The sequence below is a fragment of the Phaenicophaeus curvirostris genome, chromosome 2 (genome assembly GCF_032191515.1).
Source record: "Phaenicophaeus curvirostris isolate KB17595 chromosome 2, BPBGC_Pcur_1.0, whole genome shotgun sequence".
Classification (NCBI taxonomy): Eukaryota; Metazoa; Chordata; class Aves; order Cuculiformes; family Cuculidae; genus Phaenicophaeus; species Phaenicophaeus curvirostris.
Genome location: NC_091393.1, coordinates 28,969,372 through 29,041,460, shown reverse-complemented (window position 1 = coordinate 29,041,460; position 72,089 = coordinate 28,969,372).

Sequence of the window (72,089 nt, the reverse complement as noted above, 5' to 3'; positions counted from 1 at the left end):
TTTAACTGTGGGCTGAGAAATATTAGCTTTCAAGATGGACACAGTAAAAATTGTCCCCCCTCCTGGCCCTTTTTGTACTTCACAAGCATTAAAGGAGTACTTAGGGAGTCACAAGCCCTGCCTTTCACATAGTCTTATGTTTGATGCTATCACAGTCCTGTACCTGTTTCACAGCATCAAATAAGCAGGAATAGAAGAGTATCAGCAGAAAACCCACACTACAGCCTATTTGATTCTTCTCTCAGCTGGATCAGATTGTCTAAAGAGAGACAAAGTTTATTCCTCTTGTATCTAAAATTAACACTCATATTAAATTTTCACCATCTTGAATGTTCAAATCATGCGAAACTATCCCAATACCTGAGGGAGCTAAAACTTTCAATGGTTCTGCATCTCAAGGTTGTACCAGAAACCATGGAAACTCTTTTAAAGAAATGATGAGATTATTAATCATGGTAATTTAATAATTTATACCAACTTCTTTAGTCGATTCAAATGACTGTATTCGGTTATGGCATATCAAACGCACTGTATTTATCTTTCCACACCGAAGTCCTGATCTACATGGAGAACTCAATGGATGGAGAAGATGTCACTATGTGCAATATATTTGCATTTAAATGCAAAACACTTCTATTCCTAAATGCTTGGGTCTTCTTCTGTAGAAATATGATGGTGCTGGAAGTGTCTGTGCATAGTCCTACACGGGAGATACTTTGACAGTTCACTATTTTTTTTCATTGGCACAATGGCTACATTCAAGCAAAATTTAGATCCAGGATTGAAATGAGGCTGAGGTGGGCCTGAGGTCCATCATGTGACTGCTGCAGTTCTAGAATCATACAACCATAGAATCATAGAATCACAGAATCACCAGGTTGGAAAAGACCCATCGGATCATTGAGTCCAACCATTCCTATCAATCACTAAACCATGTCCCTCAGCACCTCATCCACCCATCCCTTAAACCCCTCCAGGGTAGGTGACTCAACCCCCTCCCTGAGTGGCCTGTTCCAGTGCCCAATGACCCTTTCTGTGAAATTTTTTTTCCTAATGTCCAGTTTCCAAATAGCCACTACCTTGATTAATAGAGTATTTCTGCTTAACCTGAATGAGTACGTCCCAGCTCCAATTTATGTCTAATACAAGCTACTTGCTATTGGTCAGGGAAAACATCTGTTACCATTACTGAAGACTAAAAGAAAGTTAACGAACATGTAAGGTATTTACTTATAATAATCTTGTACATAACATAGCCACATGAAGCACAGATACTGTTTAGAATCATAAAGCCATAGAATAGTTTGTGTTGAAAGGGACCTTAAAGATCATCTCATTCCAACACCCCTGCCATGGGAGGTGCTCCCACTGGACCAGGTTTCTCAAAGCCCCATCCAACCTGGCCTTGAACACCTCCAGGGATGGGGCAGCCACAGCTTCCCTGGGCAACCTGGGCCAGGGCCTCCTCACCCTCAGTGTGAGGAATTTTAGTCTAAATCTGCCCCTCTCCAGTTTATACCCATTCCCCCTTGTCCTGTCACCACAAGTGTTTGTAAACAGTCCCTCCTCAGCTTTCCTGTAGCCCCTTCAGGTACTTGAAGGTCCCTTTAAGGTCTCCCCAGAGCCTTCTCTCCTCCAAGCTGAACAACCCCAGCTCTCTCAGCCTGGTCTCAGCCACCTCGTTTAGGTGTCAGAGCTGGAGGACATCAAGTTTCACTTTAAAATTTGGGTCACCTAATGGGTTGAAAATTAATTTGCACAAAAAAAAAAAAGAACAAATTGGTAGAATCCTCTTTCAAATGCTTGGTGAATTCTCCTAGTCTCAGTTTTGCACAGTTCAGGGATGCGTGCGACAGATACTGGAGATAGGCAAAAGCCCTAATTCATGTCTTAACGTCTTGTCCTCATCTGTTTCTTGATTTATCCTTGTGCTTAAGGCCCTTTCAGTACATTTTTCTGCATCACCAGAGGACACTGTAAATGAGTTTACTATTAAATTAATAAAAGTGGAAAATGAAAAAGGTGTAAAGCCTGCAGGACAAGCACAAAGAAAAGCTCTAAGGTATCAGCTCCTGAATGGTGAATGTATTTCCCTTTTCCTTCTGTTCAGCCTAATAACTTCCCAAGAAAGTAGTGAAATTCATAGTTTGTAAAACATTTGAAACAAGAAATTTATAATTTTGAAATGAGTGCACAGAATACTAGAAAATAGATTACAGACATGAATTCATCACAAGCATATATTTCACTAAATAAGCAGATAAATCTTTTAGTAATGTAATTTCACTGAATCATAGCATAAAATCATCAAAAGAATTGTCAGAAAACCTCACTGGGGGATCCTACTGGAGGATGATGGTACATGAGGCTGGGACATTATGATTCTACCTGCCTTAAGAACCAATACAAAATGAATGATTTACACAAATAAAACTTCATTTTGCCTTAAATTGATAAAATGTTTGTGAAACTCAGAAAGAAAAAGCATTACAGGAATGCTGTGTAATTCCTTTGGATATCCTTACTGAAAATGCAGCCACACCTATAAGTTTTAGAGAGCTGTAGTTCTCCAGTCACTTGGCTGAGAATCACATTTCAACCCTTATTTCTTCAGCCCACTAATTTCTGCCAGTGGGATGACAAAAATAAACTCAAATAACCAATTTTAAAATGATTTAATTTCTCCATTGCAAATTCATAACATTACCATAAGGATGCAGAAAGCTTAGGAGTTTACAAAATGAAATATTCTGTCATGCCTGGTTAAATTTTGAGGTTTCTAATAAGAATTCGTTTTACAGACTTCTTAACAGAAAGTCTCCGTGTACCAGTTCTGAAAAAATCTGAGGTAAAAGTATATATTATTTTTAACTCTCTATAAGGAAGATATTGTTATAAGTCAGTGACTGGAAGGATTTTGAAGTATTTTGTGTTTTCTTGAGAAAAGCAAATACAGAGAGGATGTAATGTGGTCAAAGAATTCACTGATTAGTACAACATCAAATCATAGAATCAAAGAATCATAGAATAGTTTGAGTTGAAGGAGACCTTAAAGGTCATTCAGTTTTACCCCCTGCCACAGGCAGGGACACCTCCCACTGGATCAAGGCCCATCCAACCTGGCCTTGAACACCTCCAGATCCTTCTCTTCTCCAGGCTGAACAAGTCCAACTCTCTCAGCCTGTCCTCATATGGGAGATGCTCCAGCCCTCTGATCATCTTTGTAGCCTCCTCTGGACCTGTTCCAACAGCTCCGTCTGCCTCTTATGTTGAGGATTCCAGACCTGGACCCAGGATTCCAGATGAGATCTCACAGGAGTGGAAGAGAGGGACAGAATAATGTGAGATTACACCACCCTCAGACCCTTTCCTTCACTGTCATAGGTGTTAATTGAGTATATACTTATGAAATCAATAAAGAATTGCTAGTTATGCAACTTGGGAGTTTGGCTGGTAGCTTATAATGTTTTATAATGAAATGGAAATTTGTTTGCAGCAGAATTTTAAAGTAATTTTGCTGTAGTTTAAATCATACAGCTGATTACTCTAAAGAAAGATGTATCTCAAAACTCTCTCTAAGAAACATAAATAGATTAAACAGTCACAAGCTGCAAAGTATCATAGGATTTTAAGCATCTTTAAGACCTGTTGGGCTTGACAGTGTAAATGTCACATCTGACTTCGTTGAAAATATCCTTATACAGGGATATTTTGCCAGGGAGGTGGTTGAGTCCCCATCCGTGGAGGTGTTTAAAAGGTGAGTAGAAGAGGTCCTTGGAGACATTGTAGTGGACAGGTATGGTTGGAGTTGATGATCTCAAGGGCCTTTTCCAACCCAATGATTCTATGATTCTGTGTTTCTAAGTAATTGGTGCAGTGATTCCAATGTGTAAACTTGGAAACCTGAGAAAGGATTAATGATCATCCTATTTCATATTTACAGTGTGGGAGTTCACACTAGAGGCAGTCATCCACCCAAGGATTATTTTGCAAGTAATCGGTTTGGAAGAACATTCCATTCATCACATATAAGTGTCTATTTTAGGGTAAGATGTAGCATATTTTGGGATCCATTTACTATTGACTCAATCTCCAGTTACTGTTTCAGCATCTGTGGTGACTTTGTTTTCTTGGCTATGTTGTGAGCAACCACAAACAGTGACATGAATTTTACTACTACTATCCCTACTAGTTCTGTTTAAATCATTGGTGACTTTGCCATTAAAAGTGAGTACTTTGAATTACATCCATACACAAACTAACAAAAAAAAAATCCATTTTTTTTACATCATTATTATTAGAAGCAGAAATCCATTGAAAATTGCCTGCTGTGGTTTGAATACATGTACTTTACTACAGAAATTCACAACTACACAGATTTCCTGGCCCCACCATCACTTAAGCCAAGCATTATTTCAGTTTGCAATTGGAACTCCATTCCTCTCAAACTTTAGAAAAACACCTGATCTCTGATTTCAAATGTCTTCACCTCATTCAAGCTCATTGTTCTCTTGCCAGCTAGGATCATAAATTCTAATTTATTCCAAAGTTAAATATATCCATTAGTGTCACAGTTAAAGAAGGCTGTAAAAATAAAGGAGGAAAAAGAAAATAACTGAAAATCGTCATGTTAAACTGTCAGGAAACCCAAACAGCTCCAAACATGTGATGCCATGAAATGAAAGAGAACAGCGATGTAATTCACAATGGGCTTGCTCCAGCACAACTGTATTTAACAGGAGTTATTGACATCTGCAGGGGAATCAAGCCTCTTAAAATAATCTGATAATATTTAAAGACGTTATACAGAATTACTAGTGTAGATTTTAAGAATGCTCTTGATATCAGTTAAAAAGAAATCTCTGTGTAACTATTTAAGCTTGACTATTCCTTTCCATCTAAGGAATTCTAAAATATTATACAAAGAAAAGCCTTGTTAGGTCAGGGTAAATGTCCTCAAATCCTGCCTTGGAGAGGGGCCAACAGCAAAGGAAGAAATGCTTTTACGATGGTTCTGGACTCAGGTACCTCCTGGGAAAAAGGTGTCTTTGCATTTAATAATTTCCACTAGGTATTGCTTCCTTTAATTTATGCAGGTATTTTTTGATCCCCTTTTTTTAGCCTTTTTGCATCCACAGTCTCCTGTAGCAAGGAAGCCTGTACGATGTCAGATGAACAATCTCATTCGTTAGTTTTGCTTATACAATCTACAAGTTTTATTTGATGCTTGCTAGCTCTCTTTTCTCTCTTTGAGAGAAATGAAAAGCCACTATTCCCTACTGAATGTCTTGAGGCCACTCATGGTTTTATATTTCTTCTCTCATATCTCCTTTAGACTTTTCTTTCATTTCCTCATAGGTCTTAGTCCATTTAGTCTTTGCTTATACAGAAAACAGAGCAGAATTTTGTCTTTTTTTCATTCCTTTCCAGAACTATCTGGTTAAACTATACACTTTTTGAGTCAAAGGAACTGGCGATTCAAGAAGATACACTTAGCTGTAGCCTTACTCTAGACTTATTCTCTGTTTTGCTATTACTTTCCTAATAATTTCTAACATTTGTTTAGAATTTCTTTGGCCACTTCTGAGAGTAGATCTGATATTTTCATAGAATTATTATAAAGCATACATATATATACACACACACACACACACTACAAATTTCTTCCACAGTATTTGCTATGCTGCTTAAAGAAACGGCCTATTTTGATTTTGATTTCCTAGTTGATTTCACATTTATTTTAATCTTGATTTTCCTTTTTAGCCAAAGGAGAAAGCTAAATACTTCCATAGAGTAATTCAATCCAGAGACCACATCCATCTCTTTCTCTCCACTGACTGCAGGATGGATTGAGGGAGGTTAAAATACTAATTTGGCTGATATCTAAAACTGTGTAACATGAAAACTCCTGTAGTTCCTGGTGTGCTGATGAATGGAGATCCCTTGTTTCTGTAGAAAATCACTTCCATAGCTTTCTCACTGAAAGAAAGAGTGAAGTGCAAAACCTTCAGTGAGTCTCTGCATAGTTTACTCACAATCGTACAACTGAAGGGTTCAAATCGCTCTCTCCACCTCAGCTGAAGGAACACAGATCCACTTCAGTCCCTTGTTAATATTTAAAGCATTTTCCCTTGCTTCTCTGAGGCATCTAATACAGTTATCTTTGACCTATTGACTGGCCTTATCTTTACCAAGTATTGTTATTGCTGCTTGAGCATTCCTGTTCAAATCAATAAAGGTAAAGGTGGTATAATTTGGCTATAAAAGGAAGATGTCCTTACATATTTTATGTTCTACCATGTTGACTACATAAAATTATTCTAATTTCACAAAGAAATCATGATTGCCCCTTCCCTGGAGGTGTTCAAGGCTAGGTTGGACGAGACCTTGGGCAGCCTGATCCAGTGGGAGGTGTCCCTGCCCATGGCAGGGGGTGGGACTGGATGGGCTTTGAGGTCCCTTCCAACCCAAACTGTTCTACAATTCTATGATTCTATAAATATATTTTAGAAGAAATCCCCTACAAGAGCCAGTTTTGCCTGTAAATTAAAGTATTATTCTTAAAAAAACCCTGTTCTCTTTGTATTACCTATTTCCTGTATAAAGATATGGTATATTACATCACCTGTATGAAGTTTCAACTTAGTATTTATTCTTAGGCATCTTTGATTATTGTTTCAGAGATGTGTCGAGGTGCATTTAAACTTAGTTCATATTGTTACACTTCAAAGTACTTTCAATAGTAGTGACAACCAGGATTGAAAAGGAGCTGCTTAGAATCCATTCAGGGTCAGATTTCTTTGCTGAAAATCAGTTTTTATAATCACAGAACACATACAGAGATGTGCTGCTGGCTGAGAGGTTTTTATTATTTCTTTATTAGTAGCTGAAATTATTTTTGCTTTATAACCTACAATTTATGCCAGAACACCATTTTTTTTTTTTTAATGGGAAGATGTCACCTCACACAAGTCAAGAAAATATCTAGCAAAATGTGATCATTTTACAGCTGTGTTATCAAAAGGTTTGTGGAAGCCAGCTTGAGTAGGAAGAACCAGCTATAACGAAGGTGCCATTGCCTGGTAACAAACTATGAAACCTCTAGAAAAATCTTTCAGATAAGCTGAGTGCACTGGTGGACTGAAGCCTTGTGGCTGAGGTTGTGTAGCCTGCAATAAAACAGATTGCTCTGTTCCTAAGGGCAGCAAAAAACTGTTCTGGCTTTACCAAACCAAATCCACTGTCCCTGTTGCACAGAAAACAATTGGGACAGAATCATGAAGCTGTTGGAACAGGTCCAGAGGAGGCTACAAGGATGATCCGAGGGCTGGAGCACCTCCTGTATGAGGACAGGCTGAGAGAGTTGAGATTGTTCAGCCTGAAGAAAAGAAGGCTCTGAGGAGACCTTAGAGTGACCTTCCAGTACCTGAAGGGTCTACAAGAAAGCTGGGGAGGGACTGTTCACGAAGGCTTGGAGTGATAGGATGATGAAGAATGGCTTTAAATTGGAGAGGGGCAGATTTAGATCAGTCGTTCGGAAGAAATTCTACACACTGAGGGTGATGAGTCCCTGGCCCAGGTTGCCCAGAGAAGCTGTGGCTGCCCCATCCCTGGAGGGGTTCAAGGCCAGGCTGGATGGGGCTTGGGCACCTGATCCAGTGGGAGGTGTCCCTGCCCATGGTAGGGGGGTTGGAATGAGATGATCTTTAAGGTCCCTTCCAACCCAAATTATTTTGTGATTCTGCGATTCTATGGTTCTATGATTCTATGAAGGCGAGAAGTGAATGATTCAAGGGTCTTGCTACATTCTTCAGCTGGTGTCATTCTTCAGTTCAATTTCAATAAGTCACAAGCTCTCCACTAAAAGTCAAGGTATTGCATAAGGGACTTGAGGGGATCAAGGCTCCCTGTTTGCTTCTTCAGTTGAGAATGAATTTCAACTTTGCTAAAATTTCACTTGAACAAAAGCAGCAGGGCTTGGGAGTGCTTTGTTTGATTGTACAAGCAAGGAACAGTGAGAAAGAGCAATGACAGCACTGGATGGTGTAAACCTTAGAGAAAAAAGTGCCCCAGGACTCTGCTGAGCACTCATTTCTGACTTCTCTCCATATTTTATCCCTTTCCTCACTTCTTACGAGCCCCAGTGCCATTTACCTGCTTGCATGTTTGACAGAAATGTCCCTATTAAAGAGAGAGAAAAATTGCCAAACTTGTTGAAGAAAATTTACAACAGCTTGGACTGAACCTACTATTTACCTATTCCTATTTTCCCTGGAAGAAAGATAGGGATAGCAATCAATTTGTTGTTCCCTGGATACCCTCAAGGAGTGGTGGCTCAGCTTGTTGTAAAACCCTGCCCTAACAGCAGCAAAGTTAAATTGTCAGCCCTGTGCTTATCTCAGGCAGGAAAGAAAACATCAGAAATGGGAGTGGAAGTGTCTGGATTACTCGTACAACATAGGAATGGAGAGATCACTGCCACTGTAGTATTCTGCACTGTGGGACTGGGTGATGTGGGTGATGACCTTCAGGTGCTGGGAATGCTTTGGATGAATAATTGAAAACTTTTTTGTGTCTTAAAATTCAATGTGTTCTCAAGTAAGGTTTTGCTGCCTGTGCTGGCTTCATGCCCACAGTGCAAATTGCTGCATAAGTAAAAGCCTTATATTTTATAAACTATTGCTTTATTTTACTTCACAGATGTATATACATTATTTTGATGGAGTAGCAATGGTTAAATCTCATGGAGAGAGCAGGTGAAAGGACTTGTTTAACGTGTACTATATCAAGCGCAACAAGCTACTGTCAAATAAATAATACCAGTAAGATAGAATTAATTTATAAGAATGGTTTATTTCTCTGTGTTGTGGTCCCTAGATCCATAATGATGGACAAATCCATCAATTGGATGAGGAGTATTCAGTTACATTTATACAAATGACTTAGTTCATATCGAATTTCAGAGTAGCAGTTCAGAACATATAAAGATTGTATTATCTTTATAATTAATAACTGCTCCAGTGATTTCACTGTTTGGTAGACTAGTCTTACTTGGAGCTTTCTGATTAAATTCCCAGGTCTGCCCTGGACTCTTTACATCTGTTTTAAATAGTGACAGCATTATTGCAAGAAAGTGGATAATATTTGAGGGCAATCCAGATTAAAGATTCGTTAAGTAATTATCCTATGAGATAATCTATGGTTGACTCTTCCCTGAGAAAATTTTAAAGGAGAACAAAACTCCGTCAGTCAAACTCTATTTGCTCTATAAGGTTGTAAAATTAATAATTCCCTTCACAACCTCACAAGCGTCTGGCTAGGCCTTGGATATCAGGCCTGGCTTTCATTTTATTAGGGTAAATTAGCTTTGAAGTTCTTTTGCTTCCTTCCAGGACACACTTCCACCAGTTACATGTAATTACCTATTTACTTTCTCCTCCCAGGCTGCTATTTCTGAGGACAATAACATACTTTCCATTCCAGTATGGGCTTCTTGGTTTGTTTGCAAGGAAAGTAGCAATAGCCATTAAATGTTCAGACAAAAACGTTCAAGGCTGCAGAGTACACGGCCTTAGTAGAAAGTCAGTCCTGCTTAGCTCATCAGTGAAATTGAATTAGAAACATTTTCTGTATTCTAAGTACACCTGTCCGTAACCATAAAATCAGACACTGCAAATTTGCATACTGGATTTGACAATAATTAGATATGTGCTCTTCAAGAAATACTTTCATGAAACAGACATGAGTGCTGGCCAAAGTTATAAGACTTGAGGCACATTATGGACACCAAAACACTGGTTGTCTCAGCATGTGTAATAGTCTAAAGCTGCAGGATCTTTCCTTAACTCTCAGTATTAAGATAAAAAATTAATTTACAAACGCATCAATAGAAAGAACAGTCAAGATTTCCATTATCCACAACATGCTAATAAATTTCTTAGTTCCTGCTCCTTTTCATCATCATTCTGATTTTTAACATGCTTTAAACCTAATCTGTGTCTAGGAAGTCTAGAAAACAATCTTTCTAAGAAAACATTTTCATCTGAAGTCACGCATATGAAATGAAGAATGCTCACATTTTCCAGATGAATACTCTGTCTTATCCAGCATCTTGCCCCCAGCCATGGCCAGTAAAGATAATTCACAGGAAGAGAAAAAAACTACCTCAGAACTAAAAGAAACTTTCAGTTCTGTTTTGACTGATAGGCAGTGTCTATTCTACATTCTGCATCTATTTCTGCTCACATTTTGCTTCAGGCATGATTTAGCCTTGAAAAACAGCTTTTCAAATAAATTATCTCAGTGTATTAATTCCACCTAGTTCAGAATGAGATGATATAATGAGAAATTTCTGGTTTGGGAGTTCATTTAAGCTTAAACAGACTAAGCATTTTAAGGCTCACAGGGGCCAGCACCCTGCGCAAGAACCATGCAGCCAACATCACCTCTCACTACCACAGCTAAAATGACTCCCTGAGGGCATGGCAAGGGGAAAAGTGGGGAGATGGGGAGAGAGACTTTGGCAAAAGCCCATAAAGTTGCGGAAATTGTGTCTCCATAAAAAGATACGAGAGCCTTTCTGCTTCCTTGCCTTATCTTTTCTTACGAACCTTCTTGTTATTTTACTATCGCTAATACTTATGCATATCTTCCCTTTTGTGACTACCTACTCTTCCCACTTTGATGTCTTGGTGTTATGCAGAGAGCTTTAGGGAAGCGATGAATAAGGCTCTGGAAAGTATGGGATACTCTTTGCACAAAATGAAACAATTACAACTGGAAGTGCATGGTGCATCAGAATTATCGGAAATCGGAATTTAGTCAAGTTAAAGACCCAGTTACAGTGATAATTGATTTCTATTGTGGTGTGTTATATTTTATCATGTCTACGTCTTTTAGTATAGCTGTGCTCTGCATAACATTATCTAATGTTACACTCTGTGACGCTTAGCTGTCTTTAGCCTCTGAGTACCGATAATTTCGGGCTGTGTGTATAACTTGTTGAACTCTTTTCTAACCAAAAACTGCTTTACACTTATCTATGAAATACCTTCACCATAACACTGTTCTATTATTTATGTCAGCTCCATCCTTCGTCAAGCTCTCTCGGATTAACTTTTTTGCTCATGCATATTTTAATTCACACCAAACTAGATTCAAACAACTGAAAAGATATCATCTTAAACTGAAAAATCTTTCATCAATGATTCTAGTGAAGGAAATCTAGTGGGTTGTAAACCATTATACTGGTAGAAAATCAGGTTAAAGTACCTGAAACCATATACAGTTGTACAGTTGCAATTCATGTAGGGGAGATCAGGTTCTGGATTGACATATACAAACTACGTAAGGATAACCTTTATGTACCGTATACATGTCACTGGGTACCATAGACAAGTCTTGATCAAATCTCTCACACTGATTAAGGAGGAATAACCTACCTGGTACATAACCATCATTTGCCTTCCTGCATATTGATATCTTATTCATGGTAACCTATAAGATGATACAAGGTGGATTTTTTTTTTTTATTGCACTCATCTAATTTTCCACTGCTGGCTGAAGGAAATTGTTTAAATAGCATATGGGGAAATTGATTAACTGGTATTAATATGTGTGTTGGTGTAACTTCCTTTGGCTTCAATGTTGTGCCCACTTAACGAAGAGATACGTTTTGCCAGCAAGTCAGAGCTAAACCCTTAATGTCATTAAAATTTTCTGAATAGGAATGGTGTGCAGATTTGGGGCCCGAATACTGCTCCTTGTTACACTGTAAGCCTGATAAAGATGTAGCCTTCAAGCCATTTCACCATTTCTACTGAAGACAGTTCAGTTTGCTTCCATGTGAGTCTACACAGACTCAGACCCATGGTCACTGATTTACATACATCATTGGGTGCAACATGCGCCTTCATTGCTAACATTTCATTTTAGGGCGCTCTGTAGCTTTATACATAAGTGTGTGTTTGTATGCCATGCACATTTATAACCGAAAAAAAAAGAAGTACTTGATCCGAAGGAAAAAATCGTAACAGAAAGTCTGTTATGTTTGTACTTTTAATTTAACACTCGTTGGGATATCTGCCAACGTAATATAGGCACTTTTCTGTGCACTGGAAAACCCAATTAGGACTTGTTCTTAGTTTGATTATCAGTCAGAAACATGCATACAGAAATATTCATTAGAGACCTACTGAGAGCTGTGATAAAGCAGCAGACAGCTGAATTATAGAGTCTGTCAGTATCCCCACTACAATTTTACATTTGCTTGATAAAGGACAAGTAACAAAATATCTAAGATGTAATTTGGTGCCCACTGGAACTGTACTTCATTACGGTAGATATTGTTTTGACTCTCTTCAGGAGGTTGGTGAGTGTTTCATGACACGGTATTGTGCACGAATGATAAATCACCAGCCTAAATGCTGCACCAGCTTTTCATGGACAGAGGTAACACACACATCAGCTGGTGATCACCATGCAGCCACAGCCCAGAGCCAGTAATTTGGGGACTGGAAGTGTAGGACAGATTCCAAAAGCTCAGACTTAAAATGATGATACCTTTAAAGGATGATAATTCCACTAACCCCACTCACCTAAATTAAACAATAGTTCTATAAAGCAGCTAAACAAAAAGGGAAAGAAGATCATTCCTTTTGGGTTTATGAGTTTGTGTAAAATATTTCAGTTAATGTTAGATAGTTTTTTTCTTAGATTACAACTACTTTACTACTGGCCTTAGCTTCTAGAAACCAAATCCATTAGCAGTAAAACACATGATCTGAAATGGTAATAGGCTTTCAATAGAATTGGGAAGGACATATGCATGAAACTGTGATATCAGTGAGCTAACTAGATCAAAGCCTCTCATACGGTTTATTTAAAAAGCATTTGGGAAATCTGCTTCCAATAATGACATCAATGTGTTTTCCTTTCTAAATAGAAACAATATCACATTTGTAAATAATAATAAAAAAAAGACGCTTGATTCCTTTATTGAATGTGGTGGTTTAGTAACAAAGTTGTTCAAGATATATAAACTCCCATCTAAAATGAAATTATTTAAATAAATATTTTTTTTAAAAGGCTAAAGGAATGGAGAATAAAGATCTGTTCAATCTTGTCATTACTAATCAGAACCTTTAGCAGCGTGCTGGTTGCAGCAGTCCCCAAATTGAGCAAAAAAAGTAGCAGTGTGCATTCTTTACTTAGTGATTTAATTTTATTTAGACTAGGATTCCTTACCAGTGTTTATTTCACACCATGCATTGCATCAGCAAGTCTAAAATAAACACATGTTAAATCATGTTACTAAACAAAACTGTTGAAAGATCAATTTCCCTAAGCCAGTCTGGCTCTGTGTGCATTCAATAACTGTACAGCATCCTCTGATGAAGGATTAAAACCAGTTCACCATATGAAAATAAGATGAAGACCCATGCCTAAATGAACTGCTTCAGAACACGCACAGTCTTCGAGTAAAACAGGACATGAAAATATAAATATTCCCTTCTCAGCACCTTAATAATTCTCCATTTGGGAACTATATATGTATTCTTGGTTTAGTTGTCTTGGATGCTTGACTGGAGCATCTTGCTTCAGTGCTGGAAAGCCTCAAAAGCTGTGAAAGCATTTTCCCTCAGAATATGTTTCCCTGTCATGTGAGGTAATACAGTTTTTCCCAAGCTCACAGACAAAGAGCAGATGCACAGAAGCTGTGTGTAGGTGTACATTAGCAGGTACAGGCAGAACTGAGCTCGATCTTCCCATGCTAATATTGGAATTGGAAATATGATGAGAAAAGGCACCGAGGTAGGTGTCTGCATCTAAATTTTTGGTCCAGATACAGCTCTAGCCACATGCTGCACCAAAGCTAACATACTATGCGGAAAGTCTGGGGGCTGACTTTCACAGCAGAGGATGTGGTTGAAAGGGTATTTCAGCCCTCCTCCTTTTCTGCCTGTGTGTTCCTGACAAATCCTTTTGCTTGGCTTCGGTTGTGTGCGAAAACAAATCAGAGACGTTATCCAGGTGAAATTTGTGCATTTGGACCCAAATTTGGGTGCATTTGGACCCATTTTTAAGGGTCATATATTTAGAGCTCAAGAAAATAACATTTTGCCAGTAAACCTTTTGCAAAGTGTGAATCTACCCCATTTTTTGTGACTATATTCAGTCTTGTACAAAAAGTCATTCTGAGGATACACTTTGAAACACACACTTGGCCATGTGGGGCGTGAGTGGGACCAACACTATGGTTAGATTCATGGGCTCTAACTTTTCTGTCTCAAACTGGGAAGGTGATCTGACTGCTAGAATCAGCTGGAGTCTGTAAGGATATTTGTAAGCTAGGTTGCTTACACACTCAGATAGTTCAAGTCTCTAATATTTAAATGTTATTTATTTCCTACTCAGCTTATGTTTTCATTGTGGAGACCCACATACTTTTATAGAATCATAAAGACATATATACATGTATTTTAATACTGTATCATATTTTTTTTCCAGCTGAATTTCATTCTGAAAAAAGCAGCAAAGCTACAGCTGAGTGCCATATGAAAAATATTTAGACTTGCAAGCACTATTTATATATAAAAAATCTTTATTAAAATCATGGGAACACACTACTGAATAAAAACATCTGTCAGTTCCCCTCCATCTTCTTTTTTTGCCCTTAAACAGTAACGCCCACATTTCAAATGGCTGAAGAGTTTATTTCAGTTCTTCTGAGCATATGGAAAGTCCCCGCATCATCCACACACACAGACAGATAGCAGTGAAACTCCAGGATGAAAAGCCCTAAAACATTGAATATGAAGGGAAAAGAGTGAAAGAAAATAAGATCGTTATACGCCAGCGCTATACTGGATATAGAATCATGGAAACATAGAATCATAGAATCACAGAATCATAGAATGGTTTGGGTTGGAAGGGACCTCGAAGCCCATCGAGTTCCACCCCCCTGCCATGGGCAGGGACACCTCCCACTGGATCAGGGGCTCCAAGCACCATCCAACCTGGCCTGGAACCCCTCCAGGGATGGGGCAGCCACAGCTTCCCTGGACAACCTGGGCCAGGGCCTCCTCACCCTCAGTGTGAAGAAATTCCTCCTAATGTCTAGGCTAAATTTGCCCCTCTCCAGTTTATAGCATATGGTAGGTTTTGTGATACACGTTCACTATAGTTCTAGGAACCGACCTTTTCCCCTCTGTCGTAACCAAAGATTGGGTGGGTGAGCCCTCTTTCTCAAAAGCTATATGGATGCTTTGCTGACAAGGTTGTTTTTCATGTTTAAAAATAAAAATGTTCCTTATAATAGATATATAATTTTTCATACTCTGCAGGCTCCAGTCTCAGTATGTGAAATACTGGAGAAAATAGGGTAGTCCCAGCCTTGAATAGTTTATAATCTACTCCATAAATCTGTCATTCAGTATAAATTTAAAACACTGGGCAAAGTTTTTACCCTTATTTGAGCCTGGTTTTGCATATGTTGCTTATATATCGATACTAACCCTCCAACTGCTGTTGTCTTACTCTCAATTTATAGTGGTTCACCTGTAAAGGACCACGTCCCATCAAAGAGCTGCTTGGGTGAGCCGGGCTCCTCAACTGAGTGTGAGCTGCACTGCAGCGCGATGGCTGTTGAGGCGAGAGGACTTAGGAGATAGTGCAGCAGGAGCAGCAAGAACGGCAGCCTGGGGTTTGTCTCTTTGCTGATGGACAGGTTAGGTCACCCAGCTTCCGGGAATCCGTAGTCATTTCTCATGATTTTAAAAGGGAAAAATCTTATCTCGAACAGCTGCATAATTCTTGATCAGACATTACACGACACTTCTTTTTCCAGGACGCAGTTAATGACTCTGCCCTGGCCCCCTGCCAGGTCTGCGTTCATACGTTGCTTCAGCCTCAGCTTATCTGGAGAACCAGAGCGAGAGAAAAATCTTGTGCAAGTAACATATAGCAGAGTTCCCACGGGGCAGTGCAAATGCTATGTATAGCCACTCTGCCAGGCCAGTTTTGAACTGGAAATAAATGTTCTTGTCCCCATCTTTTTCTCAGCTCTATACTCAAGTGAATATTTTTAGCTTCCTTCATTTTATAAACATCATCTTTTCTCCTCGAATGATAATTGTGTGGCTAATTACACACATCCTAAAGTTGCAAAGGATTCTCTGGGAGCTGAAGTAATTTTTTCAGACACACACAGGACTAGTTTGTCTGCTGGAGTAACTTAATTTGTTCCACTAGGGAAGCAGCCTAACTTTTGTAGTTGCAGGTGTTTAAGTTTTGGAATGCTACGGTTTCTATTCATGAATCTGGCTGTCAGGCTTAAGATCAATAAAAGCAAGAATAGTTTTAACCTTGGGAATTTTCTAGATCTCAGAGGCAAGGAATAGGTGAAAATGAATGTAAGACTGTATGAAGTCACAGCAATAAGTCAGCTACAGCAAAAGGTTTCCAATATTTCTTGGCAACCCAGACACAGTGAAAGAAACCTGTAGATTTTGACAAAATTTGGTGTCATGTAAATATTTCAGATATCAAGTTATTTTCACCTCGTTAAAGTCTGCAGTGAAATTTCCATGAACCTACTTGATGAAATTTGTGTGTCTAGCCCCTCCAAGTCCTCTTCTTCTCCCTCCACAGCTGTTGTCCTACGACATCCACTGTTTGGAAAAGAGGAGACACAGTTGGCTGCTTCTTCAACGGTGCCATTGACCTTTACACTGTCCATTAATTGTCCATCACTGGTGGTATCTGCTCTTCTGCCTCCTCGTCAAATATTTCCACATCCAGATGGGCTCAATCACTTCTAAGAGACGTGTCTGATGTAAGCCACAAGACCAGGTCTTAGGCTGTGATGTGGCAAAGGATCCAGTACAGACTGTGTTGTCCACCCCCTTAAACAAACTCTCTGGCTGCAGTAGTTGGCGTCTGTGATGCATTGAATCTGCAAAAGATCAGGATGGAAAGGGAAGAAGTGGTTGCTATTCTTTGAAAGATGTTGACAGGGGATGTGCTTTCTGTCTCAGAGTGAAAACTGAAGTGCTAGTACAGAGGAACCACGGAGGAGAAGGAGATGCAGAGATGTCTGCACATTCAAGCAGAACAAGCTGGTCTTGAGAAGAGCTTTGTATCACCAAATAAGAAACAAATCACTTGGAAACAAATGCTTCTGAGGCATCCAGATTTTGCTCGAAACACTTAAATGATAAAAGGCTGAATCAAATATAGTAAAAGATGCCAAATGATCCTTCCAAGACTACAAATCCTTTGTCTAAACTTCTATTTTTAAAACAGCTCTGTGACAGACTTGGCCCAGGACAATGAACCCTTTCAGAGACAATGTGGGGGCACAGTTCAGGAGTCAGTGATGGTCGGGGATCTTCTCAATATCAGACATGAGTACAAACATGTTCCTCTGAAGGCCAAGAAACTCTAGTATTGTGAACAGGACATACCAAGCATTTGGCTTCAGTTCCAGAGAACACATTTAATTTATCGATACAGACTCTCAGGCTCCTAAGTTGAATGCTCCTGCAGTTGCCAATGATCCCCAAAAGGGCAGAAGAAAATTTTTTCAAGCTGAAGTGCTTCTAATTGTCTCCTGCAAGCAACAGAACAGCATGCCTCTAGGTACATCTTAATGCAGATTTTCAGTGCTAAGGCAGCATCTAAACCAGGATGCAAGCTTGTTTGGATTCTTTTTCAGTCCATCTGAAGAAGTTTAGATATCAAATCAGATGGACCAGGGAGGTGCTGCCACTTGTAATAGGTGGCAGCAGACGTGGACGTGATAAACCCATGTCAGATGAGATGGCAAAGAAAATATCCACTGAGCCTTTCATAGCCTGGTTAGACTTTGACTTAGCTTTGCTATTTTAACATAACAAAATTTCAACTTTTACCTCAAGGGATGTTCCACCACCACATTCTGTTTAAACAGAAAGGCGTGCTTTCTTTTACCTTGTATTAAATAAGAGTGGATCTAAAAAAACGTGGGAGAACTGATTCCTAATCTGTAGCAAAAACCTCCAAAATGTAAGTTGCTGCTGCCAGGTTTTACTGTTTCCCATTTCCTGCACAGTTGTCACTGTGGAAACTGCTCTCTGCAGGTGGCAGTGCCTCGCTGCTAAATGCTGAGAGGATGTGAAAGAGGAATCCAAGGCTGCTGCCAAGAGAGGGGATTTACTTACAGGCTCATGAAGAGGACAACAAGCAGGGTGGATGGTGGAGGATGCTGGCAGCATGAAGAAAAGGAGGCTGAGGATACACAGACTGCAGGGGTGGGGGAAACAGAGGAGATACCTGTAAAAGCAGAAGAGGGAAAATCCAGATGAGGAGGCAGAGAAAATGGAAGCTTCTATTACAATAGCTGAAGAAGTAGGGAAAGAAAAGGAGGGGGATGAAGTGAAGACTTACATGAGGGTGAGGAATAATTCAGTGTATTTCCCTGCTGTGACTCCTTCAAGAAGCCATGGGAGGTAGGAGGCTGATGGCTGGTTTTGCACCTATAGTAGTCATCTGTGTCTCCATGGTCCATTAAGAACACACCTACTGCATATTTTATGAGGATAGGAAATCCCAGTTAGATTTTCCCTTAACAGGCCATCTTGAGAAAAGCTTACAGATTGTTCCTCAGTCTTTTCCCAAAGCACCTTCACAGCCCTCTAGCCATCTCATCTTTTCCAAAGAAAAGGAGTGATTTCCTCTGAATTCACAACCAGCAAGCTTGTCACATTCTCATTGCTCTGATAACATAAATGCTAAAGGACTTAGGGGAGTGAATGAATGGATCTTGAAATGCAAAGGTGTGACCTGAACCTAGGTGGCAAAGCAGCCTATGACCCCCTGACAAACAACCTGCCTTGCCATGGCAATAGAATATTCAGAGTTCATATTTTCTGTCTGAAAACTTGACCCAACTTTAGTGAAATAGTGCAATTCCGTGATCATTTTTTGCTGTGGTTTTCTTTTTCTCCTTTGGCTTCAGGGGAAATATGAGGGACCAATAGAAGCAGAGGAGGAAAGGGGGTGGAGAATCATAGAATCACTAGTTTGGAAAACACCTTGAAGAATGAACCAAGCAAATGAGTCGGTGAGTGTTTGCAAACTTGGAAGTTCAGCAAGAGTATTTCTCACTGTAGATTTACATTAATTATATTTCTAACTCTTTCTTACAAAATGAGTTCAAATAAATGGATAGCTGCATTTCATTAAAGAGGACCTCTTCTCACATCCACAATTTGTCCTTTAAATATCGTTGTTTACTGAACATTGAGTAATTCTTCGAGAGAGTTGTCCCACAGATCACGGTATTTATCTATCAGTTCACAGTGTTTTAGTGGCCAACTATAAGTTAATCTCACTTTGTTTCTTATTCTTACTCTTCTTTAACATTAAGACTTATTATTAATCTTTTTAAGCAATTATTAAACAAAATTCTTCTGCTACGAATAATGAAATAACTTTGCATCCAAAACTAAATGGCTAATTTCACAGCTTTTGTAGGGTCATAGCAGTATGTGCCTCTACCAGTGAAGAGAGGGAATTGTAGGACTCAGGAACAGACCTTAGGGAGCTGGACAAATTGGCAGTGTACAAAACAGTCACTCTGCAAACAATTGGGTTTCTAAACCATCAATTCTCATTCATATGTAATGTCATGATCCTGCCTCTACTGAAATAATTGGTAAAGCCTTTCCTAATTCCACTGGGACTAAGATTGGTCTTTTGGACTTCCATTCTGTAAACACGCATGCACATACTGAACAGACCTATTCACATGATTAAGCTAAGCATGCAAATAAGGCCTTTCATTTGTAGTTTGTACGTTGCTAACATGTGAAAAATGGAAAAGTTACTCCTTTTCCTGAAACCTTTGGTGTAAAAAAATCCACTGTTTCCATTGATTGTGAATAAAAGATATCAACTCATGAGTGGAAAACGGACCATTTTTCTGGTGTGTGGGGTTTTTTTCAATTCTAAATATGAGACACAGTGGTTACAAAGGGCCTTTGTCCCCGCACTGGGTACCTACAGGATGAATTTCATTAAGTTGTTTACTAGCCAGGGCCTTTTTCCTTCTAGATGAGTCTGGAAAATCCAGACAACCCTCAAGGATATACATAGATCAAGCAAAATAATAAAGAACTATGTTCTACCAAGCTGAGGTTGTTTGGTCAAAATTAATATCCTTCCAGGAACAGATTACTTTTTTAAGGCATCATGTAATATAAAGAGGAAAAAAAAGAAAGAAAGAAAATTGATGAAAAGTCTTTCTTGCTTTTATATCTTCTGCTACATGCTCTTTTCTTATATATCTGTTCACAAACCACTCTTCTGTAAAAATGACTCACATCTCATTTCCTCACTTTGAAACCTAGTGAATTGTCCATATTAAATTTCTTGAATTATATGAGCATTCTGCCCACTAATCCCGCTAAAATAGGAGGATTTATGTTAGCATTCCAAACCTCTAACTAATGCCAATATCTGCATTTTATCTAAGTAAACAAGATTTTCAGGGAATTCCTTTTTCTTTCATGCTTTCCAGGAAATGTGGAATTCTTTTCTTCCAACTACAGACTGGCAGATATTAGAGTGTCAGCCTAGTGGGAATAAATATGCTGTTATCGCTGGGGAAAAGGTGTAGAGCCAGGCTGAATTTGCCATCATTGCTCTCGAGCCTGCACTTGACCCTGTGTGCAATACAAGGGGATGTAGAGTGTTGCAAAACTAAAGCCTCCACCACAGCTTTGGAGATCCAGGGAGACACCACAAGCGTTTGATAGGAATGGTTGGACTTGATGATCCAGTGGGTCTCTTCCAACCTGGTTATTCTATGATACTATGATTCTATGATTATATGACCTGTGTTCACACACTCAGATGTGGAACATGAATCCTCAGTTCTCCCCTCCCAGTAAAGATTTGTTGGTGCATGATCTAGATATTCAGTGCACTCTGCATTCACAGGACTTGGAGCAGGGGATAAAGCCATCAGCTCCCTCGGAGCGCTTACATATGAGCCTGTGATTATATTTCTGGTTTCACATTTTCTTCTCACTTTTCCATTGGAACTAATCTTGGAATCTTTTCTGCAAGATGTCTCATTTTAAACGCTTTTTGTCGTTGCCACAGTAACATAAGTGATGTGAACAAATATTTTCCGAGATCACAAATCAGCTTGTTCAAACATGGATTTTGGGTCGGTTTTGGCCTAATATACATTTGGTTAGATTGGGCTAAGGATCAGACAATTTCTCTCTCCTTTTTGCCTTTTACACTGCCTGGAAGACCTACTTCTGTTTTGTAGTCTCTGATCTTCATACCTATGTATGAAAAACAGCTTTGAGCTGAACTTAGAATCACAAGATCATGGAATAGTTCAAGTTGGAAGGGACCTTACAGCCCACCCAGTTCAACTCCCTGCCACGGGGAGGGACACCTCCCACTGGATCAGGTGCCCAAGGCCCATCTAACCTGGCCTTGAACCCCTCCAGGGATGGGGCAGCCACAGTTTCCCTGGGAAACCTGGACCAGGACCTCACCACTCTCATGGTGAAGAATTTCCTCTTAGTGTCTAGTCTAAATCTGCCCCTCTCCAATATAAAGCCATTCCCCCTCATTCTATCACTCCAAGCCTTTGTAAACAGCCCTCCCCAGCTTTCTTGTGGACCTTTCAGGTACTAGAAAGTCACTATAAATTCTCCTCGGATTGTTCTCTTCTCCAGGCTGAAGAATCCCAACTCTCTCAGCCTGTCCTTGTACGGGAGGTTCTCCAGCCCTCGAATCATTAGATGACCTGTCTTTGGACTTTAATGTTAAGACAATGGGTACAATAAGGAAATAAGGCGTCTTCCTCTAAACATGTGAAAATTAGCTACAGACAGTAGCAGCACAGAAATAGCTTTCTCTTGCTGACACACATCAAGGTAAACTACTCTCCAAAAGGAGGTGCAAGTAGAGGATTTCCTGCAAGATCAGCAAACTTACTATGATCACTGTTTGTGTGTTTGACTCTGTGGCCGAGGGTAAGGACTTCACATATTTTATATACCATGGAGAGCCTCAAATGTCTCATTTTCTTAGGACACCAGCCTTTCCTATTCTCTGCTGGTGGCAAATAAAAGCTATTGGTTTATTTATTAAACATAGATTTTAAGCGGCTTCTTTGAAACATTTTGTTACGTGTGGAGTACATTGGGAATAGGTGTCCTTCCAGAGTTTCTGAAAAAAAAAACTTTACAAAGTTTCTAAGTTTCCCGAGTACTTCAGGTGATGACTTGAATGGGCTCAGCCCTCACTGTGCTCCTCTAGTTACAAAAACCGCGCTGCTGGCTGGGAACTAAAATAAGCCTTTAAGATACAATTGTGGATCAGCTTACAAGAACCTGCTAAGTGATAGAAGTCAAGCTGGATTTCTAAAAAGTATTAACTGCAGAACTTTGCTTCCTGGGACTCACTCAGTACCGTTTAATACTCTTTAATAAAAGTACAAAAAAGTCCCAAAGAAAGTCAGAATTAGCTGACTTTCCCAATTGCTTGGGAAAGTAAATGAATTAATTGTATATAGAAAGAATTATCTCAGACACCAAATGAATCAAGTTTTTCCCTGTCCTTTGCATCCCAACAGGTGGGTATCTCCAAAAGACACCAGAGATGCTTGTATAGACTGATGAATTCCTGGTCCCTGTGAGGGAGCTGTAAACAAATGATTTGCAGGTGCACCTCAGAATGAATAAACCTTCTAGACCTGACTCGTTTCTTTGACTGCAAGTAAGCACAGTTGATTAAAGGGGGCAGATCTCAAGCACGACTGCATTATCCTCCAAGTAAGAAGCTTAAGTTTCCATAAGTGTCAGAGGCCTCTTAGGTTAAGGAATTTTGTGCTGGATTTTTCTGTTGCTATCAAAACCATGTATTCTAAAGTCGGTCACAAACAAGCAAACACAAAGAGTTTGCTGTCAATTTTCAAAACAAAGTTTTATAGATGCTTTGTGCACGTTCCCCATGTGATTAACAGGATTGCTGATGCCTGAGGAGTTTTTAGAGCAGAGGACTTAGTTTAGTGTAGGACTTGGCAGTGTTAGTTTTGTGGTTGGATTCAATGATCTTAAAAGACTTTTCCAACATAAATTTTTCTATGATTCTGTTACTACTAGTGGGAGGTGTCCCTGCCCATGGCAGCGGGTGGATCTGGATGGGCTTTAAGGTCCCTTCCAACCCAAACTATTTTATGATTCTACGATTCTAAGATGCTATCTTTATATTTCTGCTGCATCATATAAATGCACATTGTAATTTTATTACATTTTCAGATACCCATTTTATTATAATTCAATATTTATTTATTTATGCTGCTTTAAATCTTATATTTACTTGATTGAAAATATGTACATTTGTATGAAGGTATGTGAACAGAAAAGGTTGTTTCATTCATATATTTATACTCTTCTATGTATACAGATGTATGTGCACACACAAGGACATTTTCACTCGAGGAGTTTTAGACAGTGAAGCTTAATGGAAATTCTTTTAAAAATAATTACCCAATAACTGTCAGCAACGAGGTACTTCAGTGAGAATTTCCGTCGTTTGTGCATATTTGTCATAAAGAACAACAAGTTATGTTTATTTATAGCATATCAGTCTCTTCTTTCCCTAAACATCGAACCTTCTGAACGTATCAGATGATATATTTCATTACTCAGGGTAAGATTACACCAGTTTTTGAGCTAAAGTTTGGCAAGCTGGAGTTTTAAGTGGTAATCAGCAATAATGTATTGCTTGTACCGTAATGTCACTATTGGTGATTTGGTGATTAATTTTCTGACTGTCATGAAGTGCTTAAAATAATCTAAATGCACAGAGTAAATTGGTTGATCGGGAGAAAAGTCTGTCATGCAAATTCAGTTCTTACAGAACCTTCCTGTCACACTCCTCAATGACAGCCTAAGTGGGTCACCAGAGTGGATGGCCCCTGTTAATTTATTTTCTCAGACAAGCAATACATATTCATGATATCCTGCTGTTTGTCTGTCACCTCAAAGAAACTCTCCATCGCCTCCAAATTATAATTAATGAAGATATGCACAGTTAGGCTTAGGGGCTTGGAAGAAGAGATATTGGTATTATCTTGGAGGGAGCTTCAAGGTATTAGTATCAGCAGTTGGTGTGCTAATGTGGTAAAGGAAAAATATTATTTTGCCATGTGCCTCCTTATTTTCTTCTTCCAAACTGTGGATGGAAGAGATCATGTAATAAAAATAAGAATTTAAAAAAAAGCATGTGCGTGTATATATATATGTATGAAAGTATTCAGAAGCATTATTTACAGAGGAGCTTTTACTACATTATTACACTAAAATAATTGTTTTTCACAGGCAATCACAACAAACGATCTATATGGAAACTATCCATACACACTCATCTTTTCAAAATTGTACTTGCTTGTTTGTCTAGGTTGAACGCTTTTTGATGTGTATGCCTTTTTATCTAGAATTATTCATATTATCACCAGTAATTTCCTGGTGTCACCAAGGCATTATTTGAAATAGGACAAGATACATTGTGGGTGTCTTTTATAATATCTTACAGACCTAAACAATGCATCCTGTACCCAAAGCAGTGAAAAGACAGAAGTAAAAGTCTGTAAACAAATGCACATTACTGCACAACTAAGAGCAATAGCAATGAAATAAATTGTATAGCCATATGACAAATTGCTAAGCCATATTATAAAAAAATGCACCTCACGCGTCTTAAATTTATCAGTTACTTTTGACTGTCTCATCTTTTTCCTGCCACTAATCCATCTCCTATAAGACTGCCTTGAACATTCCACACCTCTGCACAGCTTCAGACAACTGTCTGTTAAGTAAGAAAAAAGAATATCTTACTGCCACAGAAGAGATTGTTCCTTGCAGAGATTTCCAGCACTTAAACCTGACAAAAACCCCAAAAATGTGTAACTCAGTGTCCTGGAAAAGTTGCTGTTAGGATGTTATTTTTTAGTCCGCATTGGGCTGTGTTCCTCTCCCATTCTAATAAGAACCACAGGTCTATTTTCAATATCTTATAGGTAATTCAGGTATAATAACATCTCTGTTTTGATATTGTTTTACTCCCTGCTAATAAATGACAACGGAGTTTAATTTTACCAAAATTCAAAGATGGTGGAAAATGTTAGATTTAAGTATATGTTTGCAGCCTTTTTGAATTCTTTCTGCTCAGAAGGAGGGGCATTAATACAGGAAAATAACAATTTTTTTTTTTAACAGTTCCACAGATCTGAAAAATAGTTCTTACCTTCTGTTGATAATATGGAAGTGAAGTGGAAGGATTTTATTGCTGACCTGCATGACTTATTTGTGGCTTTGTCACTCATAAATAATGCATTCTGCTCCAACTTGTGCCACTGAAACATTTATACCACAACACATCATTGTGTATGTTATATAAATATTTATTATGATGAATTATTTAAATGAGCAATGAGAATTTGTTCTTGCAGCATGAGTCTATTCATATATGTGTATTCTGTGTTTCTATAGGCATGCACATATAGAGATATTCAGGTAGCTCTATACCTACGTCTGTACATGTTCTCATGAACACACATACATCCAGCCACAAATGCACATCTGGATGAACACACACAGCTGTAACCCTGGAAGGCTTCAAACACATTCTTTATAGATGTGCATCATTTATAAACAGAAGCGCCCACATCAAAGGTGGAATTATGTACATTTAATATTTTTTTATTATCTATGATTAGTTCTATCAGGATCGTGGCTGAGTATCCCAGTCTCTGGGAACACGATGACTTTCATTAGCTGAGATTTACAACACAGGAGAACTATTTCAGCCTCTGTTTTCACACATTTGTCTGCTTTTAGCAGAAAAGAACTAATAAAATACTACATAGCTTTTGTGATACCCAAAATACATTTAAAGGAACAACGTTAGGTTGTGAGTCAGATGCTTCCCTACAGCAGCTGCCTGTTGAATGCTGGAGCCTGCCTGGGTTCATCTATTGAATCATCTCAGATTTCATAGCTTGTTGGTGCATTTTTAAACAATTTACCAGGAAATCCTACAGCAGCACAGAGAGAGAATGGAGAGAAAGCTTTGAGCAGGGCTAGAGGAGTGCAGGCGATGCAGGGAGCTTGCCAACCTGACACAAGTTGCATTTTCCAGTCTCTGAGAAGCTTCTCGTTGCACACGATGACATAAAACAATCCAAAGTGAGATGCACATTTGAAATATTAATAGGAATGCATCGAGCTCCATAGACAGCTGCTTATTTCCCCATTTGCGATGTACAAAGCAAAGGATTAACTCCACTGGCAATATTTGTGTCAGGCCATACTGATTAATTTAATATTCTGATTGGATGAGCAGCAGAGCTTTAAAGGCTGTTAACTTTCTGGCAAGCAGTGCTGAGAAGGTGATAATGAGATTAACATTTGGAGGACCCGATTTGCTTTTGCACTGTATTTAATTACTACTTTGACACCAACTGGTATGCACTATGGATTGTGCAGATATGCTGATAGATATCCATATTTGCTAAACTATAATACTGGCTTTAATAAACGTGTTAAATTCTGTGATTTCTGAACTACTTTGCACAAGACATGAAAAATATGTAATTTTATGCTCAATCAATAGCACCTAAAAGAGGATATTTGGAGGAAGCAGGGTGCCTACAGGGAAGGGAGGAAGAAAGGGATTGATCGGTGAACCAAGTTAAAAGCTAGGAAATACGGTTATAAAGTAAGGGTTGCCATGTATATCTTCTGAATACAGAAGATATTTTGTTTGTACAAAATCATATACATTGTTCTCAGTTTTTACTGGCTGAGCAAACCATATATTTAATTATCCTGGCTTCCATGAATGAAACTCAAGAGAGGTCTCCTTTTAGACAGCTATTGTTTTAGACCTTCCTTCAAGCTGAAACAATCACTGTGAAAAAACAGAGCACACTGGGACTATTAATACACACTGAGGATGTCCTTCAGGACCATTCTCATCTCAACAGCAGATGTGTTGGAAAGCAGGAAATAGGGAGAGAGAAACCAATTGACATGTATACAAAAGCCCATTTTCCTGGTCTGTGACTGCAAATGCAGTTTTCACACACTCTGTGAGTTCATTTACACCATTGGTGCAGTGGAAACAGCCTTAGGGTAGATGAGAACCAGGTCTTTTGCTTCAGGTAAAGCAGGTTTTTTTTGTAATGACTAATTGATGTCCCTTACAGCTCACTTCTGCTAATGAAGTAGGTGTAGCGCCATTATCAAAGGTCAGGTTCATCATAAGAAAACCTAGGATGATTTTATTCTTCTCTTGTATTGATTGCTTGTGTTGTATTAAGCGTATTAGAATCATAGAATCATGGAACGGTTTGGATTGGAAGGGACCTTAAAGCCCATCCAATTCCAATCCCCCTGCCATGGGCAGGGACACCTCCCACTGGATCAGGCTGCCCAAGCCCCATCCAACCTGGCCTTGAACCCCTCCAGGGATGGGACAGCCACAGCTTCTCTGGGCAACCTGTCCCTCACCACTCATCGTGAAAAAATTCCTCTTTATGTCTAGTCTAATTTTCCCCTCTCCAGTTTATAGCCACTGCCCCTCATCTTATCACAACAGGCCTAAAATAAGCCCCTCCCCATCTTTCTTGTAGCCCCTTCAGATATTGGAAGGTCACTTTAGTATCATTTATTTTCATCTCATAATTATAATGTTTTCCACCATCACAATACTGAAAAACTTACTGATTTGGGATTACTGATATGAAAAGGCAGCCCTCACAGTTGGAGCAGTAGATAATAAATAGCTAGTGGTACAGATGTGAGCTGGCGGATCCCACTATGTCACTACTTTCCCATCACTTTTGTGGAAAACAATACTTTCCAAAGAGAAACTTTCCACTGTTTCAGCTTTGATGTCAACTTCACAGAAGCCGTTTGTCATAACTTCAAAGCTAAAACAGTCAAGAGGGTCAAACAAGGCTGAGGTGGATCAAGGAGGACTTATTGAGCCTCTATGATTCTTCTTGTGGCCCAGGAGCTTGTGCTACAGGCTTCCATGGCACGGTTCAGGACATCTGCCAGCATCCTGGCATGCTTGGAAGGCAACTTATCTACTGCACAAGTCCAGCAAAAGGGTGATAATTTGACAATCAGAATTCATAGAATCATAGAACAACCAGGTTGGAAGAGACCCACTGGATCATCGAGTCCAACCATTCCTATCAATCACTAAACCATGTCCCTCAGCACCTCGTCCACCCGTGCCTTAAACCCCTCCAGGGAAGGTGACTCAACCACCTCCCTGGGCAGCCTGTTTTGCTGTGCACATCACAGTTTTCATCTACACAAATGCAACCACAATGTTTTTTAATGTCCATGAAATTAAAGAATATCATAAATCTGAAACTGATTAAGCCACCACTTCCCACGCTTCCTTCAAATTTCTTTCTGAATGACGAGAGATCAACCCTTCTCCAAATTCAAACCTCTCAGGACCAACAAGAGAAATAAATTTCAGCAAGGCAAAAATGAAATTAATAATCAATGCTGATTAAGAAGTTGAGTCCACTTTCCGAGGTCTTTAACTTCTGGTTCAAACCCATGTTGCATTCCCAGAAAATCTCAAAAATGTAAAAAAAATAGAAAGGGAAATATGTACAATACAGCTTGAAATGATGCAGAAGGAATTGTGGTTCTTTGGCACCATAAAAGGAAAATTGTCTAATTTTTTTTTTAATTACTTTGCCGACTGATCAGAGGTAGAAAACATCTTCATGATTCTTTTACTGAAAAACTGCCACAGAGAGATTTTCTGCGTTGTTGAGGAGACCAAGCAACGGTTTAGCACAGAAACTGTAAACATCATGAATCTGTCCAGGCCTATCAATCAAACCAAGAAATACTTTAAAGAGCAGAATAACAGGATTACGGATTTTAAGAAAAGATTATTGCTTAATAATACAGAAAATGGACAAATTTGCATTTGAGCAGTAGTGTTAATTTCTGCTGAAGTGTCCTCATTGCAGATTTATGTTCCTAACTGTGCTTTCCAGTCACATCCTGGACATTACACATCTGTCTGACTACTATAAGCCTTTTTTTTCCTTTTTTCTTTCTTTCTTTTTTTTTTTTCTTGTTTACTTCACTAATATTTGAAATGCAATCCAGGGCATCTTGCTTATTAAACTGGAGAGACTTCAAATTTGCTTTTGTACAATCGGAGCTAATTGTCTGAGACAATTTACATCCATCAGCACAGTGTTTTATGGCTTTCAGACTCAGTGTAAAATGAATAAATAAGAGAGCTGAAATCATTATTGTCCTTTATTACTGAATATGGGCTGGCTAATCTGAGAGCAATTTGAATGCTTGAGGCCCATCAAACACTGGACATCTGTCAAGCTCTAGCTTCACTCACTAGTTCAAAATCTGTGACACTTAGTAGCCTCCTCTTTTTTATCCTGAACATTTCCCAGGCCAAAAACAAATGCTGGAGTTAGTTATTTAACATGTTAGTTATTTAACATTTTTTCTTTTCTTGTTTGAAGTGCTATTTGGAATGAGTTATAATTTTGCTTTCTGGCTAAGCCTGGTGAAGACTCGATTTTCATGCTGTTGAAGAGTGATGCTCTGGTAAATTTTTATGAGAATTCTAAGGTTTCATTGCTATGTTAGTATCATTATTAGATAGAGATCAGAGAAAAAAAGGCCATCTGTCAATTGTGAATATCTCTCTCCCTCATCTTCATGCAGGTTGTAGCTGCTGTACATGGAGCCACAGAACTGGGAAATGGAAACAGCAAACAGAAAAATGAGGGGAGAAGAGGGATAAAGGTGCAGGACAGAGACAAAAAAAAATAGCTGTGGGGGACGGAGAGACTTAGAAATAGAATAAAAAAAATGTGAAGGATATGGGAGAAATAAGGGTGCAAAATAGCCTAGCAAGAGAGAAAAAGAAACCAGAGAGAGAGAATTCTAAGGAAAAATCCAGAATTTCTTGGTGAAAAATACAGAAAAGGTGACCTAGAAAAAGGGAACTACATTTGGGAACTGATAAGGAAATGTAGGGAAAGGGGCTGGAGAACAAGGGTTCTGAGGAGTGGCTGAGAGAGCTGGGGTTGTTTATCCTGGAGAAGAGGAGGCTGAAGGGAGACCTTATCACTATCTACAGCTGCCTGAAAGGAGGTTGTAGAGAGGAGGAAACTGGGTTCTTCTCCCAAGTAACAGGGGACAGGACGAGAGGGAATGGCCTCAAGCTCCACCAGGGGAGGTTCAGATTGGACATCAGGAATAACTTCTTCACTGAAAGGGTTCTCAGGCACTGTCAGAGGCTGCCCAGGGAGGTTACTGTGTCCCCAGCTCTGGAGGGGTTTAAAAGACAGGCAGATGAGGTGCTTAGGGATATGATTTAGCAGTGGACAGGTGCGTTTGCACCTGATGATCTCAAAGTTCTTTTCCAACTAAGTGATTCTATGATTTGATGATTATTTACAGCTATCAAATATTCCTTCTTAAGTAATCAAACTAACCACTTGGAGAATTCATGATGCAAGCGCCCATGAGGGATTTGCATTCTCATGGGCTATGAAGGCTCCTCCTGCAAGTTTATCCATATTAGCAAGATTTTCCATAAATGTCCACAAGGCCAAACAAAAGTTTCTGCCAATCATCAACTTTGAAACACTGGTTATTTTTTTTCTGCATTTAGTATTGCATGCACCTTTTACTCCTCCATCTAGCAAAGTTTACTTATGTCCATTAGTTATACATTTTACAAAATTCAGCAAATTTGTGAAATTGAATTTTATTTGGAGTATGCAGACCTATCTATAAAATATAAAATTAAAAACTGAATTAGGCTTAGATAGAAATCTCTTTTTCTGCTTAATCTTATAACTAAAACCTGTTTTGCTTTGTCTTCAGTATACTTTGACTCCAGACTTCTTTCCAAAACTGGAAGATGCTTCACGGCATAATTGTTATGTTGATATAAAAATACACTATTGTTATAGTACTTTATTCTTAAGGAACTGTAATTGGGTCATTCCGTGTTAGGATGAGCATTTTTGAAGACTTACGCATGGTCTGATATCTAACAACTTGCTTGGAGGTTCTAGGTCACGTGTTGGTTTAAGATGAGAGGGAATGGGCTCAGGTTTCTCCAAGGCAGGTTCAGATTGGACATCAGGAAAAATTGTCTTCTGGAGGGTAATAGAAGGTCGTATAATACTGTGACTGCACTACTTGTCATCCACTTGGCTGCAACACCAGTGACCTGATATTGAAGTCCCAGGTCTATTACACCTACTAGTACAGATGTAGGCTGTTCACTGGCTGATAAACTGTACAAAGCAATAAACAGTTATTACTAAGAGAGATTGCCATGAAAAGGGAAGGAAGGGAGCAGCAATATCTCCTTAAACTAATAAGCAACTGCAAGATGTGTGACCAACATATTTTGAAAACCAATTAGATGCATCAAAAGAAATTGCTTGATTTTTACTGAACTAAGCTCCGAAGATGTATAGCCCTTCTCAAAGCTCATCTGTAAATATCACATGACATATAAAGGAAAAAATCCTGGATTTTGGATAATCTTGAAAATAAACAGCCTTGTTGTGAAAATTGAATTGGTTTGATAAGATGCTCCTGAATTTCTATAAGGAATCATCAGCTGACTGGGGAATTTAATCTCCTTCCTGGGTCCTACAGATGTACTATTGACTTTGGCAAATACCAACCCCCCTACAGTGAAGGGCGTATGTGAGTCAGATTATCCACTGCTAAAATATAACCCCTGTATTTTTTAATGTATTACAGCTAATGTGCCATAAGGCTTAATTTACAGAGTGTAAAATGCTTTGAGACTTCAAAATCTGTTTTACAGATGATTTTCCACTGAACTCAAGGATTTACACTGGTGTAGCTGTGATCAGAAAATGACTCAGAATAAAATTAATTTTAGCACAGATTGTTGCTACTTCAGTGACCTGTACAAAGCATGGAAGATAGGTGACTGATAGTAATCTCAGTTTGAGAAATGATGTGTCAGGTGCAGCATGAACCAAATAATCCCTTGAGGTGGTGCATCAATGAGACATGTACAATAATTGTGCAGGGATAAGGATTTTAGAATGATTTTTAAAATAATCAGGAAGTCTGCTAAATCTTTACAATAATCATAGAATCATAGAATGGTTTGAGATGGAAGGGATCTTAAATATCACCTAATTCCACACCCCTGCCACAGTGAGGGACACTTCTCTCTGGTCAGGCTGCCCAAGCCCCATCCAACCTGGCCTTGAACATCTCCAGGGATGGGGCAGCCACAGCTTCCCTGGGCAATGTGGGCCAGGGCATCTCCAGCCTCAATCTTGTTATCTAGTCTAAATCTTCCCCACTTCAATTTAGAGTCATCCCCATTAGTCCTATTACTCCAAAACTTTGTAAACAGTTCCTTCCCAGCTTTCTTGTGGCCCCTTCAGGTACTGGAAGGTCTCTATAAGGTCTCCTCGGAGCCTTCTCTTCTCCAGGCTAAACAACCCCAACGAGTTGCCCAGCTCTCGGATCATCCTTGTAGCCTCCTCTGGACCCGTTCCAACAGCTCCATCTCCTTCTTATGCTGTAGATTCCTGAACTGGACACAGGACTGCAAGTGGGATCTAAAAAGAGTGGAATATAGAGGGAGAGACACCTCCCTCACCCTGCTGGCCACGCGGCTTTTGATGCAGCCCAGGACACGGTTGGTTTCTGGGCTGCGAGTGCTCATTGCTGACTCATGTTGAGCTTCTCTTCTATTAGCACCCTGAGTCCTTCTCTGCAGGGCAGCTCTCAATCACATCATCCCCATCCTGTATTGAAACCACGAAAAATAACACACAAGATCCTGCAGTTATCAGTGTTGCCTGATCCATATCCTCATGTTATGATCTGGCTTCACTGGATCTGCAGATTAACAGTAGCTGAGGGTCTGGCCCTTAAGATAAACGTGTGTACTTTTATTTCTGCATCAGACACTAGGGAATATGCAGTCTTCCTTTACATAGTGATCAACAGCAGATGCTTAGGGAAAGACCATATAATCAAGCTAAATGTAGTTTCCTTTTACATTCCAGGAAATAGAACACTGCATTGGAAAATTTACCCTGCAATGAAACTGCACTAGGTGCCAAGCAAAGGAAGAAGATCTTTCTGCTTGGGTGTGCCATATAACCAAATTTATAATGTTGCTGGAATTAACAGTGCAGTTTATTTTCAGGTTCTGGTCCTCCACTCATCCACATTGCATAAATGTTAGTTTATTCCTATTACGTATTGGAATGAACAATGTAGTTTCCTCTAAAAGAAATCACAGATATTTATTTCTTGATGTATTTTGCATCAGGCTGATCCCAGTATTACCCAATATGGAGAACACCCTACCTGCTTTGGCTACGTTCACTCTACACAGTCTTATAGAACCATCCCACTCTCAAAAATTTGCAGACACTCTCATGATATAAAGTGGAGCACGCCACATATACTGGTAGTTTCACATTATAAAGAAAAAAGTGGAAAGGAATGTAGTGTCATCAGCATTGAACCATAGAATGGTTTGAGCTGGAAAGAACCTTGAAGATCATCTGATCCTTCTTATGTTGGGGATTCCAGAACTGGACACAGGACACAGGTAGGGTCTAAAAAGAACTGAGCAGAGGGGCAGAATCCCCTCCCTGGCCCTGCTGGCCGCACTGCTTTGGATGCAGCCCAGGACACGGTTGGTTTCTGGGCTGTGAGTGCTCAGAGCCGGCTCATGTCGAGCTTCTCATCGACCGGCACCTCCAAGTCATTCTCTGCAGGGCTGCTCTCCACTCCTTGCTATTTGCATCTAATGCAGGAATGTGTCTCACCTATATTTCTAGTTACGTTTTTCAAGGAGGAATCTTTTGAATCGTGATTACATCTAGGGAAATGCCAAGAAGGTACCTTAATACTGTATGTTTGGCTCCCTGGGTTAGAATGATAACTTTTCATTACCCTTCACTGCATAGACTGGTCTCTTGGTGATACCTAAAGCTGAGGATTAAGGGTCTGGTGTCTAGTGATTCGAGAGCAAATCTATAGTTATATTTTGTGAGGTTCAAGGAATTAGTGAGGGAGCTGATGCTTAAAATTCATTAACATTTTGTATAGAGATTAGGCCTTATAATAAAAGTTTCCAGTTTAGGCTAGAGTTTAGGAATATAACCTCTAATTAAGCTAATCTGTTACTGGGTTCTCCAAGGCCCAAGAACTAGTTAGGAAGTGGTAATCCTTCTGCTTTCCCATTATCTGTTGTTAACTTTTACAGGCCCTGGAGAAAGAGAGTGGGTTGCCATCGAGGAGGATTAAAGCTGGATTTGGGGTTCTGGCTTCATAAGAGCCAATCACTCCGCTACAATTAACTACACAGCTAAGGCTGAGATTTCATTTAGAATTTGGTGATATAAAGCTTCAGAAGTTCAGTTCGTTATTGCAGAGCCAAAAGCTAGGAAGGTGGAATGCTGTCAGCAGAAGAGAGCATCAGGGGTTTCATCCACTCTAGGCTCTAAGTAGAGTGGGAGTTTGGGGAGGGACTTGGGAATAAACCTTCAAAATTCCATTTTATTAACAGTCACTAAAGGGCCCACAGAATTAGGGAAAGGTCTGACAAGTCATGTTGTCTTTCAAGGTACAATTGGTCTTTCAATAATTAAAGTTAAGTTTAATTAGGGTAAGGATTCAGGGTTGTTGTTAGGGTTAGAATTCAAGAATGCTTGCATTCAGAGTCGTGATTGCTTCTGGATTCAGAAGTGCCTGCAGGGCTAGCAAGAGGGCATGGTGTTAATAGGATCGAAATAATAGGATCTCATTTATCTCAGGGATTTATTTCCTGGCCCTAATTAACATTATAGTAAGAGAACGGTTGGAATAAAAAAGGGCTTGAAAAATCAGTGCTTTCCAACTTACTGGTGAGACCTGCAAGGGCTGCAAAGTCATGCAGGAAGTTGGTCTCTTGACAGACATTGAATTATAGAATGGTTTGAGTCAAAAGGGACCTTAAAGATCATCCAGTTCCAACCCCCCTGCCGTGGGGACACCTCCCACTGGATCAAGCTGCCCAAAGTCCATCCAGCCTCACCTTGAACCCCTCCAGGGATGGGGCAGCCACAGCTTCCCTGGGCAACCTGGGCCAGTGCTTCACCACTCTCAGCATGAAGGATTTCCTCTTAACGTTTAGTCTAAATCTTCCCCTCTCCAATTTAAAGCCATTTCTCTTCACCCTATCACTCCATAAAAGTGATCGAAGTCCCTCCACAGCTTCCTTGTAGTCCCCTGCAGGTACTGGAAGGTCGCTATAAAGTCCCCTTGGATCCTCCAGGTTGAACAACCCCAGCTATCTCAGTCTGTTATCCTATAGGAGGTGCTCTGATCATCTTTGTAGCCTCCTCTGGACAGATTCCAACAGTTTCGTATCCGTCTTATGTTGGAGATTCCAGAACTGGACACAGGACTCCAGGTGGGGTCACTATGGGATGAGGTGGGATGAACCCATGTCCCTCTTCCACAGTGTATTAGGAAGCTGTTGGGTTTTTTTGTCAGACTTCTGTTCTCCTTTACAAGCATTCCCACACACAGGGGGTGAGGGGTCTGCACAAGTTTGTAGGGTTTGGGCTTGGGAATTCCAGGCTTCAACGGTCGGCATAACCAGCTTACAGGTAAGAATTCACAGGGTGAAAGACATCTGTCTTTAACAGCATGGATATCGCCCAGCCATACCCTGGGCTGCCTCCAAAGCAGCGTGGCCAGCAGGGTGAGGGAGGTGATTCGGTCCCTTTACTGCACTCTGGTGAGACCCCACCTGGAGACCTGTGTCCAGTTCCGGAATACCCAACATAAGAAGTATATGGAACTATTGGAACAGGTTCCAGGATAAGCTACAAAGATGATGCAAGGGCTGGAGCATGTCCCATATGAGAACAGACTGAGAGAATTTGAGTTGTTCAGCTAGGAGAAGAAAGGGCTCTGAGGAGATCTTGTAGCTATGTTTTAGTACCTGAAAGGAGCTGCATAAAAGCTGGGGAGGGACTGGCTACAAAGGCATGGAGTGATAGGACTGGGGGCAATGGATATTAACTGGTGAGGGGCAAATTTAGACTAGACATGAGGAAGAACTTCTTAATGATGAGGGTGGTGAGGCCCTGGAACAGGTTTTCCAGGGAAGCTGTGGCTGCCCCATCCCTGGAGGGGTTCAAGGCCAGGTTGAATGGGCCTTGGGCAACTGGTCCAGTGGGAGGTGTCCCTGCCCATGGCAGGGGTGGAACTGGATGACTTTTAAAGTCCTTTCCAACACAAACCATTCTATGATTCTATGAAAATCACTGTGGAGTTCAGCGTTAGCAAAATACTGCTTTTATTTCTCTACCAGCTCCAGAGCCTGGCTTCTCTCTAATGAACTACTGTAAATACAGTAAACAATCTTACTCTGTAGTCTGGAACTGAGTAGACAAGATCTGAAATGGCAAGGGAAGGAACTAGAACTGCAGTTCATTCTCATATTTTCTGTTAAACATTAAGCAACCAACAAATTACATTAGGAAAAAATTCTTCACAGAAAGGGTCATTGGTCCCTGGCAGAGGCTGCCCAAGGAGGGGGTTGAGTCCCCTTCCCTGGAGGTGTTTAAGGCACGGGTGGACGAGGTGCTAAGGGGCATGGTTTAGTGTTTGATAGGAATGGTTGGACTCGATGATCTGGTGGGTCTCTTCCAACCTGGTTATTCTATGATTCTATGATTCTATGAAATATAATCGAACAGGCCATATTGTATCTTCAAGTTGCACAACAAGACCACATGCCTATCCAACAATCACATCCTTTTAAGCTCAAAAAGACCAATTTGAATGCATGTTTCCTGCAGTGTAATCCTGCCTCTCCTATTGCCCATCTCAGTTTAAAGATGAAACTGGACATTTGCTATTACAGCAAATCATCATCGGGTGTACGTGACCCATCTGCTTCTATGGAAAACATACACCAGCTTTTGTGACAGAAAATACTATATAGCTTGAATTAACCTCAATATATGTGACCCAAGGCTCATTTCTGCAGTTCAGAGTCACCGCGCAATCAATGAAGCAAGTCACTTCGAAGTGAACCACACCAGAGCCAGGAGAGAACTGACAACTGACTTAACAGTTAACGGGGCATTTGGCAGCATCCAAAGAAGCATGGTCAGCACGGTGAGGAAGGTGATTGGTCCCTTTACTACACTCTGGTGAGACCCCACCTGGAGTCCTGTGTCCAGTTCTGGTATCCCCAACATAAGAAGGAGATGGAACTATTGGGATGAGTCCAGGATAAGCTACAAAGTTGATCAGAGGGATAGAGCACCTCCCATATGAGGACAGGCTGAGAGAGTTGGGGTTGTTCAGCCCAGAGAAAAGAAGGCTCCAAGGAGACCTTAGAGACACCTTCCAGTACCTGAAGGGGCTACAAGAAGGTTTGGGAGGGACATTTAATGAAGGCTTGGAGTGATAGGATGAGGGCAAATGATTTTAAATGGGCAAGGGGAAGATTTAGATTAGGCATCAGGAAGAACTTCATCACACTGAGGGTGGGGAGGCTCTGGCCCAGGCTGCCCAGGGAAGATGTGGCTGCTCCACCCCTGGAGGTGTTCAAGGCCAGGTCAGACAGGTCTTAGAGCATCCTGATCCACTGGGAGGTATCCATGCCCATGACAGCAGGGTGGAGCTGGATGGGCTTTAAAGTCCTTTCCAACCCAAATCATTCTATGTTTCCATTATTCTGTGATCATGGGCTTAGTACTAAGGCGAGAGTAGTCCTAACATTCAGTCTTTGTGCTCATTGGAGAAAGCGCATCAAGAAAGATGATGATAGTCATTTTTTTACAGCCCTAATGTTGTCAGTAACCATCAACAGGGCTCATTCTCATAGTGAAAACAGTGGTGACAATGGTGACCTCCTTTTCAGGCTGGAAGGAAGTGCTGGCAGTGATGACATCTGTAGTTGAGGACAGGGTGTGTAAGTGCAGAAAGCAGGGAAAAGTGATTCAGGGGGAGAACGCAAGGCTCCTCTACTGCTGTCCCACTTCACAAGAGGTGGGACCGGTGCTGCTTCTTCTCCTTGTTCTGCACTCACCATTGAAGTACAGGGCTGAGTCAAAGTCAATGTGAGCTGAAGGTGGTGGCATGTTTAGCAGAAGCTAGTAAGTTGTAAACCAGGCTAATCTTGAAGACTGCCACATTTTCCTCTCCTGTGATGGACCAGCCAGTGTAATGGAGTAAGGCTTCACTGCGAAGACAGGGGGAGGGGCATGTTATAGGAGTGAGAAGTTGATTCCTGCGTGTGCTATCATGCTAAATTGAGAAGTAGGAATCTGACATTTTACAGCTTCACCTCCTCTTGAACGTGATGTGGAGGTTCCCTCTGGATGCATTAAGTCTGAAAGGTGGATTGGGGTCAAGGTTTGGAAAGCTACCTCTCCCGAGACAAGGTTTACTGATGTTTGGGATAGTTCTGAGGGTGATTTAGAGGTTAGTATTCCTCAGTTTACCCTTAAGGATGATCAGACAATCACTTTGTGTCTAGCAAGGTTTTCAGAAGATCCTGAGCATCTTCTGGATTCAGTTTAGTTCTCTGGCCTTAAATCCTACAAGCTATTGCATTAATGCAGGCACTGAAATAAGAAGTCAAACTTCATGATGACCAGGATACTACTGTTCAATTCGCTTGTGTAAGGCTTAGCTGTGAAGTTAAGAAGAGGCAAATGTTCCAGAGAAAGCTGGTGCCTTACGGCTTTCAGGGAACTGTGCTTGAGTCGTGAAACAGAATGCATTATCTATGGCCTGAGCAATCCCATGGAATAAGCCAAACGTTTGTCTCAGGTTGTATTAAGGACATATATCACTTCAAAACACCAGTGCTTCTTCTTGAAACTCAGAGAGGTACTCACAGGGATTTAGAAGATCAGGGTCTGTCAATCCACTCATCTCATCTTCTCTTATAGTTTGTTGAAATGTTATAAGGTTTGAAGACAAAATTGCTGTTTGTGCCACAAGTGGGCAATAAAAAGATAGAAGAACTCTGTGTCTTGGTGTATTTTTACACAGGCAGGAAAAAGGCTGATCTTGAAGGTTGCCATCGTATCATGTTTCAGATCTTTCAGGTGACGGACCCATCAGTTTAAACATAATTAAGGTCAGGACTTGGAAATGTAATCCTTTCAGGAACTTCTTTTTCGGGTATGATGAACTCCAGAGAGGAATCACATCACACATCCACAGAGCTACACCTGCACAAGTTCTGGAAGATAGGACTTTCAGGAGGGTGTGTTTATCAGCTAACAGACTTAAATATATACCTGTACACCTATTTCTGATATTTCAGAGTACAGACAAGTTCATCCTTTGTAGAAAAACTCTGTGGTGCAATGTGGTTCTCTCCATCTCTACGCTCGTTGACTGGAAATACCAGTGATAGGATGGTATTGTCCCATTAGCGATTAGAAAAGTCAATCTAATGGGGAAGAAAACCCAAAACAGTTCATTTGTCTTCACTGTTTATAGTCCACAATAAATATTGGCTGCAACTATTGAGCGGATAAAGTAATATCTTTCCTTATTTCATGAAAATAGTCATTGCTCTCAAGTGCTAGAACTGAGATATTTACTTTCAAGTGTGCAAACAATGATCATGTTACTTATTTATATATTATACCAAAGTCATATTCCTGCATGCAAGCTCCATTTTTCTTATAATTAACTGTCTTCTAGTATTTAAGATTTACAAAGAAGGAAGGTGGAATAACAGTTTTACTGGAAGTAATATTTCTTTGAAATGATCCCCATCGAGTGTGTTGCCATCTCAGGCTCTTGCAGCTCTACATACCACAGGAACATTAAGGTTCAAAGAATGAATATTTAACCTCCAACAGTATTCCTGAAACAAAATATGAAGTGGGTGAAATGTTTTGATCAGGATTTAACAGATCTTATTCAGCTTTTAAGTGCAATTCCCTTTGTCCAGGATGCATTGAACTTATAGCACAGCTTTAGAGAATCTCGATTACTTTAATTGAGAAGAAGCGTGGTCAGTACCTGGCAGAACAGGCTCAGGGAGCGGTGCAAAATGTATTCACATGTATGACATACCCATGAAAATAAGAATAACCTGAGGATATGCTGACTTCAAGGAATTTTGACTCAACTGTATCCACGCCATGACAGAGGTGGAGTTCTCCAGCTCAGTATCAGAACAGTGAAAGGGAATGAGAAGTTTTGAGGTTGGCAAGATCCCTGAAAACGAGTGGCATTGACTAATGGGAAGACAACTTTTACTTAGAACTGAAAGACAGAAACTAGAGGTAGATGAATCACTTCAGGCATAGAAGCCCCTTTTCTCTAACTTCTTCCATTTCTAATGCTGAGAGGGAGCAGATTTCTCTCCAAGACTCTGCTAAGATCAGAAGTGTTACACCCCGAGTTCCCTGCATTTGACATGAAGACAGAGAGAAAATTCACTGTTTTAAAAAACGTTGTGTCCTGCTAAGCCAAAGACAATATTAGAAGCACTAACACCAGCAAGAAAAATGAAAAAACCTTCGTATGATATTTTTATCCATTTTTGATACTGTGAAAACGCAAACAGACAAAAGTCCGGGGTTGAAAAAGGAACAAATAGTCACACAGATGTGCATTCCACTTTTAGAGATTTTATACATTAGATTTTGATGGAATAGTGAGATGTGAATAGAAAGCACAAATACAGTATTCCAATTATATGGCAGTGATTGTTGCTTTTCTTTTCCTTGTCTTTGTACAGCTTCAAACCGAGAAATATGTGTTATTTTGCCTGTAATAGGGACTCTGCAGAAGATACTGACAGTTTGATCCTTTGACATTTAAATGAATAGGGCGAAAGCAGACTTCAGTGATTTTTGCTCTGGCTCTAGACTTGACAATAAGAGATCAAAGAAGTCACAGAAGTGTGAAATGAAGGAGGTGGAGGGGAAAAAGGAAAGGAAAGTCATGAGTATTGAATATTCAGTCATCAAGCATGATTAATACAAGTGATTTAAGGGCAAGATCTACAAATTAATAAAGCTTTGACTGTTTTCCTGATATGGCTGTTATTAAACATGAATCAATATTTGACAACACGCTTAGATCAGTCAAAACTTTGCAAGTAATAATAGAGTGTAAGGTTGATTATGGCACCACATTTAGATTGAATAAGACTTCAAGTACATTCCTTTTTGGCTAGTCATAAAAGGAGATCAAAAGCACAGGCCTAGAAGAACTGATAGCTAAATGTTAATATTACACTCAATTTACTTGTGGGGAGGTCAGCATTTTTTTAAAGTTCTTTATTCACAGTATAATTTATCCACAGCAGTAGAAAAAAACATTTATGTGGAGAAGTGAAAGGGTAGCAAGTAGACCAGCTGTGCTTTAATCAAAACAAAAGGAAGACTGAACAGAGAATGTGTGTGGAATGTACCAAAGGAAACCAGGAAGACCATGACAGACCATGTCAAGTGCCCTGTGGACAGAAAGTCCATTTCCCATAAAAATGACCTCAGCTTCTGTTTTGAAGGTTGCATTCCCCATCTTGCTCTACCACAAGGCTATTGCATTCTAAAGATGAAACTTTCCTGCAGATAAATGATTTATGGGCCTTCAGTGAACACTCAGGCATGCAAACTTCATACAGTGAGTGATCTTACAATGAATTTTTTGTTTTATTATTATTCCTACTGGTAGTGGAGCGGTTTTTTTTTTTTGTTTCTTTGGGGGCTGGGTATATTTTATGGCTGCTCTCAGAAAGAAAATGTATTAATCCATTTTTAGACTTAAATTGATGTCTAGTTAACTTACATGGGACAAAATAGCAGCATCACAGTTTTATTACTACATTAGGATCTCTGTCTGCTACTGAAAAATGAAGCTGTTCACTATAAGAAGTAGTCAGCCAATACAGATAAAAGGATTCCTTGGTGACCTGATACATTAAGCACCTTCGAAGTATATTGCTTACTGCCATCACGGGCAGTGGGAATTCTACCTGCAGGGACAAGTTACAATGTTAGTGGCTACTATTCATATATTAAAAATTCTTATACATGGAGAAAAGAACAAATAATTGCTTTTAAAATTTTCCCCAAAACTAACCAAATATTTAAGCTCCCAACGGTTGCTTTTTTTTTTTTTTTTTCTTTTATGTACCCAATTTTTCCTCTAGAAAACATCCCCACTCTGTCATTGTTTGGATATAAATGCTAGTGAATATCTAATCTTGAAAGAAATATATTTGCACAAATATTTGTATATAACATAGCCTGCAGACCTTTTGCCTGAAGCCAAGCACTTCAGCCTATTCATGGATTCCAAATTAAAAGTTATTTTTTTTTCAACTGTTGCTTCAGAATTAACTCAAAATGTAATGTCTTCATAAAGCACAAGTTATTTGAAAGTGCTATTTCATTCAAAAGAAAAACGGAGGTTTGGGGACAAAGAGCTTGCTAAGATTATTTGCACAGTTTTTAGCCCCTTCTTCCCCTTAAATCTTCCAGTTTTATGTATTTATACTCCTCTGACTCCCATTCCTACCTAAGCCAGGCTTTTAAAAGCAGAGGTTTAGTGACATTTCAATACCATAATAAAAAAGGAAGGCATTTTTAACCTCCTGCTTCCAGAGTTATGCTGGACAATAACAGATAAAAAAAAGAACCTTTAGTTTAGACACAGTGTAAGAGGTTCTGGGACACTAACAGTGATTCGCATGAATATTGATGCATTATTGTGTTGCATGGAAAATCATCTAATAATGTGATATCATCAACCACTATACCACAATCCAGTTATTCTTCCTTTCAGTGACAGGGCTAGAACTGTTTTCTATGGGGCTTGTGTGATTAATATCTCCACAATACTGGTGTAAAACAGGAAATAGGCTGTTTCCTACAATATTTGCCAATAATTTATCAGTCTTTCACATAGATTGCTGAAAAGATGAGTAATTCAAATTAAATCCATGGTTATGCAAAGCGTGGCTGGACAGGGGAAGGAGAAATTGTAAATGTGGAAAGTGAATTAGGAAAATTATGGCTTGCATGCCATGCTCTTTTGTGTGTATATGTTTATATATATGGGGGGGGGAGTGTGTGCACACTGATGTGAATTGCTGCATAGAGCTGGGGCTTTTCTTTTATGAGGCAATAAAAACCTCTCTTGAGTACAGGAATGGAGACAAACCCAAGCTTTTGGTGAGGGGTGAGGTCCAGCTATGTGGTCTCCTACAGGCTGTGAGGGTGAGAATGGATTTGTGGTGCTGAGTGGTAACGAAGGGGAACCTGCAGTAGGGCTGTGGCTGAATCTCTCCCCCTGCTTTCAGTCCTTGGGGGGTATTCGCTATTTCTTCTGTGATGAGAAAGGTGAGATACTGATGTGTCAAGGAAACCAGGGCTAGCAAGAAGGTGTGTATTTGTTAGTGAACCCTGGGAAGTTTTTCCTGGCAGACTGGTGTTTTCAGTACAGCAAAATCTGAAATTTTTGATCTGCATTGCTGGGATGTTCCAACTGACCACTGTGTCCAAGACACATACAAAGTCCTCAGTGCCTCAAAATCCTTTATAAATAAACAAGTGAGTTATTTATAGTCTATCCCTCATAATCAAGAAGGAAATCATTACCAACTTGCTACACCAACTGGGAACTCAGAAGACTATTGGGCTGGATGGGATCCACCCAAAAGTACCAAAGAAGTTGGCACAGTAGCTTGTTAAGCCACTGGCCATTATTTATCATAGAATCATAGAATCACCAGGTTGGAAAAGACCCACCAGATCATTGAGTCCAACCATTCCTATCAAATAGCAGCAGTCCTGGTCAACAAGGACGGTTCTGGATGACTGGAGGTTTGTCAGTGTGGTGCTGATCTACAAGAAGGGTCGGAAGGAGGATCTGGGGAACCACAGGCCTGTCAATCTGACCTGGATATGCAGGAGGATTATGGAGCAGTTCATCTTGAGTGTGCTCCCTAGGGCAAGAGCAGGACGTCCAGGGGATCAGGCCCAGCCTGCACAGGTTCATGAAAGGCAGATCTTCCTTGACCAACCTGATCTTCTATGACAAGGTGACCTCCCTAGTAGATAAGTAAAGGCTGTGGATGTTATTTACCAGGAGTTTAGCAAAGGTTTTGACACTGTCTCCCACAGCATTCTCCTTGAGAAGCTGACAGCTCATGGCTTAGCCAGATGTGTTCTTCACTGGGTAAAAACCTGGCTGGATGTCCCATGCTCAAAGTGTGTCAGTGAACACAACTAAATCCAGTTGGTGACCAGTCACAAGCGATGTTCCCAGGGCTCAGTGCTGGGGCCAGTCTTGCTTAATAACTTTGTCAATGATCTGGATGAGGGGATTGAGTGCTCCCTCAGTCAGTTTGCAATGACAACAAACTGGGCAGGAGTGTTGATCTCCTTGAGGGTAAGAAGGCTCTACAGAGGGATCTGGACGGGCTGGATCGATGGGCCCAGGTGAATTGTATGAGATTCAACAAGGCCACGTGTGGAGTCGTGCACGGGCTCAACAGCCCCATGCAGTGCTATTGGCTTGGAAATGAATATCTAGAAAACTGTCCAGCAGAAAAACACCTGGGGGTGTTGGTTGACAGTGGCTAAACCTGGCCCAGGTAGCCAAGGCCACCAGCATCTTGGCTTGGATCAGAGACAGTGTGGCCAGCAGGAGCAGATTGTGTCCCTGTACTGAGCACTGGTGAGATCACATCTTGAATACTGCATTCAATTTTGGGGCTTCTCAGTATAAGAAGGGCAGTGAGATGCTGGAGCATGTACAGAGCAGGGAAAAGAAGCTGGTGAAAGGTCTGGAGAACAAGTCTTATGAGGAGCGGATAAAGGAACTGAGGTTGTTTAGTCTGGAGAAGAGGAGGCTGAGGGAAGATGTTATTGCCCTCAATAAAAATCCGGAAGGAGATTGTAGTCAGGTAGATGTTGGTCTCTTCTCCCAAGTGGCTACCAGTACAATGAGAGGAAGTAGCCTCAGGCTGTACTAGGAGAGGTATAAATTGTATATTCAGAAAAAAATATTTCCTGAAAGAGTCGTGGAGGAAGGGGTGGCCTTGAGCACCTCCAGGGATGGGGCAGCCACAACTTCCCTTGGCAACCTGTTCCAGTCTCTCACCACTGTCATGGTGAAGAAATTCTTCCTTATATCAAGCCTAAATCTGTCCCTCTCCAGTCTATACCCATTGCTCCTTGTCCTGTCACCACAAGCCTTTGTAAACAGTCCCTCCCCGGCTTTCTTGTAGCCCCTTCAGGTACTGGAGGGTCTCTATAAGGTCTCCTCGGAGCCTTCTCTTCTCCAGACTGAACAACCCCAACTCTCTCAGCCTGTCCTCATAGGGAAGGGGCTCCAGCCCTCGGATCATCTTTGTAGCCTCCTCTGGACCCGTTCCAACAGCTCCATCTCCTTCCTATGTTGAGGATGCCAGAAATGGACACGGTAGTCCAGATGAGGTCTCACAAGAGAGGAATAGGGGGGCAGAATCGGGAGAAGAATAGAGGGGCAGAATCATGAATAATGCTGTGATTCTGTCTTTGGAAGTTATCCCAGTGAGCATGTGCAGTATGTCTCCCAGATGGATCATTTCTCTCAGAAGAATTAAAGAAGTTGGTGCAGTGTTGGTTCAAAATTTGTAGCTGGGTAACCCATTATTGACAGGCAAAAAAGCATACAGAATTCATTAGACAGCTTGCTTCTCCTTACTTGCTAATAAATTAGGTGATAAAAAACACCTAGTATGATAGTTCAAGTAAGACAGACCATAGACAACAGTGATTCCAAGTCTTAAAAGGATTAAATGAGCTGTGTTCTGCTACAACAAAGTGGGGTAGCCTCTGCCAGCAGTTGTACTCTTGCAGTTGCTTGGAAGCCAGGAGGTCTGTTTGATGTTACTGCCACCAAATTTAACCCATTGTGTATAAATCAAACTGGAAATTTCAGATAATGACAAAATATCTCAGATGGAGCAAATCCACAAAGCTCCACAGAAGCCAGGAGATGTGAGCAGTTTTACACCCCACAGGAGTACTGGCAGCAGCTTTTCAAAGGGAGGGAAGGATGTTGCCTGGACTTGGAAAAGGCTGAGATAATACCCTCAGTGGAGATATGTGGAGGTTGTGCTTTGGACAAAACCTTTTCGTTCTCTCTCTGTCTCTTTCCCTCTTACCTCTCCTCTTTTCATTCCCTCCATTCCTTCCTTCCTTCCTTCCTTCCTTCCTTCCTTCCTTCCTCCTTTCCTATTATTTCAACTCAAAATTGTTTTAAAGAAGCAAGAAATTGACCGAGACACGCAGACATGAGCTGTGCAGTGAGCAGTAAGGTACCACCCAATGAATCCTTCATTGGCATGTCTACAAAGTCTTCAACCATAGCATCTTAAAGTCATTTTATATGACAGGTCTATGAAGAGACACAGAAACTCTATGAAGTAGCTGTTTTATTAGCAGCGTTTTAAACCTGCACAAAGATATGTAGATTTCAGGCTGTAGACTATCCCCCCAACAGTTCTGCCTTGTACCTAGTTGTTTCTGTGGCTAATTTGGATTTAATACTAATGCAGTTGCTTAATGTGGGGTTCATCACACTTTCATACACCTGAAAACTAGACATTTAAGGCCAATTTATTATTCGTGGTCCCTCTGTGGTCAAGGAAGAAAGACACGCTTTCAAATGAATGATTCCTCCAATCTTAAAATGGAAAATGAATATCTATAATTTGTAGTGTGAATTGCCTGGAGGGGATTAAAATCTTGTTATTTTAACTACTGATGGAGCCTTAGGTAGCCAGCTTAGATTCAGGGTGCACATATGCATAACTGAGGCAGATAACGTTCTAAAACTCTTGGGGAATGAATCTCATAGTCGAAAACTTCAACCTCATACTGTATTTTAGCCGTTGAATTCCAGCATGCTGTGATCCCATTACACAGCGCTCTTTGCTTCCCTAGCTGTACAAGAAAAAATACTCCAAAAGTCCAATGCCTCAGGAGCACTAGGAGTTGTGTTTTATAAATACTAGAGTAGCTTTCAGATCAAACAGTGACAGCAGCAAGATGGACTGCAGAACACTATAGACCAGTGTGCTACAACCTGAATATGTATTAGTGCTTTAGTACAAGTACTGGCATTTCCATACACATGAAATTAGTTCTGCATAAAAGCCATGCAAGTCATTAAACAAAAAACTAGCAGCTGAAATGTAAAGTTTCATGGGACTGAGTTCATAAATTCCGCAATCTCACTTCTGTAAGGTGACCATTTTTACCAACTTTATAATGCAATGGAGGAGAAAAATTTATAAGTTATGTTTCAGAGATTGACTCGGATGAATGAATCAAAATATATTATTTATCGGAGCTCTTGATTTGTGAAGATGTATTGCTCAGTTGTGCTCCCTTCTTTATTCATTTTATTTCCTTCTCAATTTCTTCAACACATTTTAGACATTTAGATGTGAATTTCAGGATCTTTCATTGACGTAGCCGGTTTCATCATTCCAGAGCACTTCACAAATTTAAGACTGGAATATAGAAACCCTGAACCAGCCAGCAGCTGCCTTTTCTTACACATTCAAGCCCACACTTTTCCCCCGAGCATCTCTCCTCCTAGCTGCAACCCACGTAATATTCTGACTGCAAAGAATATTAGACACAAATACCACCCGGACAAAGGAGCAGCCAGAAAGAGGAAATGTCGTTGTGTGCTGCTTTATTTGACATCAAGAGAGTGCTTCCTGCAGAGGGGAGGGTATAAACAGTTCTTTTTGCTGTATACTGATATAATTTCCTAGCTGATATCATTATACTGAGATCATTAACCAGCTCACCAAAAAAACACTACTCAGATCACATATATGTCTGCAAATATATATGTGTGTGTGTGTACACAGTGGAATTTTCTTCTAAGCATGGCTTAAAATTTAAAAAAAAACTAGAATACCATAGAATTTTCCATCTAGATCCACTATCAATAATGTGCAGCAGGAATACACAGCAGTTTAGGAAGAGTCTTCATGTGCTGCTGAAGAGATCAGGAGGGATTTGAGAGAGGTGAAATGTAATTACCTCTTACAAAGTGGATAACAATGCTTTCATTACTTTCATTTGAATATTATCTTTCATTACAACAGCTCTGCAGAGTTTTACAGATGTGAATGTTTGATTTAACTGCTGGCTGGCAAAAATAACTTGTAACCTTTTGAGGTTAACTGACACTAAAATGAACAATACATATAAGCTTACGTTTATAGACTTGGAGGGATTTGAGCCTTTTAGCACTGAGTAAGCGAATTAGTTCTATTGGCTAAGAAATATTTTCAGTGCTCATTAAAAGGACACTGAATAGCAATAACAATTCAGGAGGATATATGTGCACAAAATGTGCAATTCATGTGGTTTGTCTGATAGAGAATTTGGGTGTGTATCCCTTTGATCAGCCTGAACAGATATTTATGAATTAATGTATCAGCTGAAAAAAAAATGAACCCTGAACAACCAATAACAAAATTCCATGTGGAAATGAACTTTTGGAATTTTTGAGGGAAATATTTGTTGCATTGGAGGATATGTCTTTGTGGAGCTAGAGTTGTTACAGGCATAATGCTTAAGCTTGCTTTCAGGAGGGATAAATTGCCTTTCTTTTCCTCTGCAAAACCACTATGATGTGCATATAGGCTTCAAAAATAAACAGGCAGTTCACAGAGTGCTACCACTGGCTGGCTTTGAGTTCTCTTTGCTAATAATGCTGATTTTCTTGGTGAGATTCAGAGAGGGAATGTCCATTTATGCCACTAGAATTTACACGCCTAAAACCCTTGTTGACATGTACAAAACGAGAACCGACTAAGCACCAAACTCGGAGATGAGGTTCTCCGCCACGAGATTAAAGGGATGGGAGCAATCTGAATGGGAAGCATCTGACACACTCTGGGGCCAGCTGTCTGTGAATTGCCCCTTCTGCGCTGAGAGGCGGCGCGGGCTCCGCTTCACTGCGTCACGCTGCAGCCACGCTACAAAGGCAAAGCCGGGAGCCAATATTCAAATGAAGCCCGAAACAGAAATACTATTTTTCTCCATTAGAGGGTGGTCCCTCCTCATCATGGTTCAATCCCACTGGCAGCAGGAGAAGACCTGCAATGCAGTCAGCTGCGTCGTAGACGACGCGTGAATCAGGAGGTGTCTGCATCCTTCCTCCTCACACCCTTTTGAACGTAGAAATTAAAGAAAATCAGAGCATGTGGCCAAAGGCCAAATAGGCACACACATACGCGTGGTACCTGTCTTCATGCATATTTTATGTGGGTGCACCTGCACGTGCATGGATTTGTACCAATAAAGCAGGTTAAAAACAGCTCACAGCTTTGCTGGAGCAGCTGTAGCGAAAGGACCTGAATTCACCATTGCACAATTATTCTTCTGTCAATAATATCTACTTGATTTCAGCCGTGCTAATGAACTGAACGCTTTTTTTAACAACATCCAGCATTTGTACATACATGCACACAAAGAAAGTATTAGGAATAACAACTTTACGGAAAGGTGAAGTTGTGAATAGGAATCTGAAAGCCAGACAACACCAAAATACTGCTTGCCAAACACATCTTGCTGCACTCTCGTGTGACTCTGAACAATGTAAAAAGCCTTTCACAACGTAATTGCATTCATTACTGTAATAACCCAATTCCATGCAGGCAACTCTATTCATTCAGCATGTTTCCAAGATTACATATACATGGACTACGATCCTGCGATGTCTTTTTACAGCTCAAATTTAATAATAAGAAAGAATTTTCAATAGAATTTCCTACTGTACAACATACTGTAGAGTAAGTGTTGCAATGAGATGTAAGAAAGAATTGCTGCTGGCACAACGAAACCACTTACACTCGGTATTTCATTAGCTTAATAGTAGTGAACTGTCTCATTCACAGCATTGCCTAGTACAATTTGTACGTGACATTTAAAACCCACAGAAAAGGGCTTTGAAGATTTTTTTTAAAGGTAAAACCCCCTGAATACCCTGGAATAAGGGCCAAAATAGAGAAAGCTGATCCCCAAGGAAGTTTAGACGCGGAGCACACATCAAGGCAGTCTGTTATAAACAAATGAAGACGGAAGCACAGGGCAAAAATGGCTCTGTTTTAAATTAACATTGCTCCATTAAAGGTACCTCAAACTAGCAGAGGGCCTGGCCCCTCATCACTGCCTGCATTTACGACTGCATTTAATTCAGCAAAAGTAATCTGGCGATGGAACCAGTGAAATAATAAAATGTTTCATATTGTGCACATATTTAAATACTTCAGGTCAGGAGCACAGTATTTATCCCTTCCCAGAAATGAGCTTGATTCCCAAGCAAGAGCATGTATTTTCTGAATGTCATTTTCACTGTCTAGTCTACATCATGCAGCTTCGAGTCCTAGGAGTGTCCCCCCTGTGGATGCTTCTACAGAAGGATTTTTCACAAGGTTGTCAAAATCACTGCACCTACAAACAGAGAAAGAAATGTCAAAGGTTTTGTTATGCATAAAAACAACTATTCAGAAAAGATACCAATGGAGAACAGACATTCCTTTTATCACTCTCCCTCATTATTCTTCTCCCGCGTGTTAATGCTAAAAGAAAGCATCGCATATGGAATATTTTCTAGATCCCTCCCAGCAAGATAAACAACAGACATACATTTGCCTCCCGAATTCTGCATGGTCAGATTTTGAGGGCTAAAACAATCTCTTCAGGATTGTTATTCAGCCTTCAGATTTCAAAGCTGCGCAGCATATGGCCTTGCTATCCATCAGCTCAGCCTGACTGTGGGCCCCAAACCTAACAAGACTGCGTTTTAGAAACAGCACATGAGCGTTTCCTTGTATGGAGTACAGCAGAGTAGCAATAATTTGTGAAAACTGTAGCTCTGCACAGCGCATGGCACGAAACAATTGATGCAGTCGATGTGTAGAGCAGTGATCTTATTAGAATAAGGCCATTCTTATTCAGGGAAAGACTCGGACAGCTGTTGTATGGATGAAGCTTAATATTCCTTCATTTTCCATGCAAGTCTATTTTTCAAGCCCACAATGTCCCCACTCCACTGACTTACATTTAAAACTACCTGGAGAGCTTTCTTCACGCGCAGCTTGTGTTACTCATTCTACATCTGGTGTGAAGTTCACAGATGAGAAATGTGAGCGCCTAAAATAAATACTACATGAACCCTGAGATGTGTGAGGGCCCTTGGGAGTTCAGCAAATGAAATGCCTATCAGTCTCTGACACAGCAGACGCTCCCTACAATTGGCAGCTTCATGCTTCATTATGCATGGATCAGATATATAGGTACGGCCCCAGGCAAACTCCCTGGTTTAATGGAGAGGTGCATGCTGGGGAAAGGCAAATGTCATTTGCCCATGAATTTGAAAGATGAGGGGAAGAGGGGAATAGAGTTGATTAATCAAATGTATGAGGGGTTTATTTTGTACCATTTATCCTTAGAGTTTCCTTGCGGAGAATGATTTCCAGCATTGGAACCATCGCACCTTTTATGTTTGGTGGATTTGACGATGTTTAAAAATGCAGTTGTCCTCGTCCACCCAGATGAACAAGTCCACAATAAATAACGAGCGGCCACGTTTGTTACCTGCAGGGAAAAAAAAAATAAATGAAAGATAAAAATTTGTAATCCTTGGGACATGCCCCGTGTTTACAGCATGAGGTGAGCAGACAGACTTGCTGAAATTGTACACATCCTGTTAAATATCATTAAAGCATATCATGCTGCTTTAATGAATAAAAACTGTTCTAGAGACTCAAAGGCTGCAGGATGTTACTCGTCAGTATTCTCTGTACAGGAAAAAAACCCACAACTACCTAGTAACACATCAGTTTACTTCAAATACATGTAGTTCTTATTAAAAGAAACAGTGGAAATGGCAAATCCATCCTGATCCACAATTAAATGAGGTGGAAGGGAGGAGAGGGAAAGAATAAAGGAGAAACTCATTACTGACAATCTCTTAAGAAAGAAGAAAATCCTAGAATGTTCATGGGAAAGGAAACTGTATTTCATCATTCCTGAGAAAATTATGACCCTGAGGGATCAACTGAGAAAAAAATGCTACTGAGTATTGGTGAGTCTTAATGAAACCTCTTCTTTCCTCCTGTAGCGCTTTCATTCTGAGATTTCAATCACCGATATGTTCTGTTGTTTAAGACTTAAAATATCATTGTAAAGCTTTTTTCTACCATGCCATGAACAATCATGCCAGCTTTTCTTTGGGGTCATTTATATACATGTATACATGCATCTATACACACATCTATAGACACACACACATTTCTATACATACTTATATATATTTATCTGTGTGTGCACACATCTTCTTCACTGCAAGCATTCCACACAAGAATGGCATGGAATCTTTTGGAGCCTAAAACATGGATGGAAATGAAGTAAACCAAGACTATAAAATGGAGAGTCTTAAGAAGATAAACCTTCAGCAGCCGTAAAAAGTAGAGTGACAGAGAAAGAAAAAGAAAAAGAATGCCACTAATGTCTCTCAATGCTCTTTCCATGTGTTCAGACAAGTTATGGCTAGGAATGTAAAACTTGAATGTAAAGAAAGTGCATCTGGTGGAGATTAAAAAGGATAAAGAGGAGAAAATCAGTTTGATGTACACTTCAAAATGCTGCTCATAATATAGTTTGTTCTATTACTTGAAAAGAGGGTATCACGGTGCTTTTATGTCTAGTTTTTAATCCTATGCTTTTAAAGTATCTTTTATTTGCTCGTATTTGAGGTGAATTGCCTTACTTCAAACCTTAAATCTAGTTTGAGGATTTTGACTTTAGAGTGGCTTCCTTTGAATATTCCTCTGAAGTTATATTTTATCCCCCATTTTACCAGTTCTCAGGTTTTACTGGGTAGTTGTGAAAATGTGATCTGCAGAGAGAATCACCTGCAGGCTCAGGAGTGCACGTTTCGTATCAAAGCTTCCAATGTGTTTTGTCAGGGTCAGGAGAGAAGTATTTTCTCCAGTTTGCTGAAAACTAAATGTGAACGTAGCCACACTGAGTCATGTAAACACAAACCCCACTTTATCGTTATTTTTACATCTCACATCATGACTCTGTCATTAGACAAACCAAAACCCAACAAGCACCATCCTAATTTTGTTCAGTTTTGGAGCTTGTTAGAATTTAGAAAGTGAACTTTGCTAGCGAATGCTGAACCCATAAATCCCTCTGAAATCAATTAGATTATTTATCTGTTGCTAAGCTACTTAGTCTTTTTTTAATATAGAAAGAATGAAAAATCTGAACTTCTTATAGCACATCAGGAAATGAAGATCAGGAAACTAAACTCAAGGAGCGAGAAACCAGGAGCAAAACATAACAACCCTAATGGGATGCATGAAATACTTGCCACAAAAGCTGAAACTCCCTATGGCTCAAATGGACCTTGAGTATGTTGCTATTTTCATAAAAATTACAAGGTAGTTAAGAATTTTCTTTTCAGGACTTGGTGCCCAGCTGCGGAAGGTCTTTGTGGTAATTTCAATATTCTCCACTGTGTTTTAATATCACTTTGCTTGGTGAGATATTAATGGATGACTAATTTCTGTAGTTCAGGGATTGGGATAATAAAACATTAAGAGAAACTATGAAATGATTGAGGCATGATCATCTAAGATTTTGTGCTTCTCTCCACATTCATTTGTGAGTTCAATATTCAAGATGTACACACGCATTGGATATGATTCTCATTCACATTCAAGCAGAGTGGTACTTGTCTTTCAAGTAGACATAAATGGAATTGAATTCAGCCTAAAAGCACTTTATGCTGCAGAAAATATATAAACCGGGGTCAGTGAAAAGAAAATCCAGGCTTTTAGGATAATAATAATAACAATATTATTATTATTATTCAACTGAAAAAAATTAACAACCTGTAGTCACTCAAACTCCTTGAAACTGGTCAAATTCATGTTAGTGGAATACAAATCTCTCTAATCAAGGGGAAAAGCACAGACGTTTCTGGGTTACATGAGGTAACTGATTTGGCTCATCCAAACAGCTCTTCCAGACTCTTAAGGTTAAAAGCCAAGTGCAAGTTACCTGGTAATATGAACATCAAGAAATTTGTGTGCAGAAAAAATACTTAATATTTCATATATTTTAGGATGGGAGAATAAAATAGCCATTTAATATATAATTTATTTTTTAAACCATAACATTTTTTCTCAAATTGCAACAAATTGGTCCAGTTTTATGGATAGAGCCTGCATTCCTAACAGAGAAATCAACCACAATGCTTTGCTTAAGTGGACACAACTGCAACAGGGCAATCATCCTGCTGTGTACAACACAGTAGTTCTACAAATTTTACAGCAGATGGTATTAAGACAATGAGAACTGATTACCTTTGTAAGTCCTGGACTGCCACAACTAGTTCTCCTCTCTGCCTCTTTTAATGATACAAAGGAGTTGAACTTCTCCCTCTGGTGCAGGAAGCCTGGCTACATCTCACTTGTAGGCACCTGCAGGACTCAGCCATGCAGATGAAAAGGCAGAACTCTTGATCCTTACTGAGTCTTTAAGAAAAGCTCAAATTTGGCATAAAAATGCAGACCTCCAGCTTGATACCTCAACAAATTTTAACCATGACTGGCAAAATATCCTTGAATAGATTGCCCCATCTTGCAGAGAAATTTGAGGTTTGTTCCTGCTTTATGTCCTTTCTGCAGGCCATACCTCTCCTTTTATCATTCTCCACCATCCTCACAAATATCTTTTCTTTCTTTTTCCCTCCTCATGCTCTTTTTCCTTGAGATTTAGAGTGTTGGTTGCTCAGACTGATGTGTGACTGGCATGAGGAACTGAGATGAAGGATGGTTCCATGCTAACGAGAACACCCCTCTCACTCCACGCTTCACACGCAGCAGTAGCAAGTGATTGATGGAGTGACTGGAGAGGAGGATTGTTCTGATGGGGAAACTGCCCTGTGCAGCTGTCAGGATCCAGGAAGAGCAGCAGGAAATTATCCACCTAGAGTTACATTGGGGCTCTGTTCTGCCCCAAATCTTTTCTGTATACCCCTTGCCTCAGTTTAGCCCTGTTCATTGTTTTCACCCCCTCCTAATCTCATATTTCCTTCAAATATTTGCTTTTCTGCCATGTCTTTTGTAAATGGTAGTCCTTGTTGCTGCTCCCCAGTGGACAGATACATTTGGTGAGTTCTTAGAAAGCTTTCTATTGTCTATGAGCCAAGTGCAAGCATGAACCAGGGAATCCTGTAATTGTAGAATCATAGAATTGCCAGGTTGGAAAGGACCTTTGAGATCATGGGGTCCAACCGTACCTGTCCACTACTAAACCACATCCCTGAGCACTTCATCTACCCATGTTGTAAATACCTTCAGGGGTGGTGACTCAATCAGCTCTCTAGGCAGCCTCTGCCAGTGCCCAATATCCCTTTCAGTGGAGAAATTCTTCCTGATGTCTAATCCTAACCTGCCCTGGTGCAACTTGAAGCCATTTCTTCTTGTCTTATTGCCTGTCACTTGGCAGAAAAGATCAGCACCCACTTCTCTACAAACTCCTTTCAGGCAGCTGTAGACAGTGATAAGGTCTCCCCTCAGCCTCTTCTTCTCCAGGCTAAACAATCCCTGTTCCCTCAGTTGCTCCTCATAAGACTTGTTCTCCAGCCCTTTCTCCAGCTCTGTTCCCTTCTCTGGACGTGCTCCAGGACCTCAATGTCTTTCTTCTAGTGAGGGGCCCAGAACTGACCCAGGATTCGAGGTGCAGTCTCACCAGTGCTGAGTCCAGGGAAACAATCCCTTCCCTGCTCCTGCTGGCCACGCTGTCTCTGATAAAGGCAAGATGCCATTGGGCTCCTTGGCCACCTGGGCCACTGCTGGCTCATGTTCAGCTGCTTCCAACCAACACCCCCAGGTCCTTCTCTGCCAGGCACTTACCAGCCACTCTTTCCCAAGCCTGTAGTGCTGGACGATGTTGTCGTGTCCCAAGTGCAGTACTTGGCCTTATTGAACCTCAAAATGAACCTTAAAATGACTAGAACCCCCAAGTTGTGAATGTTCTTGGTTTACAACACAATGTAAATTATTCTACTTGTACAATTGCATTAGTTCCCCCAGGTACTTAAGGAGAAGAGCAGTAGAAAAGGGGAATGGAACAGCCCAGGAGACCATGCATATGGGGCAATATGCATGGGGCAGGACACAACAATGCTGCAGGTACTTTCAGCTCAAAGTCCAGCTGTTTTCCTTGTTCAAAGCTGCAACTGGAGCCACTAAAACCTGCCAGCTATGATGAAGGAGATGAGAACTTCCTTTTTTATCTTCTTCAGGCAGCTCATCTTTTCAATCTTTTCATTTCACTGTCTTCATCATTCACGCTTCCCCTGTCGTCTCCACTGTCCCTATCGTGTCCCCTATCGTGTTCCCTTTGCGTGCATAAGCACCTACTCTGGTGCCCTGTCACTGGTGACCATGGCTTGGTATTTCCATGGTTGGTAGATTGTGCTACTTCTTTATAATTGAATCAGAAGCATTTTAAATGAAGTTATCAGTTTTCCTGGTAAGCAGAAGGAACTATCTTGAGGGCATTTCCATTTAGCGGTGTCTTGTACAAGAAAAACTTCCCAGAAAATACAAAAATGCTTATTTCCATCCCTTAGTGTTAATAATCCAACTCACTCTCTGAAATCATAGGGTGATTAATATTTATACTGAAGTTCTTCATGCAGCATATGTGGAAAAGTGGCCATGGAACTTCTGCTAAGGAAAACAAACTCTGCAGAGAGAATCTTACCCTGAAACTTCTTAAGCCAGACAGGATTTTGAAGGACACCATGAAAGGTGGCTTGTTATAGTCCTTTTGCAAGCTGACAGCCCTGCAGACTCAACGGGCTTGGCAAAATTCCCTTAGGAACTGCAATATATGTGTTAACTTCTGTCTTTCCTGAACAGTTCCAGAGCAAACATTCTTAATGTACAAGGTTTCGAGATGAATGAATATTGTTTGTACCAAGAAATATAAACAAAAGCCGCCGTTCTGCAGAGATCTACATTCCCAGGATATAAAAATACATTTTACGTGTATATGATACTATATCAACATGTTTTCTTTCACTGTAAGATGCAGAAGTCATCCTTACAATTCTATTCTAAAGGTTCATTAACAGGTTTCGTGATTCTTTTCAGATTACACCTCAAAATATTTTAGCTGTTAGTTTCAATCTTTTTTTGGTCTCATTGACATATGATCCCTAACCAGCACAATTCGGCTTGTTTTGAACAAAGTGCCGTACAGTTCAGCTGTAAGTGTGGGGTATAATTGGTGAGACTAAATGAGAATGGAAAAAAAAAAATTATATGCTTTGTAATGAGGTGTTGTTCTTCTGCACAGATGACAAGGGTCTAACGTGGCAGCTGACATCAGCAGAAATGTCAAATCTCTCTGTTGAGCAAAAACTCAGTGCAGGATAGAGCTTGCACTTCTCATCTACCAGCCTTGTTAAACCTCTCATCAGTGACACATACACTGCCAGTAACAAGAAAACTTCTGCAGCAAAAGTTCTCTCTCTGCCTCTAGAATGTAGTAAAATATGTCTCATTTCACCCAGTATCAACATGAATGTCATAGATTTAATTTACACAGCTGCTGGGAGACCTTTGCAGAAAAATCTGTTTCCAGGTCCTTAGAAAGAGCTTTTGTCTTTTCCTGTGATATGACATGGATTTTATGGACAAGATATTAGCCCAGAGAAGAGGAGGCTGAGGAGGGACCTTATCATTGCCTACAACTGCCTGAAAGGTGGTTGTAAAGAGGTGGGTGCTGGTCTTTTCTCCCAAGTGACAAGTGATAGAACAAGACGGAATGGCCTCAAGCTGCATCAAGGCAGGTTCAGATTGGACATTAGGAAAAATTTCTTCCCTGAAAGGCTTCTCAAGCACTGCCAGAGGCTGCCCAGGGAGGTGGTGGAGTCCCCGTCCCTGGAGGGGTTTAAAAGACGGGCAGATGAGGTGCTCAGGGATATGATTTAGTAGTGGACAGGTACGGTTGGGTTTAATGATCTCAAAGGCCTTTTCCAACCTAACAGTTCTATGATTCTGCGATTCTATGAAGTTATAGTGACTGGAGTCGCATGTGTGTAACTTTAGGAATGGATGAGCAAGCGTTAACTCACTGGAACTCCAAGAGGGTGTAACTTTTCGGGGTAGTTTGGAGGCTGTTGCTCAATAATTTTGCCAGAGTTACTACAAGAATGTCGCTGCCACAGGAAGTCTCAGTGTGTTTTTTCTCTTTGTTAGTACATCTACTGGTACTTCATTAATATATAAGAAGGGTGAACAAAGAAGTTGATGGGAAAGAGATAAGTAAATGCTGTTTATTTACATTCTGACCTTTCAGACATTTTTCATCTCTGCCTGTGTAAGAGATTAATTCCCCAGTCACCGCCTCTGACATGACAGAAGGTTGCCCATGAAAACAGCAAGTCTGCTCTGGTAATCTGAGAACCTAATGGACTCCCCTCGAGAAGGGATTTACCAAAGCCTTCCCTGTAGGCAAAGCTTATTTCTCCCACAGCATGCAGGATATGATAGGCTATTTTTCCCTGTATTCTGATTCTGAGGTGGGGTGGAGGTGGTCTGTTTTTCTGCAGAGACTTCCTGACACCACGTTAGTGCTGGCTCGTCCTGGCTCTGATAAAAAGACAAGCAAGTGCTATTACAGCACAGAGAAATGAGTAAGAAAAATGGAAGAAGTCCCTTCTGGCAATGACTTTCCAGCCCACCCAGGTCCTTTGAGCGTTTTTTCTGCCTTACCATTAGTAACAGTTCTGGTTACTAATAGTTAAAAGCCAAGTAAATTAAAGATACATATCAGGAATACCTGTGATAGAACAAATACATGCAGCTGGGATAAAGAAGTGTGAGGCAGAGTTGTTCTGCACCACCACTGAATGTGTCAATCACAGTCACTCATCATTCACAGTTGGAGTTGATGATCTCAAAGGTCTTTTCCAACCTAATGATTCTCCAAACTTGGTAGTTTGGAGGCTTTGGAGGCTTTCAGCCCAGGATACCCCTGAGCCACATCCAAAAACAGGTTTCAAACCTTCCCTGGAGGTGTTTAAGGCACGGGTGGATGAGGTGCTAAGGGACATGGTTTAGTGTTTGATAGGAATGGTTGGACTCGATGATCCGGTGGGTCTCTTCCAACCTGGTTATTCTATGATTCTATGATTCTATATTAAAGGCACTTACACTGTTTGTTTTGTTTGTTTGTTTGTTTGTTTTACTTTTTGAGCAGAATTACTGGATTTAACAGCAAAGTGAAAATATGTTGGGGTGTATAAGATTATTTAGCTAGAAACAGCAGAAAGACCAATATCAGTCCATGAGTATGTACTCTACCTTTAAACTGGTAGTTTGCTCACCAGATGGTGATGGTGTGCTCCTTATAATCCAGGATCTTTCTGTTTCCTGACCTTTCTGTCTATAGGCTGTCTGAAAAATAGAGTTCCTTAAGCAAAGTTATGGTCTCTCTGCTCTTCCCCTAGCGTCCTCCATCTCTGCCTTTGGCTCCATGAATTTTCTACGCCCAGCTTTTAGGTCTGAAACCTTTCCCATGCCAGACCTCCCATGGTCCACCTTATGAGTTCACCCTAAAACAACTGCTACACCAGAATCATAGAATCATCAAGGTTGGAAAAGATCCCTAAGATCCTCTAGTCCATCTGTTAGCCCAAGACCACCATGACTACCACCTACGTCAAGAAGCATCATATCTACGCATTTTTTTTAAAATTCCCAAGGAAGGAGGCTCCATCACTGCCCTAGGCCACCTCTTCCAAAGCTTCACCACTCTTTCAGTAAAGAATTTTTATCTAATATCCAATCTAAACCTCCCCTGGTTCAACTTGAGACCATTTGTACTCATCCTATCACTTGTTACCTGAGCGAAGAGACCAGCACCCACCTTGCTACAACCTCCTTTCAGGATTACGTAGAGAACAATAAGGTCTCCCATCAGTTTCCTTACAAAATGCGTTGATCCCCCACTTCAAAACCTTTGCACACCACCTTCCTGCTTCAATAACAACATCCCTGAGGCTACCAAGATCCCCATCATTATCTAGAGGTCTTTTGGACCCTTTCTATAGCCTAATGAGACTTTCTGCCAGACACCCTTAAGGAACATGCATGATCAAACCTGTTTCATTCAAGATGCTGCTTTCTCAAGAGCAGCACTTGCAAAAGCTGAGTTCTGACAGAACTGGTGATCTTGTGCATATACAGCCTTTTCAGGAATCAATCTTATATCTAAGTATCAATAGAGAGTAGAAGAGTTAGGATATAAAAGCATACAAAATGAGGGCACTGAAGCTGGAAGTGCTGGAGAGGACATCTCTGTCTATTTGCCTCCCCCATCGCGCGAAGGAATTCTGTCCAAACGAAGGAAGGAGGCAGGGTGATCGGCTCATCCACAAACCCTCTTGCTCAGTGGAGTCCCTCTGCTGAAGCTGGACCCATGCTGGAGGCAACATCATAAGGCTTGGCCAACAAGGCCTTGAAGGTGCTGAACCACCTTCTTTTATTAAATAATCAAGGCTCAGGCTCACAGAATTGTTTACAGTAAGACTAAATGTTGTGATTCCAGCAGATAACGTGATGTGCAGTAGCTTATTCTCCCAGAGCATCAGGCCCTTAATGAGCTGGAGCACTCGCTTTGGGTACTGCTCTTAGGTGAGAACTATTGCAGGACCTTTTATTAAAAAAAATATTGTTTCAGCACTGGAAACTCTGGTAGTTCTATATTCTGGGTGTAGCTAATGTATTTTCTTCAAAGCTAGATGAAGGCAAGAAAGAATAATAGTGAATATTTGAGCCAGATTCACCAATACCTTTCATCTACCTTGTGCTAGCCTGAAGCCACAAAGCAGTTATTGACCAGTCCTAGCACAACAGACAGCACAGATTTACTATTTCCTTGCACCATTGGAGTGACACAAAACAGTTGAGAGCTGCCAGTAAATCACACTCTTTTGTCATGTTAGTTTTTCAGTTCAGTTGTATCAGGTCTGAATATTTCACTATTCACAGAACTGCAACATTTCAAAGCTGATTTGAAGGCATTCAGATGACACACAGATGCCCAAGTTCCCCAGGTTTGGCATTCAGATCACAAATAACCGTGTTAAAGACTTTTCAAATGTCCTCATTTGTGTACAATGCTGAGATACACTTCACTTTAATGAATTTTTAAATTGCAGGAATACTCTATAGAAGTGAAAGACAAAAATAACAGCATTCTATATCTGTAAGTGCTATTTAAACAGCTCTAATTTCTGTAGAGTTCACAGTGTGATATTCAGGCTTTATGGGCTTCCAGAGAGATCTTCAGCTAGAATTATTGTTGATCTTTACAGTACTTCTCCTGACACTGAAATTGATGTCTACTCATATTTAATTTTAATGGCATCGAAGATGATACTTATGTTGCTGTAATAAGTATTGTCTTCAGGACTCGCAGAGCTTAAGGTTGGATCAGAGCTCCCATTTAAGTATCAGTGCTAATGCTGCTAATACTGATCCTATTAAACTGCACATAAACTTCTTTAGACACTTAGAATATCCACATCTCTGCAGTAACAGAGTTCAGTGTTCATTTGGACTGTTGTGTCCAGGAGGGAATTATTATCTAGGTCGCTCACGGAAAATAAATATCTTTGCCCTTACTTTCTCCTGCTTTCCAGAAAAAAATATAGCAAATTATTATTCCTTATAAAAGAGAAGCTTTCAAGGATGGGATTGCTAGGGATACTTGCAGCTGCAGATACTTGCCTACCAGTTAGCTAAACCTGGTTTAGACCTCATCAAGCTCTCTGAAATAGGGTTGATAATGTTGTAACATAAAATACAGACTCATACTAGAGTTTATTGCACTCTTTACTGCTGTAGATGGGAGACAACAATTCTGCAATGTTTCTACTGTATCCATGATTGTTTTATGGATTGCATGTGCCTTCGAGGGCAAGTATTTTCAGCACGAGATGTGGAAGATAACACAATGAAAGCATAGTACAACAAGGTTTTTTTTGGAAGAAAAAACAGCTTACCCACCCTAAAATTTCTTTAGGAAAAGACAGCATTGCTAATACCCACAGGAGCTTGGTGAAAGCCTGTGTCTCACAGAAAGGCGAGATATATCTCAGTGCTTTCCACTAAGTGCCAAAATGGCAATATCTTCTTTGGTTTCTGGCTATCCCTCTATTCCAAGTGACTTCAGAACCAGCTGTTTTGTTTTATGATATGTGGGCACTGGCCAAATTAAAAGAAAATTTGCAGTTTTCCTTCACCTGCCTTGAAAAGAATATGAACAAATGACGGATCAATTGGGCTGGAAAGGCCAAATCGAGTTTCCTCCCCCTTTTATCTCATCCATTTTATATCATTTCAGCCATGCAAGAAAATTGGGTGAATTGACATGGCCTTGGCAGTCCCACCAAAATGATCAGAACCAGAAAGCTGAAGAACAAGACAGCAGACAGCTGTGCTGGTTGTACGGATGGAAGTGAAACCAGTACTGAGGATTTACTGAGGTCCTGTATTTTTTGTGATGACATGCAGTAATAATTGTGCGCTCGCAGCCCAGACCAACCTTGTCCTGGGCTGCATCAAAAGCAGTGTTGCCGGCAGGGTGTGGGAGGTGACTCTTCCTCTCTGCTCCTCTCTTTTGAGATCCCACCTGCAGTCCTATGTCCTGTTCTAGAAGAAGGAGATGGAGATGTTGGAACAGGTCCAGAGGAGGCTACAAGGATGATCCAAGGGCTGGAGCACCCCCTATACGAGGACAGGCTGAGAGTTGGGGTTGTTCAGCTTGGAGAAGAGAAGGCTCCAAGGAGACCTTTGAGTGACCTTCCACTACCTGAAGGGGCTACAGGAAAGCCAGGGAGGAACAGTTTACAAAGGCTTGTGGTGACAGGATGAGAGGGAATGGCTTTAAATTGGAGAGAGGAAGATTTAGATTAGACTCCTCATTCCTGGAGGTGTTCAAGGCCAGTTTGGATGGGCCTTGGGCAGCCTGATCCAGGAGGAGGTGTCCCTGCGCCTGGCAGGGGGTTGGAACTGGATGGGCTTTAAAGTCTCTTCCAATCCAAACCATCCCATGATTCTGTGCTTCTGTGTATGAGTGCAAAGTGACAGCGAACTCTTTCACACCAACTGGTCTTGCTTTGCTTCTCTTCTTAAGGCTGGAGGCTTCTGAACGATCCAGATTATGGTCCCTTCTTATTTGTTTCAAAAGCTTAATGAAGAGAAAGCAGTCCTGACAAACACGATGGCATTGTAATAATAAAGTAAGGTCACAAGACTCATTAGCATTTCTGTCCCTAATTGAGAAAATGCCAGCTGCACTGATGTCTGAATCTCCAGGTGATCAGAGAATGTAAAAGCATCTGCTGTGGGAAACTGTGCAACCAGATTATTTTCTGAATGTTTTGCAATGCAGTTCAAAATTCCCTGTACCTGTGACACCCACATTCAATTATTAGAATCCAGTGATAATACTGAAATGCAAAAGACTGTATTCAAAGAGCCTTGTTCCCTGTCAGCGGTGCTGTATGGAACCCTTAGGAGGAAATGATGTAAGGGAATTGCAAATGCATGTCACACCGGGGATACTGAGAAGACTGTCATCATCTGCCTATGGGAAGGGATTTGAACATCATGTGTCAGCACCTTCTGTACCTTTCCAAAATAAGGAGACTGAACAAAACTGAATAAACTGCTAGTCTGGGCATTTCTAATTAGATGTGCAGCATGGAAAGATTCCACATGAGAAAGGGTGCCTGAATCTGACTTATGGCAAGCTGCACATGTTATTTAACAGAAATATTTGGTAGAGTTAACTGTGTAATACGGTTATTCAGCTTCTGAAAATAATTGTGTTGCATTGTCTCAGATCTTCAGCAAATATACTGGAGTGTAGCAGGGATGTATTAAGCATTGAAAGCAGAGAAGGCGTCAATATCTTAGCTAGAAAGGAGATATATAACTAAAGTGAGCTACAGCCATCTAAAGTCTGAGAAGTCTGAACTACAAAACCAATTACATAGAGGTACACATTTGCAGATTATAGAACCATGGAATCATAGAATTGTTTGGGTCGGAAGGGGCCTTAAATCCCATCCAGTTCCACCCCCTGCCATGGGCAAAGCCCCATCCAACCTGGCCTGGAACACCTCCAGAGATGGAGCAGCTGCAAAGCCTTTGGCACATCCTTCAGCCCACTAGCTGGGGACCAGAAGCTACTTTTCCCTCCTCTTACATCCTTGGAGGGGCTCACATAGAAAAAAACAACATCTAAGAGCCTGATGTACAAGCAAAACAGTGAGGAAGCTGTAGTAGAAAAGGCAAGTTGGATGTAAAACCCAGTTATCACTCCCCAAACTATACGATTTTCTGTGAATTTTGTCTATGTATACACACACATCGAATATTTGTATGTATTTTTCATTATTGTTTTTCAAAACTGAAGTCCAAAATATCTTTGGGATCAAAAATCAGAACACACAGTTTTCTCAAGCCTATCTGAGTACACTAAGCTGTAGCTACAGCTACAGTGATATCTCATCACGCACACATGCATTCCTATCTGCATTTTATTTACTTTCTTCTTCTATGGTGTAATAACTGCAACGTGAGCATCAGGAATGATACATTTCTCCTCTACTCCCATAAAATGGCTTGCAAAATCACCTTTTATAAAACTATTACTTAGAATCATAGAATCATAGAATAACCAGGTTGGAAAAGACCCACCAGATCATCGAGTCCAACCATTCCTATCAATCACTAACCCATGTCCCTCAGCACCTCATCCACCTGTCTTCTAAACCCCTCCAGGGAAGGTGACTCAACCCCCTCCCTGGGCAGCCTCTGCCAGTGACCAGTGACACTTTCTGTGAAAAACCTCCCCTGGTGGAGCTTGAGGCCATTCCCTCTCATCCTGTCCCCTGTCCCTTGGGAGAAGAGGCCAGCTCCCTCCTCTCCACAACCTCCTTTCAGGTAGTTGTAGAGAGCAATGAGGTCTCCCCTCAGCCTCCTCTTCTCCAGGCTAAACACCCCCAGCTCTCTCAGCCACTCCTCCTAAGGCCTGTTCTCCAGCCCCTTCACCTTATTGGGTTATTTCATTCCAGGTCAATGCTTTGAGACCATCCTGCAGCAGATGAAGAGGTGTCCCATATCCAGAGCACGGAAACTCCTGTTCTAGGAGGTCTTGGGTGGAACCACGCTCTTCCACCTTCTCCTACTTTCACCTATCATAATTGCAGAGATTAGCAAAATGACCTAGAATGAAAAGTAATCTTCCCTGCATGCTCAGTCTGATGCCAAGGCATTATGGAGAGCTGATGATACTCCCATAACTGTCGTCGCTTCTACCCTCTTGCTGCAAGTGTCTGCATGTTGGCTATAATAAAGGTAGGCACCTCCCTACTCAGAAAGTTGCTTTATGTCACTTTCAGAGGAGCACAAATAATCCCATAATCCACTCCCTAGGAGTCAGACAACTGTGATGTGTTTTTTTTGGTGCAAACAGGAGTCTACAGCTAAGATTCTGGGGTTCTCCAAGGTATTCCCTGTGCTACTGGAGTAACCCTTTGCTACAGACCTTGCCCTAAACATCTTTGTTCAGAAAGAAGATATTTCCCAAATATTATCACTGAGATACATTCAAAATTTTATTGAGTTATTATTTTAGGGTGAAAAATTAGACAAGGCAGTATTTGCATAACCACATTATTTCTAGAAATGATACTTAGCATGTCTAAGTAAATATAATCCTGGAAAAGTGTTTATGCTTTAGACAGGCAACAAGAAATTTTTAGCTATGGATTTGTCCTAAGTTCTCAGTTTAAGGCACCAAAATTGCCTTGAACTATTTAGTTTTGGTGCAAAAATAATTTAAAATATTTCTTCTTCTTAACATGCAGCAGGCACACAAAATACTCTGTCTCTGTAAAGACACATCTTTCTCAATTCTTCTTTTTAATGCACTTCCATTCAAGTAGCAAGAAATCAGAATCAAACAGGGATAAAGAAATCTTCCTATGGGAGTAAATGTTACTCTTTACAGCAAACCTGTCAAAAAAATAGTCCAAACTTTATTTACTCCCATAGAAGTAAATATGTAAGTAAATATTTACATCATTACTTCAGTTTTTACTGTGCCAGAGCTGCATAAGTTCATCAGAATCAGGTGTTCTTTTTGCATATTGATTAAGTGTTGGCTCTACCGTGCTTTTGTGAAATACCTCAAGATCTTTTATTTAAGAGATGCGATTATCTGGTACTCAGTATTTTCCTGCTGATGTCTTCTCCTACCATTCCAAATTCTTTACTTATTTATTGTTTATGGCAAAGTTTGCCTTCCTAAGACCCAGTGAGATGCATCAAGAGAATGAAAGTGGCCTCTTCAGAGGAGGGATAAATTGCTGTTCTGGCCTCTCTTTGTGTTTTAGAGAAGAAACTTGTTAAATATCTTAGACCTGATACCTAGGTTTTGGATGGCTGAAATTTAGCGAGATATGCCCTGGCTGTGGAATTTCCCTACAACTTTTCAGCAATTAAAATAGAATGAAAATGGATGTAGTTTTCCAGCCTAGAAAAAACAGTCCAAAACCAGTCCAAATTGTGGGAATCCCTCAGGTAAGGCAGTTCTTCCACCACTGTCTTTGTATCCCTGGGACCATGTACTAGGCTGAATCAAATTCAATGCTCAAATTTTCTTGCACTGGGGCTGACGCATTTGCAATAAAAAAGAGCAGAGATGTAAAATTAAGGAAAGACAAAATGCCTCTTTCTGTTAAAGAATATCAATAATACAAGTGTGCTTAGGGAAACATCTGAGACTGAAGAAAAGACCATAGAACTGGTCAGGGAAGGAGCCAGGCTGGGACTTGGAGCCACTGGGAACCATTTTGAAAGGCAACTTGTATTCCTCTCATTAAATTAAATACTCTGCAAGTATGACAGGGGAAAAAAGACCTTGTGAGTAATACAAATGTTGTAAGTGACTTAAAATGCAGTGACAAAAATAGTCCTTTGTGGCCCATAATCAACATTTTGAAATTAAAATTAAGTGGATTTTGCAGTACGATCGAGCGATTCATGAATCTCACTCCTGGCAGGCAAAGGTGAGGGAAGTTCAGGTATTACTGACCTGTCACAAATGTGGTCCAAGAAATTAGCTCTTTCTTTCCACTTATGACAAGAGGAAACACTAGAACAGGCTGCCCAGAGAGGTGATCGAGTCCCCATCCCTGGAGGGGTTTAAAAGACAGCCAGATGCAGTGTTTAGGAATATAATTTAGTAGTGGACAGGTACGGTTGGGCTTGATGATCTCAAAGGTCTTTTCCAATCAAGTGATTCTATGATTCTAAGAGATCTCCATCTAAAGCACTACCCTTTTTACAACAATGGGCTTAGTAAAAAATGGAAATGAAACTGGATTTAATTTTCTCCATTGCTCTTCTCCAGAATCTGCTTGGGGAACTGCATGTATCTGCCTATCTGTCTGTGTGTGAAATCTGGCAGGGTAAACAGGCTAATCAGCTCCAACCAAGCCTTTTGCAATCAGAACCTCCTGAGAATTGCACACACACTTTTTCCACCCTGTTTCTTTTGAAAATAAGCACTCGTATTACACAGACAATCTGCATTGAATTAGTGACAGCTCTGGGCAAGCACCAACTCACCCAATTTAGGCAAGTCTGCTTGTCAGCTTTGTTTTTTTAAATCTGTGCAATAACATGCATGCCCCTTGCAGGATTGCCTGCAGCTGCTCTCTTGCATTTTTTGGAACAGCAGGACCACAACAGGGCACAATCAAGCAAGGAGTTTGTTAGCTCAAATTATTTTTATCTCCACATCTAAATCATGACCTCTTTCCCTCGCAGGTAGCAGAACCTGATGACTAAGTAAACATGGTACCTTGGCAGTATTTGTCATTAAACGTCACTGTGAGAAGAGGAGGCTGAGGGGACACCTTACTGCTCTCTACAACTACCTAAAAGGAGGTTGCAGCAAGGTAGGTGTTGGTCCCTTCTCCCAAGTGACAGGTAATAGGACGAGAGGGAATGTCCTCAAGCTGCACCAGGGGAAGTTTAGATTGGACATGAGGCAAAATGTCTTCACCGAAAGGGTCATCGGGCACTGGCAGAGGCTGCCCAGGGAGGTGGTTGAGTCCCCATCCCTGGAGGCCTTCAAAAGACATGTAGATGAAGTGCTTAGGGATATGATTTAGTAGTGGACAGGTACAGTTGGAGTTGGTGATCTCAAGGGTCTTTTCCAAACTAGGGATTCCATGATTCTTGGAAAAGAATTCAGAAAAGAGCAAAACTGAGTCATACTGAAGAACTCCTTATCTCTTCAGACTACATACGAGAAGTCCTCTTCAGTCAAGGTGCCACATGTTAAAACAGTTATGCAGAGGAGCTGGTGCCTGTTTGTGAGAGTGACATAACATATTACTTTCCCAAAAGTAGTCAGGCTGCTTATTACATTTAACTTGCTGTCTGTGTCTTCTGGTAGTGCCAGTGACGAAACAAATTGCCTGGGCGTGGGCCAGTCTGGAACGAGAAATGAGGTAAACATTGACATTAGAAAGTAATTCTCTGTGATGGCTTTTCTTTTTGCTGAGCCATTTTAATATACTATTCTGTACATGTAAATTATGTCTGATAGTCATAAAAGGCTCTTGTCTTCAATTGTTTATATTATTTGCTGGCCCTTTCGGACTGTTAGTAGAACTGGTATACGGGCAAGCTGACAAGCCTCAGTCATTTAAGTTGAGTGATAGATCTGTCAGGTTGAAGACCCAGAGATTTTAAAGCTTCTAGAGTAACCAGGCTCAGAGAACATTGAATACTGGACATTCATACTACTAGAAAAATACATACTAAAGCAAAATATATACACAGTTCATTTTAATGTCGCATATATTGAAATCCAAGCATGCCTAGAAAGGTTTCACCAGCTTTTAGGAAGGCGTCACGCAAGAACTGGATCTAAAGAGTTTGGCCCCTGGCATAGTTCAGACAGGATTCAAAGACCATTTTTTCCAGCAGACTGCGTTACAAGAGCTCCGGGGACTGTTCTTCCTGGTGTAGAACTAGCTGATGGACCACATCCAATAAGCAGGGCTTAAGCACCTCAATCCAAAATTGGACTTTTGGCACATTAACACAAAATTAAGTGATACCTGAAGATTTCCCAGCACACTAGGTTTTTCTGTTTTAAACAGAGCAGGTTCATGCAGTCAAGTGACAATAGTAAAATAATGTATGATTTCTTGTGACCGTGCATCTCACCTCATTGCTCCTGACTAATCATAACTGGGAAACTCAATAGAGAAATGGTATTGATGAGTGCCTTAAAGTGATCATTGTAAGACATATTTTTGAAATTATGTCCTTGCTAACACGAGATCAAGAATCATCATAAAGTAAGTAACAGCTGCTGTTTCTTTTTAAAATGTTGGACCATGGTGTAGGAAGTCCGTAGCAGCCCAGCTCTTGTTTTACTTCCCTCCTCAGATAGAGTCAATCTATTACTAAATCTCTTTCTCCATAGCTGGAGAAAAACAGACACAGCTTCTACCTTTCCATGCTTCTCCCAGTTACAACAGCTATTGCAAGACCGCAGAGAGCAAAACACCAATGGTTTCACCAGCCAGACTTCTTGACTACTACCAACAAGGAGAAATTAATAAAGCTGTAGTTGAGAAAATGGGAGAAATTCTCTTGCACCTTCCCAAGCCGCTGGTGTAGAAGAAGCGTTAGGGTGTCCTGGGACTCATTGAAGTTGTAGTGCATCTGGCAACTCAGCCTCACAATTGTAATTGGACTCACGACTCTCTCTTTACGCCCGAGAGCAACACACTTTGCCATTTGTGCAGTCATCTGTGTTAGTCCAAAGGGACAGATAAATCAACAGTCTGGAAAATAAGGCTTCATGCCTGTTTTATATTCATTTTGCTTATGTCCAAATGACTGTACAAGTGCCAAATGATAAAGCATCGAATCTGCATAGGTGTTAAATAAACAGCGAATAGTCCCCACACTACTTCAAAGTATAATTAGTCACATCAACTAGAAGGTGCTTCAGTGTAGCTTATAGCTAGTAATAGAACAGTGATTTTATTAAACATAAAACACATAGATTCCTATAATGTCTGAGTTCAATAATGTCTGGGACTGATATAATACGTATTAATCATAAAATTTTACAGATATCAAATGTTTCTCTGCAACAGTTAGAATACAGTATTGGTAACTAAAATCAATAGTTAATTGAATTATAACACCATGATTAGATTACATGACAGCCGTCTACTTTACTTGTCAGTCAGCTGTAACTTGTGTTAATAAAATCCACTGAGCTCATTATCTGTTGTAGACTCTTAATTTCTGAAAAAAAAAGACCTGTGAACAGAAAGGATGTTGTCTTGTTAAGCAAATGCCAGATTGTTATTGAACACTCCACAGGAATAATGAAGAAATAATTTCCAGACAGAACTTGAAATTATTTGATTGACCTTTATGATTTCTACTTCTTAACGCAGACAAGATTGGAAAAGGAAAATCACCAGATCCAAGTATAATATTGCTAAATGCCTTTCAGTGTTGTGAAAGGCTGAAGAATAACTAGCCTAAGAAACTTCCTATGACATATACAGATCTTGGAGGTTCTTAATGACACCTACCTTACTAATCCCGTCTTAACTCGTGCCCACCTACTACTGCACATGAAGTGCCTTAAAACATATGAAGAGTAAAAACTATCTGAGCCAAGTAGTTCAGATTTTTATTATACAGGTCACTTTTATTTTCTGCCCTCCCATGCTATAACACACAGTATTGAATCTATTTACAAACTTACGTATTGAAGGAGAAAAGTCTAAAATACCATTGCATGCCTCTGAAGAACACAAGATATGGTTGAATATGTGAATTACATTAGTGACATAAAAAAAACCCAGTTCCTAAGACTGAACTCAGCAACATAGCTTCGTGTTCCAGCATCTAACAATCACTTTACCAGGAAGCGCTGGAAGGACGTACCAGCTAAAAGTGAGTTTCTCAGTACTGTGAGGTGCTTCAGAGCACTCCATCCAGCATACAGTCTTGTAGCTAATCTGCACTGCACCTGAGGAAGGAAACCAAGTTATGGGGGAAAAAAGGGAAAGATATTATTTTCTTCCCTTTTTAAAAGGAAAGACGTAATTTTCTTCTCTTTTCTCCACTTTCTTCCATGTGAACTGAACTATATAGCAATTTGTCTATAAAAACATAACTAAAATATCTTTTAAGTCTAAATATATGACTAAAAAAATGTTGATTTCAAGAATGTAAAAAAATCTTATCTCCAAGCTTTTATTTTGAACACCAGATCATCCGTAGTGCGTTGTACAATCCATTCTATAGACCTATCAGGCTTCATCTTGAAACAGTTCTGGTCCCCACAGCTCTTTGAAAATTGTGATCGTATTATGGTTATGAAATTTCTTTTCATTTCCAGGACCAATTTGGCAACTAATTTCGTATTCTTTGGTTTCTCTTTCTTTGTTTTGTTTTACTTTCTTCTCTCTCAACATTAGAAATGTAAGTTTTTCTTGTCCTTGGTCTGTAAATGTTTGACTTCTCATGTTTTGGAGGTGTTCAAGGCCAGGTTGGATGGGCCTTGGGCAGCCTGATCCAGTGGGAGGTGTCCCTGCCCATGGCAGGGAGTTTGAACTGGATGGGCTTTAAGGTCCCTTCCAACCCAAACTATTCCATGATTTGATGATTCTATGATTCAATCAGATATGAAATGAGAAACGCTTTTTTACTGATACCTAGTGGCACCAAGTTTGCGT